The 60,948-nt window shown below is 46.5% G+C and overlaps 1 protein-coding gene across 1 annotated transcript; it reads left to right on the plus strand.

Moving 5' to 3' along the window:
- The first annotated feature begins 33,764 nt into the window (after positions 1-33,764).
- On the plus strand, positions 33,765-57,140 carry LOC137439384 (lariat debranching enzyme-like). Its single transcript, XM_078768692.1, is given in 13 exon segments — positions 33,765-33,896; positions 36,937-37,023; positions 37,706-37,845; positions 38,677-38,801; positions 39,212-39,292; positions 39,428-39,513; positions 40,031-40,183; positions 40,185-40,271; positions 40,434-40,514; positions 40,663-40,787; positions 50,352-50,570; positions 51,488-51,659; positions 56,478-57,140. Coding segments are annotated over 13 exon segments (1,401 nt in total). The 5' UTR covers positions 33,765-33,863; the 3' UTR covers positions 56,490-57,140.
- Positions 57,141-60,948: the final 3,808 nt, after the last annotated feature.

Consider the following 60,948-nt stretch of genomic DNA (forward strand, 5'->3'; position numbering starts at 1 on the left):
GTCTGTGCTTCCGAGAGTGTAAACTCGTGCAAGAGCATTGTAAATGGTGATATTTGAACTGTACACAAGCCAGAAAGAAATGGCATCAGCTTTGTCATGATCAACCTTCATGAAGTGGATATGCTCCTTGATTGGGTCATTCTGTAGGCGTTTCAGTTGTTTCTCGGAGCGATAATTTGAGTTTTCGTACCCATTCGATTTAAGTTCTTCGATATAGAGCAAGCGCAAGGAAGATAGCTGTAGGACCTCATTTTGTTGGACGACCTGAGTTTGAATGTGTTTCAGTACCGAGACGAATACATTTTCATGGGCGGCTGACATGCAAGCCTGCTTGATATATTTTGCTCCTTCGGCTCTGCAAGTCCCGCGCTCATAGTAACTGAATGCTGTGCGGAAAGGTTTAAAACATGACGGATGGTGTTTGGCCTCACAAGCAAAGAGGTCTTTGCTTTTCACCTGTCTATGAAGTCGAACTAGACCCATTTTCTCAGCCCGTGATTCAATTTGCTCCCATGCATTTTCTTTGTTCTTATAAGATGTGAAGTATACAGGTCTCTCCGTTTTGCGATGACCATCTTTGATCTCCACTTTGTCACAGAAAATGCACTCTGGCGGGAAGATGGGTCCTGCAGAACCCCCTGATTTACGAGGGGAGTGATGCCGCTGTGAGGTTGATGGTTCTGGTTCTGTACCATCTCCCAGAAGCTGAAGGTTGCCAGTAAAGCGCTGATAACAGTTGCGGTGATACCCAACACTTTCCAGGTCATCGGGGAGAGTTGTAGGGATCTGGTCACACACTGATTGCATACGATATGGGGACTCATGTGATTGGTGGAGACGTCAATTTCGGATCTTCTGAAGCTGTTGTAGTTTTTCTGTAGCAGTTCCTTTGATTTTAGTGAGGGGTGTAAAATGACCATGATCAGACATGGTTGGCACATGAAGGATGCATGCAGGTGGAGAGCATTTGTGGGCTGCACGATCGACACTCCGTTTTCTTTTGGGCATGCCGACTTAATGTCTACTTCTACCACCACTGTTAGAGAAATGAATGAGAAATCACCATTAATGTTAAAGGTGCCCTGTTATGAAATATGGACTTCTCAATCTGATAACAGATGTTCTGAATGCAACCATCATGTTCTACAATAGCCTAATGTTTGATGCTAACAAATGTTTTTGGGATACAAGCAGTGATAACAACAATTAAGCTGGAACCCTACGTAGATTTTAAGAGGCTAGCTTTAGCTAACATGGTGCTAGCTAGCTCAGCTCTGATGCTGCCTGTTTCTGGTTCCATGCAGAAACTGACGTCCACATGTGTGTGTAGCTAATGTTTGGCACTAACAAATGTTTTAGTGATACCAGCAATGATAACAACAATTAAGCAAGAAACCTCCATAGATTTTAAGAGGCTAGCTATATCTAACATGGTGCTAGCTAGCTCAGCTGTGATGCTGCTTGTTTCTGATTCCATGCAGAAACTGACATCCACATGTGTGTGTGTGTGTGTGTGTGTGTGTGTGTGTGTGTGTGTGTGTGTGTGTGTGTGTGTGTGTGTGTGTGTGTGTGTGTGTGTGTGTGTGTGTGTGTGTGTGTGTGTGTGTGTGTGTGTGTGTGTGTGTGTGTGTAGCTGAGTTAACTTCTTACTTTGTTGGTTTGGAGGTTGAATATCCAGCAACATCAGTTGGCATCGACGAAGATGCAGAACTATTAACGGAGGTATTGAATACATTTACGAAAATAGGAAATGGCAGTAATGGCAGGAGTAATTTGCATAATAGCATACCAGAGATAAATGTGGCCACTTCAGGAATAGTTTTATTATGATATTTGACCCTCAAAGCATGGGTCTAGACACCTTAATTATTCAGTTATCTGCAATACTGGAGTCTCTTAATTGGTAAAAATGTGATTATTTTGTAATGGCAGCACTAATTTGCATACTAGCATGACACAGACACATGTGATCACTTTAAGAATAGTTTTATGATCTTTGACCCTCAAAACATGGGTCTAGACACCTTATTTGTTCAGTTATCTGCAATATTGCCTGAGATATACTAAAACTAGATTTTTCGATAATGGCGACACTAATTTGCATAAAAATAATGTGGGACATTTTGACAACTTTTTAACACAGTTCATCATTTTCTACACTTTTTCCAATCTTGTAACTGATTAGAAGTATATTTCCGGGGGGTGCATGATACCCCCCTCTTCCTACTAGACTAGTTTTCTTCTGCCATCAACTTCGACTTACACTGCATGGCCAAAAGTATGCGAACACCCCTTATAATTAGTGGATTTGGCTATTTCAGCCACACCCATTGCTGACAGGTATACATAATCAAGCACACAGCCATGCAATCTCCATAGACAAACATTGGCAGGAGAATGAGATGTACTGAAAATATCGGTGACATTCAACGTGACACCGTCATAGGATGCCATTGGAACCAAGTTAGTTCGTCAAATTTATGTCCTGCTGGAGCTGCCCCGGTCAACTGTAAGTGCTGTTATTGTGAAGTGGAAACGTCTCGGAGCAAGAACAGCTCAGCCGCGAAGTGGTGGGCCACACAAGCTCACAGAACGGGACCGTCGAGTGCTGAAGTGCCTAGCACGTAAAAATAGTCTGTCCACAGTTGCAACACTCACGACCGAGTTCCAAACTGCCTCTGGAAGCAGCGTCAGCACAACTGTTCATCAGGAGTTTCATGAAATGGGTTTCCATGGCTGAGCAGCCGCACACAAGCCTAAGATCACCTTGTGCAATGCCAAGCGTCAGCTGGAGTGGTGTAAAGCTCGCCGCCATTGGACTCTGGAGCAGTGGAAACGCGTTCTCTGGAGTGATGAATTGTGCTTCACCATCTGCGTTTGGTGGATGCCAGGAGAATGCTACTTGCCCGAATGCATAGTGAAAAGAGGAATAATGGTCTGGGGCTCTTTTTCGTGGTTCAGACTCGGCCCCTTAGTTCCAGTGAAGCAAAATCTTAACGCGACAGCATACAATGACATTTTAGATGATTGTGTGCTCCAACTTTGTTTGGGGAAGGCCCTTTTCTGTTTCAGCGTGCCCCTGTGCACAAAGTGAAGTCCATACAGAAATGGTTTGTCGAGATCGGTGTGGAATAACTTGACTGGCCTGCACAGAGCCTTGACCTCCACCCCATCAAACACCTTTGGGATGAATTGGAACGCCGACTGCGAGCCAGGCCTGATCGCCCAACATCAGTGCCCAACCTCACTAATGCTCTTGTGACTGAATGGAAGCAAATCCCCGCAGCAGTGTTCCAACATCTATTGGAAAGCCTTCCCAGAAGAGTGAAGGCTGTTATAGCAGCCAAGGGGGGACTAACTTAATATTAATGCCCATGATTTTGGAAGGAGATGTTTGACGAGCACATACGGGTGTGATGTTCGGGTGTCCACATACTTTTGGCCATGTAGTGTATGTCTAGAAATTGTCAAGTTAATTAAACTTGCTATCCTGTAAATATTAAAATTATTTTAAAAGCTTTTGCAGGGATGGGATGGATCCCACCATTACATTGTATTGACTCTGGTTCTGAGGGATCTGGTTTAGCAATAATCAGCCCTCTCAACAGCAAATTTATTCCACTAGCTTTGTGCGTCGTGTAACAGTTGTTCATACAAAGCAGTGTACATTCAACCAACCTGGCAGGTGTGTGTACTTATGATTCCTGTAAATCGATCAAAATTGCTCCACACTTGCCAATAGCTTCAAATAAAAACGAGAACGCCACTCAGTAGAGCACATACTCCCGCCGTGGGTTAAGTTGGAATAGTACGGTTTCACAAAAGTTTGAGGGAGTAGTTCAGTGACAACATAAGACAAGACAAGACAACACAAGACAGACACTGCACGGATATATATATTTAGAATATTGTAAGCCAGGAAAACATTCGTTTCATTCCTTAGGGATACAATATGTAAAACTGGCCCAAACGTGAAAACAAAACTGGTTCATTTTAAGTCGTACAAGCTAATGCGACCACTCATTATTCTGGGAAGAATCCCGTGCATATGCTGGTCACACTTATAAGTCAACCAAAGTGTTTATAGCCGGCGAAGCCGGTGTTGTCAATAAACGAGTACGTATTATGTTGAAAACCTGATTATGCCTTGGCTCGAGAATTCCGAACGCAGTGGACGCAGCCATGTTGCGGATGCGATAGTATGCATAACAAATTTAAAACGTTCATTAGGAGTTTCTTTCACCCGTCATCGTTTGATTCACAATCTTATGCACCTCCAATGTATTAATAAAATAATTTAAGACCAACATCGGCCCGCACAGGCCTGGTAATCTTCAACAAAACGCGTCACCAAACACCGGACCCAATGAGAGTCGAGCATTTGCAAAAATATTTCTAAAATGAAATCACTCAATGGCGACCGCCATCGACCGGATGCGGAAGTTTGCATAAAACAATTGCGAAAAAGTTAAATAGGAGTTTGTTTCACCCGTCGTTCTTTGATTCACAATCTAATGAAACCTCTAATTAGTAATTAAAATACGTTAAGACCAACCTCATTATCTTCAACGAAAATCGTCATCAAACACCAGAACCAATGAGATTCGAGCATTTGAAAAAATATTATTACGCGTTTCGGAGGGTGAAAACGGCGTCAAATATTCTAACATTGACGAAGAATTATTTTTTAGAAATATCGCGGCCATATGGGATAGTTTTTCATGGCCAGAAATATGGTATAAGCGGTTTACATATTTAGTTTAGAAATACGGATAGTTTTTCAAGGCCGGAAATATCCGAAGTTGAGACGGAATTCACCGAATTAATCACTGCAAGCTAACGTCTTCTGGTGGAGGAAGCTGCCGTGCCCGGAGAGTCAGAGAACCAGCCCTGGCGCCTGACAGCGACTGAAGTTAGAAGACGACACACATACGGTACTGTGAAAACGTATGTTAAGCCCAGTTAAAATTTCTTAAAATAGGCCCGTAGCTAGCACATCGTATAGTTACTTCCTTAAGCTTCTTGTGACATTTATTGTATGCAGGTATTGCCATTGGGGAGGACTGTCTGCTCTTCTCTTTTACCAAGTCTTACCAGGTACGGTACCTACTACACCTACCTACTACCAACTACCTACTACCAACTACCTACCTACCTACTACCAACTACCTGACCTACTGATGCCATAGTGATGGGTAAAATAGTGGCAAGCGGCTTTGGCTTTGCCGGCTCATTGCGGCTTTGGCTTCGCCGGCTCATTGCGGCTTTGCAGTCGGTACTAGTAAGTTCATCAAATACTGACACAGCGATTGACATTCGCTGAGGTAAATGTTAATATCTCTTCTGAGGTAAAAAAAAAAACAAACAAAAAAAAAGCAGTTTTAAAGCATTATACGTATCAAACGATACATTTTATGAAACGGTGAAACCTAATACACACTTTGGTGGTTTTAAAATGACAGAATATGTTTTTATTAGAAAAAAAAGAACCTTGAAGGCGACGTTGCTAACAAAATACACCGCTCTAACGCATAACCACGAGTTTAAACGACATTTACAACAAATATGAAAACTATTTTCATATCACAATGTTAAATATAGAATATATAGAAGATAATGTAAAAAAAAAAAAAATGAGCCCTATCTTCCAATGGTAAAAAAAATTCCTGGATCCGGAATAATATCCTGAGCTTCACCAAAAACTAATCAATTCTTCCTTATCCCAAGTGCAATCATCCCACCAACTTTCATCCAAATCCGTTCAGAACTTTTCCAGATATCGTGTTCACAAACACACGAACACACGAACACACACACGCACACACGGACACGAGCGAATGCATTATTCCCTGGCGGGAGTAACTAGAACGGCATTCCTCGACGTCACGATGTTGACTGATATGTCTCTGCCTACATTGTCACATCATTATGCATTATTGTACCAAGTTTTATTTAAATCCTTTCAGCTGTTCTCAAGTATCACTTTTTTTTTTTTAACCTGGCATAATTTCTGACCATTGGCATCAAAATCAAATAAGTTAATCTTTTCATCATCATACAAACTTGTTAAACTTTAATCCCTTTAGTCGTTCTTAAGTTATCGTGGTAATGGAAACCTATCACGGACAAACAACCTGAAAAAACAATGCCTCTGACGGCTTTGGTGGAGGCATAAAAATCCGTGTCGGGATACACCGTATAAATTTAATGTAATTAATCTCACCATCCCTCCAATATTTACACCATTTTGCATCATCAGACAAAAATACGCAATTTGGTGTCTGTCTATGATTTTTTTTGATTGTTTTTTAACCGTTTTTTCGCTCATTACTAATTGCAACCAAACTTGATAGAAGACCTATGGTTCGCACGATGGAGGTTTAAGCAATTCATTGTAGCAAAAAACAACCACCCTGAGGGGGTTTTCCTCACCAAGGGGTTACAGACATACTGACAGAAAACCAAATGTTTTGCCCCTCTTTGCACTGGGTGCGTGGGGTAAAAGCAGGGATGCCGGAGAGGTAGAAGGGCAATGGGGGCTGAATTTATTTCAATGCAATAAATGAAAAATCACTTATGGAGCCACACTTGGCAAAACAGAACAATGTAGAATGGCACTCAGAGCATTATTTTGACCTAAAAATAATTTGTGGTAGAATTCAGTGACCTGATATGCAAATCGTCTTCAAAGTTTAAGTTAATCGGATGAAAATTGGCAATTTTAGAATTTTGGCCTATGTTGACCTTTTGGCCTATGTTGACCTCAATTATAATTGGTGGTTGAATTCAGTAAGCTGATATGACAATCTTATTCAAATTTCAAGTCAATCGGATGAAAATTGAGGATTTTAGAAATTCGAAAAAAGTGGTCGACCTTTGGCCTTTGACCTTTTGGCCGATGTTGCCCTCCATTATAATTGATGGTTGAATTCAGTAAGCTGATAAGACAATCTATTTTCAAATTTCAAGTCTATCAGATGAAAATTGAAGATTTTAGCAATTAGAAAAAAATTGATTGACCTTTGGGCTGTGTTGACCTTTTGGCCTACGCTAATCTCAAAATAGTTGGTTGAATTCAGTTAGCTGATGTGTAAATCCTCTTCAAATTTCAAGTCAATTGGATGAAAATTGAGGATTTTAGAAATTCAAAAAAAATAGGTTGACCTTTCATCTATGTTGACATTTTGGCCGATGCTGATCTCAAAAATAGTTGGTGGTTGAATTAAGTTTGCTGATATGTAAATCCTATTCGAATTTCAATTCAATCGTACATTTTTCAAAATCCAATCTCACCCCTCCCCACCAAATCTTTCCCATCACCCCTTCCCTCCAAAACCTCCCCATCACCCCTTCCCTCAAAAACTTCCCCATCACCCCTCCCCTTCAAAACTTCCCCATCACCCCTCCCCTCCAAATCCACCCCCTTGCCCCTCCCCTCCAAATCTTCCCCATCACCCCTTCCATCCAAAACTTCCCCATCACCCCTTCGCTCAAAAACTTCCCCATCACCCCTCCCCTTCAAAACTTCCCCATCACCCCTTCCCTCCAAAACCTCCCCATCACCCCTTCCCTCCAAAACTTCCCCATCACCCCTTCCCTCAACAACTTCCCCATCACCCCTCCCCTTCAAAACTTCCCCATCACCCCTCCCCTCCAAATCCACCCCCTTGCCCCTCCCCTCCAAATCTTCCCCATCACCCATCCCTTTCAAATCTTCCCCCTTGCCCCTCCCCTCCAAATCTCCCCCATCACCCCTTCCCTCCAAAACTTCCCCATCACCCCCCCCTCCAAAACTTCCTCATCACCCCTCCCCTCTAAATCTACCCCCTTGCCTCTACCCTCCAAATCATCCCCATCACCCATCTCTTTCAAATCTTCCACCTTGCCCCTCCCCTCCAAATCTTCCCCATCACCCATCCCTTTCAGATCTCCCCCCTTGCCCCTTCCCTCCTAAACTCCCCCCACACCCTTCCCCTCTGAGACTCTCCCGCACTCCTACCCTCCTAGACTCCCCTCTCACCCCACCTCCTCAAAGCGTCCTCCCCGCTTCTTCCCCCTTCCAACTTTCACCTTCATCTCCCTCAACCTTCTGCCTCACTCTTCCCCCTCCTCAAATAACACCTCACTGCGCCTCAACCAATCACCATCAAACCTTTTGTCCACCCCATTCTTCCCTTTCTCCAAGCTATTCTGAAATCTCTGACACACCTTCAACAGCTCTCCCTACCTCTTCCTCCTCTTTCACATCTTACCCTACCGCTCCCCCCCCCCCCCCCTGTTCTGTATCCGATGCTCCCCCTTCCTCTTCTTTAACAGTATGGACCTCAAACATCCGGGGCCTCCGCTCAAACTTGACTGATCTCTCCATACAGGTTGCTTCTGACAAACCAGATGTGATCTGCTTAACACAAACTTTCCTCCTTCTTGATGTCTCTGATTCCTTGGTATCTCTCCCAGGTTACTCCCTCCTCCGGTGTGATAGACCTGAGCCTCGTCCTGGAGGGGGGGGGGGGGTTGCTATCTTTATAAAAAAACTCTCTTCCTCACTCGCCCTGCACTGCCCTCTCTCCACCTCACCCCCAGGAATACCTTTGGCTACGGCTTCCCCTTCGCTCCCACCTTTTGTTCAAATGAGTGTTGTACCGTCCACCAAACAGTGATGACTCCATCTACATCTCGCTGTCTGATAATATGGACCAACTTCTATCTACCCATCCCAACTCTCTCTTCCTCATATGTAGTTGTTACAGATCGCGGTTTAGATGTTATGATGACCGAGCGGTGGTGTATGTAACCGCGACCTAACAGGATCCCTGATTCACCCGATTCACCCAGAACTTTGGCCGTATCGCACCACAGCTGCCCAATCTGGGAATGGACTGAAACGACGAAATGCAAGAGGAAAAGGAATAAAACGAATAGACGGACAGAAGAGTAATTTGATTTATTATTTACACAAGCTAAAAGGAGCAATCAAGGTTTATTTACAACACATAAGACGCAGGTGACACAGGGAAAATACTAGCTTACCTACAGACTTAATTAAATACCCAGGGACAGAACAAACAAAACAAACTCACGTATACAAGAAGGGTGGAAAGGCAGGAGGTGGATGGCTGGAGGGAGAGGAAAGGTCCAAGGGGGTCCTGCAGCTCAACCGGCGCGTTTAGCAGCCGCCGTTCCTTTTCGGCCCTGCTCCAAACCGCCGTTCAGGCCCCCTTTGGCTGTTGGGTGTTCTTGCTGCTGCGGCCTCCGTCCGCTGCGTTCCCAGGACTTGTCTGACTCGTTGGTCCAAACCCTCAACTCTTTCTTGGTCCCTCACTCTTTACCACCAACTCCTCACCGCAACCAACGCAACCACTTGACCACCACCTCTACTGACTGACTCTTCACGACTTTCTCTTTACGACCAACTCCCTCTGGCAACCGACTCAGACCAACTCACTAGTCACTTCCGTTTGCGCCTTTTATAGCGCCTCCAGCGATTACGCCGCCGGCGTTTTGGACACTCCCATCGGGGTGCTCACCTCGGCCCTGGTTGGTCGCGCAACCCTCGGGCTCCGCCCTGGATGACGACGGGCCGGCACGCCCCTCCTCCCCTCTGCCGAGGTGGAGACACGCCTTTCTTCTCCGACTCAAGCACATGGTCAATGGCGGTTATTGGAGGGGAGGTGATTGGGAATCGAGGGCTCAGCAATGACGAGAGGGGATGTAATATGGAAATGGAGGTTTTGGGGATGGGAAGGAAAGGGGATCTATTCTCTTTCACTGGTGCAATGGAGTACTTCAATTAATGGGAGACACAGCCTTACCCTAAAACACAGAATAAGAGATAACTACCAACAGGGGTATTCTATTACTTGGCTGATGTGTATGCTCGTGGACTAATTATGGGATGCCCTTTCACCTTTACACAGCTCCGGAGGTAGGGGGGCGCAGAATAACCAATAATAATAATAGTACAGCACACAATCAAAAAAATATACAGTCCTCATCTCCGCAACACTGCACCCTCCTCCTCTTAGGCACGTCCCGGGCCGACAACTTTTACTTTTAGTGTGACACGTAGGTGTAGTTCCCTCTACTTTTAACCTGACCCTGAGTGCGACAGTTTTAAAACATAAATAAATGTGTCCCGCTGCTCCATTGCACCCTGCCTAACAGACTTACGCCCACAGTTAACCGAATCGCGGAATGGTCTTCAAACTATACACTGACGGTGGGGAGCATTATTTACAATGACTCTGCTTTTATTTACAAAACTAACCCAGGACCTGTAATTGTTCTTTCTGGGGGGGAGACAGTCTGCTCTGCATCGACACACCATTAAAGCACCCAAAAACGCACCAATACACACCCAAGCACCAATCGGTGCAGTCACCATAGTTCATCAGTGTTCCATAAAAATAAAATCAACAACCCCTAACCCTGCAGGTGATCTCTTGCTCTTCGGCTCCCTCTGCTGGTTATTATTATTTTCCTGGTGTTGTCATCTTCCCTTGCTGGCGGCCTATTTGCAATAAAAGAATGCACCTAACGTATCCGTTTTTATTTTATTTATGGCCCACAGGTGCCGACTACGTGTGGTTCACCTGTGGGGCATCGGTGCCCTGTGGCCAAGGTCCGCCAGCAAGATTTCAGGCCCTCATGGCCGGTTCCAGCAGAGGGGCCATGCCCCAACCCATGGGGTCCATAAGTGGTGCTCGGCCACAGACATGTGGTCCATAATGTGGTGCATCGATGCAGACAGCTGGTTCTGGGAATTTCGGGCGCACAATGGCCGACCCACGCATGCTCCCCTCGGCACCCAGTGGCGCACAGGTCATGTGGGAGACAAAAGGGGAAAGACAATTGAGCGAGGGGTAAGGTCACAAGGGTACACATCAATAAGGCAATGCAAGGCGAAATGCGTACGGAGGGCGAAGTGAGAAAGCTCGTCCCTACCGTACGTCACCCCCCTGTCACCTACCCTACCCTTGCCCTTACCCCATATGTACAAAAATCTACACATTTACAAATTCGTCACTACTGTCACGTCTTCCCCATATTTCCCCTATACCAAATTCGTCTCCACAATCCCTCTACTTCAAAATTTGCCATCACCAAATTCATCATCAATCCTCATAAGGAGGCAGAGATGGAACATCAAAGCACAATGTCACACCCACGTCATGATGCGTCTCACAATCCAAACATTTGCACAGTAAAAAATAATTAAACATGGCATGGTGCGGAGTACCTGTCACCTCAGGTGAGTGGATGCAGATGGTGCGAGGAGACTTCATCCTAACTACTTTCTAAATGACATTAACACACTTTACACTACCCGGGGTCTCTCCCTGCCAATCCATTGGCCAACTTACACTATGGGTTCTAAAAACCAATTCCCATTGAACAAACTGTGGTGCTTCTCAATTTGGGGTCTCACTCCCCCGATTCATCTGCCGGTGCCTCGCACAATTTCTGGGCTGCGACGTGTAGCTCTCCCAGCAGGTCTACCCACCTGCACACCTCCACCACTGCAGTTGCCACCCGAGCTTACCTAGCTCCTCACCCTAACCTAACTAACTGGGGCAGGCCCTCTCCTGGCTCTGTCACCCCCTGGTGCCCTCTGGCACTGGGCTACCCGGGTCCGTCCTCCGGATCCTCAGGCCCCATCCACAACTACCGGCTCCCAGAGCCCACCTGCGGCCTCACCTGGCCGACATCCTCACAGTGGTGGAGTGCCCAAACCAACTACACACACTAACAGGCTACATGCCCAGCCATTTCCACAACACTAATGCACCCATCCAAATACCATTCTTTCACCTCGCACCACAGATGCCAATATCCAACCACAATTTACCTGTACCCTCTACCTAACACTTACACTACCCGCCCCGGGTATCCGTGATGGGGGTCCACTCTTCCCCCATTCACACCTTCGCACCATCCACTCCACTCCACAATTTCCACCATACTCACTCCACGACCATCCATTCCAATACTCCATACCATTTATTCCATACAGCCACATACACCTGTTGTTGCACACCTGTGCAATCACCTGGTGCCACCTGCACCCTCCTCCTCTTCCTGGACCAGTTGGTCAACACAACACACATCACCATCACTCACTCATACACTGCTCCACACACCTGTTCAGTTGCACACCTGTGCAATCACACCTGTTCAATCCTCAAACACACGGCATCATCTCATCTAACTACTCCCCTCTGAAACTTGCGCTTCCCAGTCGTCCCTTTAAACTATTGCGCTCCCTCGTCATTATCATCCATACTAAACTACCTGCGTCCCCACTACAGGTATCAGTCACTATCTAACCTTACCGTCACCTAATGTCATCTTCGCTAGATCCCTAACAATATAACCTAACCCACCCGGGCTAGTTTCCACTGCCATACACCCCATAATCTATTGCGCATTTTCCCCACTTGTGAGGGATGGTGGATTTGCCATCCCACCACATCGGGGGTCTCTCACTATAAATTTTGCTCGTCCAAATTCCAACCAATTCAAAAATTTTCCATTTACTGCCAATTCTACCCACTATTATAAATTTCGTATCAAATCACGATCACTATCACTATCACCATCATCATCACAGTCCACTATATCCTAGCCTCGGTGCGTCGTGACATCATTAAACTCGGTTCGTAAAGCCGAGCAATGAATTTGGGTGGTTTGGTTGCCTGCAGGTTGAATCCGTCCGGCTTTCGGTTCAAGGGAGGTGGTTTGGTTGGGCCAAGATTCCACGCACCGTCTCGGCGCGGCACCTTGCGGTCCCGGGCCCGATGGCTCAATCTCCCCTGGTCGGAACCCCGTCCCCACGAGGGGGCACCGTTCCGCTTCCTCCCACTCGCCCTTGAACCGGACCGGTCGCCTGGCCCGACAAGGCCCGGACTCGACCGTGCGGGGCGGGGCCAAGCCCGAATCGGCAACGACGCTTCGAAGAGAAGCAACGCAGCTTCGATCCGCGCCGGGCCCTGCATCCAACAAAGGGCTCCTCGCACTGAGTGCTCGCATCGGCTATCCGTCGCTCTAACCACTAACCCGGTTACCGTCGATGCTTTACTTGCGTGCTTACAATCATACGCTACCCCTTTCACCCTCACAAAACCTGGCGTTCCAACGCCGTCCGTACATTCCACCAACGCTCTCCCTGTTACACACCACACCTCTCGCGCACACTCTTGCGCACACTTTGGTCCACACCTCTCCTCCGTTACGTCCTCCGTAACACTCACCATGGGCGTGCACTCTTGCATCCACCCACTAACGCGCTCACATGGGCTCTCCCACACTCGCGCCATGACCAACTCAGGTGTGCTTCCTCGCACACATTCCACCACCACCTTACTCTCCGTGTCACACTCCGTACACCCCGACGTGCATTCTCGCTCGCACTCGGTTTCACACTCGCGCTCCGATGTGCCCTCTCGCACCTGCGCCATCACCAACTCACTATTCGTGTCACACTCCGTATACCCCGACGTGCATTCTCGCTTGCACTCGGTTTCACACTCGCGCTCCGATGTGCCCTCTCGCACCTGCGCCATCACCAACTCACTATTCGTGTCACACTCCGTACACCCCGACAAGCATTCTCGCTCGCACTCGGTTTCACTCCCACACTTTATAACACACCCACTCGCCGACGCACACTTTTTCGTTACTTCCTCCGTAACACTCACCACACCGCGCTTCCATGTACCCCCTCGCACACGCGCTATGACCGACTCACTCCTGACGGCACACTCGCTCCTCGGCGTGCACTTTTTCCTCACACACCCCATGGTCGGACATTCTCGCACACCTCTTTTTTCGCACACCTGACCTGTCGCACACTTCACCAACGGCCTCTCACGAACACCCGGATCCAAACCAATCCCCAAGCCGACAGAAGCTTTCCTCACATCATATACATTGCCACTCACCTCCGTACCTCGTCTCCGCACCTCCTTTGCCACCTGCAAACTCTTTATTTGGTTAGTGAGCATCACATCATGAGTTGAGCACCGACCTTGTACCAATTCCATTACCTCCTCCTGGATTTCTCTCTTAGTTTCTGTCCGTCTCTTCTTAATTTCACTCACCTCTTCTTCCACTTCCTCTAATTTTTGTTTAACCTCTTTTATTTCTCGGTGCATCTCCTCAAGTTCGTCCTCTAAGGCTACCGTGACCGTCTCTATGTGCATCCTCACCTCCCGGTCCTTTGTCTCCATTATCTCTGTCACCTCGTCCACCCTCATTGTCAGTTCCTCACGTACCATCTGACATTGCCTCTGTGTCGCTATCAAGTCATTTTTAATTTCTTTTTGTGTCGCCTTTAACCCTCCGAGTACTGCAGTGTTCCTTTGAACCTGCTCCACTAACTTCGTTTGTCCCTCTGTCAGCTGTTCCACCTCCTCCGTCAGATCTTCTATTCCCCCTTGTAACTTTGCCGTATTATTTCTCACCTCTTTCTCCATACGCTTCTCACCTCGCTTTACCTCCTCGCGTAGCCCCAAAACCTCCTCACTTACCCCTCGTCGTATTTCCTCCATCTCTTTTGTAGATGCCACCCTCATCTGTCCCAATTCATCCCTCTGAGCATCCAGTTTGGTTTCTACCCCGATTTTCACCTCCTCTATCTGCTCTCCCATTTGTTTGATTTCCCTGGCAGATTGTTCCCCTATTTCCCGCAATTTGTCCTCCATCCTATTTTCTAACCCCATTAACCCATTTTTCACCCCCTCTAACTGATTCTCCTGGGCAGCCATTCTGTTTTCCACCCCCGTTAACCCATTCTTTACCTCTTTTATCCCATTGTCTAACCCCTCAAAATTATTGTCTAACTTCCCAAATTTCTTGTCTAACTCCCCGATTTGATTTCCTAGTCGCTCCCCCATTCTGTTTTCCATTCCCTCCATTTCCCTGGCTCTTTTTTCGTTGTCGCACTTCGACTGTGCCATGTATTCGCTAAACCGTGCCATGAACTGCTGCATGTAAAAGCCCGCTGATACAGCAGGCTCGACTACCGCGCGCTCGTGCGAGGCGCCTCTTTGCGCGCCTGAAACCTCGTGCGCGAGACCGCCATTTTGTGCGTCTGATACACCCTCAACCACCTCATTGCTCTCCTCCTCCCTTTCCTCCACATACATTTCCCCGAGGTCCTGGGTCGATTCTACCCCGTCTGTCTCTCCCACCGGCATCCCGTCGCCTTGACCAGCCATGGCGCGATTTCTAAATTCGGGTTTTGTAAAACAAAACAAATTTCGGCCGCTCCAAATTTTGACCAAATGTTTTCCTAGATGTTTTAAAAATTTGGTTCGGGCCCCGAATCTCACTCCCAGACACCAATTGTTACAGATCGCGGTTTAGATGTTATGATGACCGAGCGGTGGTGTATTTAACCGCGACCTAACAGGATCCCTGACTCACCCGATTCACCCAGAACTTTGGCCGTATCGCACCACAGCTGCCCAATCTGGGAAAAGACTGAAACGACGAAATGCAAGAGGAAAAGGAATAAAACGAATAGACGGACAGAAGAGTAATTTGATTTATTATTTACACAAGCAAAAAGGAGCAATCAAGGTTTATTTACAACACATTAGACGCAGGTGACACAGGGAAAATACTAGCTTACCTACAGACTTAATTAAATACCCAGGGACAGAACAAACAAAACAAACTCACGTATACAAGAAGGGTGGAAAGGCAGGAGGTGGATGGCTGGAGGGAGAGGAAAGGTCCAAGGGGTCCTGCAGCTCAACCGGCGCGTTTAGCAGCCGCCGTTCCTTTTCGGCCCTGCTCCAAACCGCCGTTCAGGCCCCCTTTGGCTGTTGGGTGTTCTTGCTGCTGCGGCCTCCGTCCGCTGCGTTCCCAGGACTTGTCTGACTCGTTGGTCCAAACCCTCAACTCTTTCTTGGTCCCTCACTCTTTACCACCGACTCCTCACCGCAACCAACGCAACCACTTGACCACCACCTCCACTGACTGACTCTTCACGACTCTCTCTTGACGACCAACTCCCTCTGGCAACCGACTCAGACCAACTCACTAGTCACTTCCGTTTGCGCCTTTTATAGCGCCTCCAGCGATTACGCCGCCGGCGTTTTGGACACGCCCATCGGGGTGCTCACCTCAGCCCTGGTTGGTCGCGCGACCTTCGGGCTCCGCCCTGGATGACGACGGGCGGGCACGCCCCTCCTCCCCTCTGACGAGGTGGAGACACGCCTTTCTTCTCCGACTCAAGCACATGGTCAATGGTGGTTATTGGAGGGGAGGTGATTGAGAATCGAGGGCTCAGCAATGACGAGAGGGGATGTAATATGGAAATGGAGGTTTTGGGGATGGGAAGGAAAGGGGATCTATTCTCTTTCACTGGTGCAATGGAGTACTTCAATTAATGGGAGACACAGCCTTACCCTAAAACACAGAATAAGAGATAACTACCAACAGGGGTATTCTATTACTTGGCTGATGTGTATGCTCGTGGACTAATTATGGGATGCCCTTTCACCTTTACACAGCTCCGGAGGTAGGGGGGCGCAGAATAACCAATAATAATAATAGTACAGCACACAATCAAAAAAATATACAGTCCTCATCTCTGCAATATAGTGATTTTAATTGTCACCATGCCAGTTGGCTGGGTGTGGGTACCTCTCTCACCAGCCATGGCTCTTCAGCAAAGGACTTCTGCGACTCACTGGGACTGACACAATCTGTCAATTTCCCGACCCGGATCTCAGTCAACGGAGCACCTTCTCTTCTGGACTTGGTTATGACTAACTTCCCTGAAAATGTCTGCTGCTCTTCTTCTGCTCCAATCGGTTCATCTGATCATGTGCTTGTTAAAGTGGACATCTCTCTGACCATTCTCAGAGAGCCTCCTCAGCGTCGACGAGTCTGGCATTTCAATCAGGCCAACTGGCACGGTCTCCAAGCAGCCATCAATCATCTGGACTGGTCTCCCATCTCTACCGCCTCTGACGTCAACTCATCCTGGGAATTCTTCCAAAGTAAATTGCTCTCTCTCATGCACAGATTTATCCCATCTCGTCTTCAGTTGTCATACCCTTCCTCCCGTCCATGGTACATGGAATCTTGTGGTGAGGCTATTTCCCTGAAACAACTTGCTTTTGTCTCCTGGAAAGCAAATCCAACGGAAGGAAATCTCATTTCCTTTCACAAAGCCCGAAACAAGTGTGTGTCCACCCTCAGGAGGGCCAGGAAACAATATCTCTCGGTTCTCAGGACAGAACTCTCTTATCTGTCTCCCTCTTCCAAATCCTGGTGGCGTCTGGTCAAATATGTTTCTGGTGTTTGTTCCCCCTCCATCCCCTCCCTCACCTCAAACGGCCACACGGCTGACTCCGCACGTGAAAAAGCTGAATGCCTCAACTCTGTGTTTGCCTCTAAATCTTGTGTTCCAAACCCATCCCTCTCTGTACCCACCATACCCAGTCGTACCCAGCTGCTCCTGGACTCTGTGTCCTTTCCTCCTGACAAGGTGGAAACGTTTCTGTCAACCCTCGACTGTGATTCTACAACTGGACCTGACGGCATCAGCCCACGGGTCCTAAAATCCTGTTCTTCCGCTCTTTCACTCCCTCTCTCTGTTCTCTTCACCCTCTCTTTTGCTCAAGGTCATCTGCCATCTGCTTGGAAATCTGCCAACATCACCGCTTTGCACAAAAAAGGTGCAAAAACAGATCCCAGCAACTACAGTCCAATCAGCCTTCTCCCAATTATCAGCAAAGTCATGGAATCCATCATTGCTTCAGATAAGAAATCTTTCCTCTTCTCCAATGGCTTGATCTCTGATCATCAATTTGGTTTCAGACCTGGTCACTCTACTCTGGACATGCTGCTTCTGGTTTCTCAACAATGGATGGAGGTCCTCAATGCCAAACAGGAAATTAGAGCTGTCTCCCTTGACATATCACGTGCCTTCGATACGGTCTGGCACCCCGCTCTGCTCACCAAACTCTCCTCTTATGGTATCCATGGAAATCTCCACGCATGGCTGGCAGACCTCCTCTCTAATCATAGTCAACGTGTGGCCCTGAATGGGTTTCTCTCATCTCCTCTTCCTGTGCAGGCTGGAGTTTCCCAAGGCAGTGTTCTGGGCCCTGTGCTTTTTCTGGTCTTCATCAATGATCTCTCTGACTCTCTTGAAAATCCTTTGCTCTTTGCTGACGACTCTACTCTCTGTCGCTCCATTCTTCATCCCTCAGATCGGCAGTCTGCAGCCTCCTCACTCTCTGCAGACCTGGACAAAATCACAGACTGGGCAAACAAGTGGAACATGTCTTTCAATCCTGACAAATCTCACACTCTTACGATGTATCTCCGAAAAGACCGACTGGACAACCCTCCCATCCACTTTCTGAATAATCCTCTCCAAGAAGTTCTGTCACTCAAGCTTTTGGGTCTCACTATCTGCCATGATCTTTCCTGGGAAAACCACATTTCAAATCTGGCCTCCAAAGCCAGTCGCCGACTGGGCATCCTCCGTCGTTGGAAGTCCTTCCTTGGCACACCTGAGCTCCTCACCACATACAAGGCTTTCATCCGCAGCTCAATGGAATACTGCTCTCCTCTCTGGGCTGGTGCTCCTGCCTCACACCTAGCTCGCCTTCACGCTGCTGAAACCAAAGCATTCAGAATCATTGGAATCTCCCGCGATAAAGCTAACTCCAAGGGCCTCTCACTCACTCACCGCAGGCAGGTTGGTGGTCTTTCCGTCTTCTACCGACTCCTCTCTGGCCTTGCCCCCCCAGCTCTCTCTGGGCTCTGTCCCGCAAATATTCCTACAGGTCGCACAAGATCTGCCTGCAACTCTCTTATGGTTAAACTGCCAAAATCAAGACTCTCTGCTCACCTTCACTCCTTCATTCATCTTTTCTCCCGCCTCTGGAACAAACTCCCTCACTCTCTTCAATCCCACTCCACCCTCCAAGTCTTTAAAACAGCTGTTCACCACCATCTCTTATCTTCCCCCATCCAAAACCTTTATCTTTTCTACTCCCGCTAATTTCACCCCAATTCCACTTTTTTGAAATACCAACTTCTGTCCAGGAAGTCCTTGGTGTCCTTGTGTTTTATACTTCTCCCTCCCTCCCCCCCCCCCCCCCTTCCCATGCCTCCTCCCCCCATGTCCTCTCCCTTCCACACATCTCCCTGCTCTCGGATGTTGTGTTTGTGTGCTTCCCCTTCTCTCCCCATCTTGTCTTCCGCTCCCTCTTTTTGGGTATTTTATTTGTCTGGTTGATTTGTTTGTGAAGTAAATGTTAGCTCTTTCACGAGCCTCGATTCAGTATACAAAAAAAACAAAAAAAACTGTAAACTCCCTTGTGAAACACATTCCCTGCCCTTGGAGCAGGCCTGGCTTGTATAAGATAAGGGCCTGGGAATGTCACAATAGCTTACTCTCACATTTTAGCCTCAACCTCAGCACTTCCACAGGAAAGGATCTCGACGGGGGCTGTCAAAGCCCATCATTGCCCTTTTCTAAAGTGCACCTCTTTAGCGGAGACTTTCTATTTTTCTGGCTATATAAAGGATTGTGTTTCAGAGTATTTTCAGTGTGGCTCGGACTTGCACTGCTTTACGTGATAAGGCTCTGCATTTCGGTCACGCTCCACAATTGTGTTTGATTGATTCTTATTAAACTACTGTTGCTTCAACTAGCCTCTTCTTTCCTATAAAGTGAATACCGACAATTACACCAAAGAAGCCACCAAGGAATGGTTTTGGGAGAGATTAGCAAAGTCCATCAAATGCTAGCAGTAGATGTACTAAATGTGCACAGAAGCTTGAAAATCCGAAGTCATATTTATTCAACCGACTATGTTGTCATGGATTTTTCCAGCTGTGACTTGGATTTTATAGTCGTTATTGTCGTTGTCATGATTGTTGGATTATTTTATTTCACTTGTTCCTGTTCATGTCATCTAACACATCTAATGATCTAAAAATATATATTATTTGCAGAATAGCCATTTAATTATCCTGCTTTTGTAAAAAAAAAAAAAATAATAATTAAACAACTGCTTGAAAAAGTTGTATTTGCTATTCTTAAATTTTTTGAGAAAATGAAGTTTAAGATTTTGATCGATTGTAAGTCCCGATGGTTCAGCATTTTCTTTTTTATTAACGAACTGCTTTATAACTTGTACAAGCATAGAAATAGTGACCTGAAAGTAAAATAGATTTATGACATTTTGCAACATACACACATAATAGATGAGCATGCTTTTATAAGTAACTAGCAGAAGTACCCGGCATTGCCGGGCGGGTGAGGGAAGGGGGAGGGGGAGGGGGAAGGGGAGGGTAGGGGAACGGGGGGGGAGGGAAACGAGCCCCTTGGCAAAGCGAGCGATTTTTTTTTTCATAGCGTCATAGCGTTCATACCGTCACAGCGTCATAGCGTCATAGCGTTCATAGCGTTTCATAGCGTCATAGCGATTTTTTTTTTCATAGCGTCATAGCGGTCATAGCGTCATAGCGTTCAGAGCGTCATAGCGATTTTTTCTTTCATAGCGTTCATAGCGTCATATCGTTCATAGCGTTCATAGCGTCATAGCGTCATCACATGATCGCTCTGAGGGAATCAGCGCCCACCTGCTCTGATTCCGTTGATTCCGTGCGCTGAAATGCGCTGAGGTAAATATGAACAAAAAATATGGATCGTCAAATATTTTGAGTTCGGCCATGTTCGTCCCAGGCTCAATGGCCATGTCTATGCCAAATATCAAGCACGTAAGCCTCTCCGTTTAGGAGTCTATCGGTAACATTACACACACACATACACACACACACACACACACACACACACACACACAAACTGTGTTTTATATATATAGACTAGCAGAAGTACCCGGTGTGGTGAAAATGTACCAAAGTTGAACCCAGGTGAGATGCTCACTTAAACCGCTGAGCGGCGTCTATAAGACCTCGGACGTCCACGACTTGAGGCCACTCCTGCGACATTATACAATGACATGTAGAATTGAATGATACATACCCACTTATATTCTAGGCTTGCTTGCATCGACTGATATATTCAATCTTTCTCATATGATGCCTAGATCCTGACATATATATATATTGCATGATGTATTTTACAGGATGATGCAAAGATCTGATTGAGATTAAACCTACATATGGGACAAGTTGTGGACTTGGTTGATTTTCACAACACTTAATCTCAATCAATGATCTGCGGATATGGCAGGACATGAGTCTGGCGATGGCCGGATGAACGCAGATTCCAGACGAGCGTTTCCCGACATTCTCCACGCTCCTGCGAGGCCCACCTCGGAGAAGAATGACCAGCGGAGGACCCGTCGAGCTAGCTCCAGCCACGGAGCTCTGACCACTCCGCTGCCGGTCTGCCTCGAAGGGACTGGATGCGTTGGGACCTCGCAAGCATTTTGCGGAACCACATCGTCAAAGCGCGAACTGCTCTCCTGAGGCCCGAACGCCGGAGCAGGCGTGACGGACTCTGGCAAGACGCCTGGAGAACGATGCTACTGGGCAACGTCCTGTGGCCGAAACCCCGTCGGAACGACGGACCCGCTTGGAGCCGAAGGTACGAGTCTAGCCTCGGTTGCTCGAAACGCTAACGGCTCCGTCCGAGAGAATCATCCTAGATTTACGTGCCTCGGCCCGAGATGAGATTCCCACGCGAGTGTTCACGACTCCCATGTCTGCCATGCCTCACACGGCCGGCCTACCCGACCAATTGATTTGCGTGCCTCGGCCCGAGATGAGATTCCCACGCGAGTGTTCACGACTCCCATGTCTGCCATGCATCACACGGCCGGCCTACCCGACCAATCGCTGCTCGGTGGAATCACCTCCTACGCGAAGCCGCACGCTGCGCCCATCACAAGCACCACTCTGTGAGGCCGGCGATTCCGATCGCTGCTCGTCGGAATCACCTCCTACGCGGGAATCGCGCACTGCACCCATCACGGGTACAACCCAACCAATCGCTGCTCGGTGGAATCACCTCCTATGCACGAATCGCGCGCTGCCCCCATCGCGGGTACAACCCGACCAATCGCTGCTTGGTGGAATCACCTCCTACGCGCGAATCGCGCACTGCGCCCATCGCGGGCACTACTCTGTGGGGCCGGCGATTCTGATCACAGCTCGTCGGAATCACCTCCTACACGTGAATCGTATGCGATTCCCCTCGCAGGCCATACCCTGCGAGGCCGGCGGCCCCGATTGCTGCTGGTCGGAATCCCACCTACACGTGGCTACTCAACGAGGCCGGCGAACTCCGCTGCCCAGAATCGCCTCAATGCATGAAGCTCGCTTGGCAAGAGGCTCGCTTGATTGCTGCTGGTCGGAATCCCACCTACGCGTGGCTACTCAATGAGGCCGGCGAACTCCGCTGCCTGGAATCGCCTCAATGCATGAAGCTCGCTTGGCAAGAGGCTCGCTTGGCACCATTCGAGGACTCGCCGCAGCATGGATGAGTTTCTAAGGACATCGAGCGGGACCTTCATAGACTTTCACAGCACTCGGGCATTAATAGATGATCATATACTATATGTATTCTATATGACTAACGATGTCTAAAACTCCGGACAAAACACGGCCCGAAAGCTATCAAACGAGACGCTACTTCAGGACGTGATATGTGTTACACGGTCCGAAGGCTATCAAATGAGACACTACTTCAGGACGTGATATGTATAACACGGTCCGAAGGCTATCAAACGAGACGCTACTTCAGGACGTGATATGTATAACACGGTCCGAAGGATATCAAACGAGATGCTACTTCAGGACGTGATATGTAGAACACGGTCCGAAGGCTATCAAACGAGACGCTACTTCAGGACGTGATATGTATTCGATCCTTTGGCCCGAAAGCTATCAAACGAGACGCTACTTCAGGACGTGCAGTTTATCGCTGCCAAGCATGTTCGCCCACTCGACTCGGCGTGCTCGCCCACTCGACTCGGCGTGCTCGCCCACTCGACTTGGCGTGCTCACCCACTCGAGTCGGCGTGCCGCACTGGTTCAACGAGCCGAGCTCGACTTTCGGTTTTCCCTCGAACGCAGTGCGCCCTAGATAATACAATTCACTCGTCGGCCGGGTTCGTATTCCGTACACCAATCTCGAGCCCGCTCGAATGCTGGTGCCCAATGGACGCGAGACTATAGATTTCGGTGTGCTACTTTACTCCGTCTGGGGATACCGCTCAGCTGGAACTCGCCGTCAAACCCGCCCGCACGCGCCCGAACCAATTGATGACGTCATCGACTAATCACGCGTTTGCCCTACAGCGCCATTAACTGCTTCCCGCGCTTGCGTCATCAGAGTACGTCTACCTGAGTTCGTCTACCTGGGTACCTCTACAGATAGCAGAAATACTCAACCTGACCGCCCCTGCCCAAAAGTGCGTGTCATAACGTGGCGGCCTTCGAGGGCGACTAGCCAACATCGAGGACTTATGCCGTTAATCGATAAGGCATGGGGAATTTGGGAGTACACGGTGACCCCATGAGATGGTAACATTGAGCGTTGCGCCCGACTCCCTTGTCTCCTGAGCAAGCCACGCGGGCACCGTCCTGCCTGTTCGCCCTTGACTCTGGGCTTGTTGCTTCTAGGACAGGGCTCTTGGCTCGCCTCCATGACACATTTCGAGACTGCGAGACGCCTCGCCTGGCCGCTGCCTGTTTGCGTTTCCCTCAGACACAGACTGTGAAGGTCGCTCGACTTCGGTACGCGGCGTGCGGCTGCTATCTCAAAACTAGAAAAACGGGGGGGGGGGGGTGGATGAGTGGGGGGTGAGATGATGGACATTCCATCCGGGACGTTCTCTCGCTTTGAGTCCATGGATGGACAATCCATCCGGGACATTCTCTCGGTTTGTCAATGGGACGGGCCATGGATGGACAATCCATCCGGGACGTTCTCTCGGTAGCCGGTATAGCCGATCTTCTCCGATCCTCCGAGCGCTGTACTGCAGGACGGGATTGCCGTATGCATTGCGGAGGTTCTGCGCGCTTCGCTGGGGAGGCGCATTTTGGTCGTTTTGTGCGTCGTCAGTTTCGGTCGTTTTGTGCGTCGTCGTAATCTGCCATGCCGGTCGTTCGGGCAGCCTTCGGTGGGTGCTCGTGGCAAACGTATATTTGCCGGAGCTTGTAATTCATACACGCTGCCGTCAGAGGGCGCTCGGGTCTCGTGAGAAGGATCGCTGCCAACGGTAGTTTCACGTGCCGAAGCAAGAGTTTGTAATTCGTATGAGCTGCCGTCAGAGGGCGCTCGAGTCTCGTGATTTCAAAAAAGGCCGCTGCCGGAATCGACTAACTCTCGTTATGGCTCTCATCGATTCTCTCCCTCGGCAATTCCATGACATGGATCTAACATGGATCGACCATGTACCCTTGGGAGTCTAGGCAGGTACAGACTTACTGTAATGGACTTACTGTAATGGCCTCCTGTCATGTAATCTTACTTACTGTTACAGCTTACTGTAAAGAGGCTTACTGATTTACACATCTTCCACATCGACACATCTTCCTGTAATGTGTTGCATTGTGACGAATGGACATTCGCTCTTCGACAAGGTACAACTTATCCTATCTAGCTACTGTGCCGACGACCCCACTGTAAGACTAGACTACTGTGACCCAGGCTATGAGTGCGCCTAGGGAACATCTGCCGTCCCTCCCGTTGCCTGATACACCCCTGCCTGAAGCAGTGAAGGCACTGAGGTGCCCCATCCGACAGCTGCCTCCAGCGGCTACTCCGAAGCAGGGGACTCCGGGCTTGGGGATGTCGTACCCGGTAGTTTCTGAACCTGTGCTGGCAGGGTAATTCGCCACCTTGACCGCTACGGATGGACCGACTGACCTGTAATAATAATAATGGATTTATTTTATACTAGGGCATGCCTGTACGTGGGTGCCCGTTCCTTGCCAAAAAAAAAAAAAAACGCTACCCGTACGCTCTACCCCGCCCGTATGCCCGTACGCCCGTAAACAAAAAAAACAACGCTCTTCGCTTCCGCCCTTCGCTCTGACTGAATTGGGAGAAATAATGCGCATAAGAAATCGAGAAATTATTATTTTCTCCGGAAGAAATCGAATTACGAACCGTAATGGCGCACGCGCTCGGCTCGGCTCGCTCTCACATCGGCCACGCCTACGCAACAACGCGTTCTGTGATTGGCTGCCGGAAGTGCAGTCTTCACTGTCCGGAAGGTCGCATATCGCAGTTACGATGAATCGCAAATTAGTTTTAATTAGTTTTAAAACATAGTTGAACGCAAACATAGTTTGCCGAAGGGAAATAAATGAATACGCTCTCAAATGTGCCGTCCGAGGCAGAGTCTGTTCGCCACGTTTCGGCACATGTGATAGCTCGCTGCTCTCTGATTGGTTGAATCGTTTTTTGGACATAGCTCGGTAACTACTTCTCCGATTAATTTAAAACCTTGAAAAGGCACATCCTCGGGTCCCCAGCAATATACCTGGCAAGTTTCAAGTATATCGGACACGTGGTCGTCGAGAAACAGCGGTCACAGACAAACACACAGACATACACACATACACACACACACACACACACACACACACACACACACACACACACACACACAGATTACTGGAATTATCGATAGATAGCGCTTTCCAGGAAGCCCTAAAGACGCTTTGACAGAGTGCGAAACATGAAACAATTGCACAAAGACAAGAATCAATAGGGAAATATTTCTTTGACACCCCAATAAGGATATAATGACTTCCTCAATCCATTAATGCTGACGCGCGCTCGCTTCCTGCCTAGCGGCAGTATAGTTCTAACGGCGGGGAGAATGTGGTGAAAATGTACCAAAGTTGAACCCAGGTGAGATGCTCACTTAAACCACTGAGCGGCGTCTATAAGACCTCGGACGTCCGCGACTCGAGGCCACTCCTGCGACATTATACAATGACATGTAGAATTGAATGGTACATACCCACATATATTCTAGGCTTGCTTGCATTGACTGATATATTCAATCTTTCTCATATGATGCCTAGATCCTGACATATATATTGCATGATGTATTTTACAGGATGATGCAAAGACCTGATTGAGATTAAACATACATATGGGACAAGTTGTGGACTTGGTTGATTTTCACAACACCCGGCATTGCCGGGCGGGGGAGGGGAGGGGGAGCGGGAAGGGGAGGGGAGGGGAACGGGGGGGGGAGCGAGCCCCTTGGCAAAGCGAGCTATTTTTTTTTTCATAGCGTCAAAGCGTCATAGCGTTCATAGCGTCATAGCATTCATAGCGTCATAGCGATTTTTTTTTTCATAGCGTCATAGCGTCATAGCGTTCATAGCGTCATAGCGTTCATAGCGTCATATCGTTCATAGCGTTTCATAGCGTCATAGCGATTTTTTTTTTCATAGCGTCATATCGTTCATAGCGTTCATAGCGTCATAGTGTTCATAGCGTTTCATAGCGTCATAGCGATTTTTTTTTTCATAGCGTCATAGCGTCATAGCGTTCATAGCGTCATAGCGTTCATAGCGTCATATCGTTCATAGCGTTCATAGCGTCATCACGTGATCGCTCTGAGCGAATCAGCGCCCACCTGCTCTGATTCCGTTGATTCCGTGCGCTGAAATGCGCTGAGGTAAATATGAATAAAAAATATGGATCGTCAAATATTTGGAGTTCGGCCATGTTCGTCCCAGGCTCAATGGCGATGTCTATGCCAAATATCAAGCACGTAAGCCTCTCCGTTTAGGAGTCTATTGGTAACATTACACACACACACACACACACACACACACACACACACACACACACAAACTGTGTTTTATATATATAGATGAACGATTCCGAAAAGGGAAATAAAGGACATTCTTACTGAAAGTTCATATGGTGAGTGCTGTATAACAGATATGTCAAAATGAAAACTGAAATAAGTAGGGAGTTCGTAGAACACCTCACTGTGCACAGTTTTGAGGGAAAAGGACATGGGTGGGTCTGCTATCGGCAAATTTGATTGGTCGAGATTACGTGAAATGTTGTCATATTTTGTCCAAGTATTGCTAAACGGAAGAATGAATGAATAAATGATCGTTTTAAGGCCATTTCCCCCGCTTGAGCCGGGGTTAGCCTTGCGGGCCCCATGACAATCATGGTTCCCTGTTTTGAGGCAATGTTTTTATGGCCGGATGCTCCTTCCTGATGCCAACCCTCGGTCGCCTCTTAGGATGCGCAGGGATACGGTGTACCTATTCTAAACTGGGGTACACACCGTGATCATTCATCCCAGCAAGCTGGTACTCAATTTGCCGAACTCGGAAGGATGACAGGCTGAGTCAACCCCCCTGGTGTTAATTCAGCGATCGACTGGGATTACGAACCCAGGATCGTAGGACCCCAAGCCAGCACACTAACCGCTAAGCCAACACCAGGCTAAACGGAAAGTTATTGAAAATGCCAAAAATGCGATTTGTGTTCTACAATGTTCAATTATATGATTTAATTGAAATAAAATCGATATTTTAAAAGCCACCGACAAAACAATTGAGAAGTTTACCGCCGTTGAATACACCACCTTATTTAACACGTTACATTCGTTATTCTTGCCTGTTGTCCTTTAGGACGTCGCTAAAAACAGTAAGTTTCATCTTTGGAATGATTTTCAAGCTTGTGTGACAGGCAGAGTAAAAAATATTATCGCACTCATCTCTGCGCATGTGCGATCGGGACAGTTTCAGAGCCAAAGTATGGTAAAACTGCAGGTTTGCATTCCCATCCATGTTCCGATTCGTGCGCAAAATACAACATTCAAATGAAATAAAGTTGTTCCTCGTTTGTAGACAGGACAGATCGATAGACAATGTGAACCAATTGCTTAACCCTGATTTTAACTTCGCGCAAGTGGGGTAATAAAAATGAAATTGCATTCCTAGTAAGAGTGAGTGTTAAGACTGATCTTTTGAATTACAGAGCAGTCAATGTTCTCATCATCTTGTGTTGGTAATGGTATAATTAATCTATACTCGCAACGGTACCCGCCCTATGGGCGGGGCTTCAATTGGGGGCGGGGCTTCAATTGAGAGGCCCAAATGAAAAGGCAAAATATCAGAAATGTAAGGCTTTTTTTATTTTAAACGATTTATATAAACATCCGTCAAATCATACCACACGCAAATCATCAAAATCTAAACAGTATTTGTAGAATTTCAATAAAAGTCACATCACTGTTCATATCGGTAAATATTATTCCATGGTGTTTGGAAAAACTGGAAAAACGGAAAAATTGGAAATTGGAAAAAATTGGAAAATCAATAAAGCCTGTTTTACTCCAGGTGGTCCCAGGGTTACCCACCCAAAATTTCGTTGCGATCGGTTCAGCCGTTTTTGCGGTACCTGGGAATGGACAGACAGACAGACATTTTGTGAATGATCGTAAGATGCTGATTTAAGGTAAATTTGACGTTAGGGTTCAAATTAATTTTGGCCCACAAAACGTCTTTCCTTTCAGTATCTATGAAAAGAAAACTTTTCAATGTACATTTCACGAAAAAAATTAATAAACGCCAAGCTTGAGAATTGTACTGCGCACCACCATGGCTAGGTATCCAGCTCACCTACATATAAAGAACGGGAATGTCACCTCACCTGTACAATTTTTGCTCCAGGTGACCTAAAAATAGACGGCTCCATCAGTAAATGTTTTGATTAAAAAAATTATTTTCCCGTGTTATGGAATTTTGGCCCACTGTGGAAAATGTGACGCGATCACTGCTTTGCGTGAGTTTGACATTCAAAGCTAACGGCCATGGGAATCAAACGCACGTCAACAAAATCAAAACGTACAAAAAAACATTCTATATACTTAACTCTGTCACAGTTTAAAATGTAATAAAAATAATTGCATTGGTAATTAAAAATGTGACGTTTATGAGAATGAACCTATCGTTGAGGAGAACGTGAGGAAATGTTATCCAATCAGAATCCGCCGTATGTTTGACGTCAGAATCCGAACAACGTCCAATCAGCAGTCGTTTTATTGAAATTGGGGTTGTTGGTGTTTTTTGCGCTTGTGTTTGTGTATGTAGGATTCGGGCCTTTTCATTTATTTATTTCATTTAAATCTCGTCTCTTTTGCTTTTATCGTGAGTATGTTGGAAAGTTATGATTTGGTAACGTGTGTTTACTTGGATTTATTGTTGGAACAGTGCATGTTGAGCACTGTATAGTGTATATTACAATACTGTACATTGAGAGAATTTACTTCAGGATAAACCACTGAACTATAACACTACGTGGAACGGACAGTCTGCGAACACACACACAAAAGGCCCATAGGCAGTGAGTTTTACATGAAGCCACGGGATCGCAATGCATTATGGGATTTAGTCACGCAAAAAGCGTATTGCTTTTGTATCGCTGTGATTGAACGACGTACACATCTTGCAAGATTTATATAGAGATTTCTTTCATAATTGCACATTTGTTCTTAGTTGTTTCACTTCGGTGACATGATACTAGAGTAAAACAGAATGCCATCCTGTTCTGCAATCAACTGCACGAATCGAGATGTTCGTGAAAATCGCGAGAAAGGGTTGACATTTCACAGGTAAGGAAACGCCAATTTTTTTCCATTTTTTTCCCTTGTCACCCTTTTGTCACTTACATGTAATCACTTTTTTTTTCAGGTTTCCACGATGCAACCCAGATCGGTTGAGGCAATGGCTGATAAACATGCGGAGGGACAGATGGATGCCAACAGCCAGGTCTGTGCTATGCTCCAAGCACTTCACAGCACAAAGCTTCCACACGTTTGGACTGCGTGTAAAGCTCCGTGATTCTGCTGTGCCAACAATATTTGACCTCCCTCGTCATCTCCAAAAGGTATGTTGTATTCACATCTGTACATTTAAATCCAAGTTGCTCTGAGTGTACACTGTTCTATTATTAATAATTATATCAAACTTAGACTAAGAAATACAGGTAGAGTACATTGTGACATGTACAGTATATATGTCACATGTGATTCCATCTTTGATATTGTGTGTCTTGATCAGGTTTTGAGGTACTAAGACAATCCTTCACATCAGAAATAATTGATGCAATTGGTGAGGTGTAAAACAAAATTAAATTTCATAATGAATTTTAGTAACACTTTGGAATAAAGCCATTGTTTAAGGGATGACAATTTTCACCAAAAGAGGCACCTGTCATTAGACGGCTGCAATAAAATAGTTTTAAAGAATTTATCTTTATATCTGATGACATTGTCTATTTGATTGTCTTAGTCTCTTAGACAACTAATGTATTGAAAGAGATCACATTTTGGGAACATTTATGTTACCTGCTAATGCACACTGGCAGAAATTCTGATTTTGTTTGTGTGCACACAAATGGGCAACCAATGTAAGACCTTCTGGTACTTTGTGATTAAAATACTAATTTATGAAATTTACTAGTTCCTATAGTGATTACAGCAATTTTAATTATTAGCTTCTGCAATGTACATCACTGTTTGCATGGAATTACCCTTTGAAATTTTGTTTTTTGTTTTTTGTTTCAGAAAGTGAACAACCGGAAATGCCCAGCAGTCCGCATTTCTACACCACCTTTAAGGGAACCAGATCTTCATTCTTGCCCATTGCCACAGCAAAATGCCCCTGTTGACCCGCTGGCTGAGCACAATTATGCTACAATGGACTCTCCGAGGAAATTGAAGCACAAGTTAGATAAGTCCATAGAGAGACTGGAAATATGTCAAAAGAAAATGAAAGTAGTGCATCAACGAACACGCCGTTTTAAGCGGAAGGTAGAGACCCTGAGAGGTGTCATCAATGAGCTACGGAATGAAAACCTGATTTCCACCAATTGCGCGGACTTGCTTGATGGCACCATTGATGGCATACCTAAAGATTTGATGACAAGAATCGTTGAATGCAAAAAGGGAAAGGGATCATCTGCTTATCCTGAGGAGCTGAAGTCCTTTGCACTCACACTACAATTCTACTCGGCAAAGGCTTATGAATATGTCAGAAAAACTTTTGACTTGAGCATACCCCACCCACGCCAACTTCGGAGATGGTACAGTAGGATTGATGGTGATCCAGGTTTCACGAAACAGGCATTCTCCTCACTAGCAGGAAAAGTGACCAGAAACAGAGAAACTGGAAAGGAGACTATCATCGCCTTGATGTTGGACGAGATGTCTATTCACAAGCATGTGGAATTTGCTGAAGGCAAATATCATGGCTATGTAGATGTTGGAAATGGTGCAACAGATGATGCCACCCCATTAGCTAAAGATGCCCTTGTTCTCATGGCAGTCTCAGTGAATGAATCTTGGAAAATACCATTAGCATATTTCCTCATAGATGGAATGACGGGAGCAGAAAGGGCAAATTTGGTTCTGGAATGTCTGTTGCGACTGAATAACATTGGTGTATGTGCTGTGTCATTAACGTGCGATGGGCCATCCTGCCATATTGCAATGATGAAGGTACTAGGAGCAAACGTGAACATCAATGGAATGGATCCTTCATTTCCACACCCAGCTGACCCTTCCGTGCGCGTATATGTGATACTTGACGTCTGCCATATGCTGAAACTACTTCGCAATTCATTTGCAGATGGTGGGATTTTTAGAACGCAGGATGGTCAAAGTGTGAAATGGACATACATTGAAGAGCTTCACAAACTTCAAGGATCTGAAGGACTCCGACTTGGGAACAAGGTAAAAAATGCCCACATTCAGTGGAGAACGCAGAAAATGAAAGTGAACCTGGCAGCACAAATATTCAGTGCCAGTGTTGCTGATGCTCTGCAATATTGCGAAGAAAAACTTCAACTTCCACAATTCCAGGGCTGCAGTGCAACTATAGAGTTTCTTCGGCATGTTGATTCAGCCTTCGATGCTTTAAACAGCAGAAATCCGTTTGGAAGGGGGCTGAAAGCACCATTGAAAGGGGACAACCATGCATCCATTCAACAACGATTGCATGATGCTGAAGTCTTCCTTCTCGGTCTCAAAGATGGATCTGGTAGGAAAATGTGTGAAGGACCAAGAAAGACTGGTTTTGTTGGCTTCGTTGTTAGCATCAGAAGCATTTTAAACATGTATCAAGAACTTGTCGCACCAACCGATGCCCCACTCAAATACCTACTAACGTATAAATTCTCTCAGGATCACATTGAATTGTTCTTTTCCGCCCTCAGAGCACGTGGAGGATTCAACAACAACCCCACTGCAAGACAGTTCAAAGCTGCATACAAACGCCTGTTGATGAGACATCACATAAAAAATGGCACTGGGAACTGTATTCTTCGTGATGACACAGCCATTCTTCACACTGAGAGCGTCAATGATGTCACAACTATGAACATTACTCGAAAGTATGATCTCATTCCCAGACAACCCAGCAAGACAGATCATGACTACAGTGACATGCCACATATTGAGCCCTTATCAGAATATAAGGATGCGGCTGTCAACTACATCAGTGGATACATTGTGAAATCTCTTAGGCTGCATATGGACTGTATGGAATGTGCCAATGCAATGTCATCTTCTGATGGCAATGCTCATGACTTTGTCACCATGAAAGATCGCGGGAGGCTGCAGAGGCCATCAGCTAGCGTAGTATCTGTATGTAGAGAAACAGAGAAATGTTTCCAGCGACTTCTAAGAATAACTCAAGGAAAGCTTCCTCAAGGCCGTGGAGTGACATCTGCTATCTCTTCCTCAGTTCTGGAGAGCACAAGCCACATGAACTTATTTCCTCAGTTGCACCGTCACCAGTTTGATACTACAATTGACAACAACCACATTCACAGCCTGATCAAGAAAATTGCATCACGGTATGGACAGATCAAGCTCTACCACTTAGGAAGGGTAAAAACAGATGCTGCTACCGGGCCCAAAGTAAGGAAGCTCCTAGCCAAAACAATTTTGTTTCGTCATCAGTAGACATGGACTTTATATTATGTAGAAAATGATAATAAATTGGATTTTTTTTTTTATTAGCATACAACATCCAGATATTTCAAAGACATGTATGATCTTAATGATAGTGAAAATTATTGTCACTGGTAATTTTTTTAATAGTATGAAGCTTTGACACTTGACTGTGTACAGTAATTTGCCTTGTTATTTGTATAACTACAGTTGAAAGTTCTTGCCTCACTCTCATCAGCTCATTTCTGAAATGCAACATATTTGTTACTGTATACACTGTACAGAAAATGTTCATGTACCTATCATGGACAATGGACATTTATGCATGTTTACTCACTATTATATCTATGTATGTGTACATGTATGAAGTATATGATGCAATTTAAGCGCTTTGTTGTGCTACACTTCCTTTAATTTTTTTTGACATGTTTATTGTAATTTGCTTTGTGTGTGAATTATGGACAGTATGCCACAAAATTACCTAAACTCGACCTTGATAGCCATGTTTTGCCTTGTATTTTGTGCAAGTACAGTGTACATTACAGTATTAGTCATGTGTGTAACATTGATAATCATGGATTCAATATTTTTAGTACGTTCTTGCGATGAAAATAATGGCAAAATTTATCTTGGAAAACTTACACCTACCCACAAAGGCTATGGGGGCATTCATTTTTCTGGGTGCATACGATAGGGGGCGCCATACATGTCGGTGGCTTCAGCGGATCACGGGCACCGTCCGTTCCACGTAGTGTTATAGTTCAGTGGGATAAACGGACACCCCTCATTGGCTTGTGGGGACGGTGACTCTGACTGTGACACCTTGCCCTGACTAAAAACATCACCTGACAAAGGGTGAATGAGTTCCCTTCAGGAGCCAGCAGACATCCAGTAGTCAGTACGGAAATGGTGTCTCCGAAAACAAAACACCCAATGGTGGTAGGAAAGCTTATTTTGCCCGTTTTCGTGTGAAGAGGTTTCCTTCTTTCAGGATGAGGTGAAGGTTTTGCCGGTTTTCCTCTTCTTCTCTGTAGCCCTTCACCTTTTGTGGATGTCAGTCTTGTTTAGGGCGAATTTGACGAAAATAAATGAAAGGTTGTGTGTGTTCTATCAGAACATTAATCATTATGTCGTCGTGTCCAGGTTAGCAGAGAGTAATGTAGCTGCAGTGTCCGCCGAACAGACTAATCCGGAGCTGCTGCGCCACACGATGTGGATGTGATGTGCAAAAAGGAGCAGAGGGTTTTCCAAAACATTGGAGACGTCGTTTATCGTGAAGATGAACATGATTGGGTCCAAGATACTGGCTTTGGGAGAGGGGACGACGAGGTTCCATTGATGGCAACACGTTTACTATTTGGGTGAAGCGACATGTTTACTGTTTGGGTGGAGGGACCTTTACTATTTGGGTGAAGGGACATGTTTACTGTTTGGGTGGAGGGACCTTTACTATTTGGGTGGAGGGACATGTTTACTGTTTGGGTGGAGGACGTGTTGACTGTTTGGGTGGAGGGACGTGTTTCCTGTTTGGGCAGAGGGACATGTTTACTGTTTGGGTGAAGGGACCTTTACTATTTGGGCGGAGGGACATGTTTACTATTTGGGTAGAGGGATGTGTTTATTGTTTGGGTGGAGGGACGTGTTGACTGTTTGGGTGGAGGGACCTTTACTATTTGGGTGGAGGGACGTGTTGACTGTTTGGGCGGAGGGACATGTTTACTGTTTGGGTGGAGGGACCTTTACTATTTGGGTGGAGGGACATGTTTACTGTTTGGGTGAAGGGACATGTTTACTGTTTGGGTGGAGGGACATGTTTACTGTTTGGGTGGAGGGACATGTTTACTGTTTGGGTGGAGGGATATGTTTACTGTTTGGGTGGAGGGATATGTTTACTATTTGGGTGGAGGGTCATGTTTATTTCGGTGAAGGGACATGTTTACTGTTTGGGTGGAGGGACATGTTTACTGTTTGGGTGAAGGGACATGTTTACTATTTGGGTGGAGGGACATGTTTACTGTTTGGGTGGAGGGACATGTTTACTATTTGGGCGGAGGGACATGTTTACTGTTTGGGCGGAGGGACATGTTTACTATTTGGGTGGAGGGACGTGTTTATTGTTTGGGTGGAGGGACGAGTTGACTGTTTGGGCGGAGGGACGAGTTGACTGTTTGGGCGTAGGGACGAGTTGACTGTTTGGGCGGAGGGACGAGTTGACTGTTTGGGCGGAGGGACGAGTTGACTGTTTGGGCGGAGGGACGAGTTGACTGTTTGGGCGGAGGGACGAGTTGACTGTTTGGGCGGAGGGACGAGTTGACTGTTTGGGCGGAGGGACGAGTTGACTGTTTGGGCGGAGGGACGAGTTGACTGTTTGGGCGGAGGGACGAGTTGACTGTTTGGGCGGAGGGACGAGTTGACTGTTTGGGCGGAGGGACGTGTTGACTGTTTGGGCAGAGGGACGTGTTGACTGTTTGGGCGGAGGGACGAGTTGACTGTTTGGGCGGAGGGACGCGATTGCTGTTTGGGCGGAGGGACGAGTTGACTGTTTGGGCGGAGGGACGAGTTGACTGTTTGGGCGGAGGGACGAGTTGACTGTTTGGGCGGAGGGACGTGTTGACTGTTTGGGCGGAGGGACGTGTTGACTGTTTGGGCGGAGGGACGAGGTGACTGTTTGGGCGGAGGGACGCGATTGACTGTTTGGGCGGAGGGACGAGTTGACTGTTTGGGTGGAGGGACGAGTTGACTGTTTGGGCGGAGGGACCTTTATTATTTGGGTGGAGGGACGTGTTGACTGTTTGGGCGGAGGGACCTTTATTATTTGGGCGGAGGGACGTGTTGACTGTTTGGGCGGAGAACGTCAAAAATCCTGTAGTGTGTAAAAATTATACAAAGAGTTACTGATTACATTATGGGGTCAAGAGGTTAAAGGTCAGAGGTCTTATTAGGTAAAAACTGTTAATGCGCTAGCTTGTGAACCAGGAATGGTATTTTGACCAAGCTTGGTACAAGCATATATTATGATGCAAAGATGAACTGATTAGATTTTGCCATCAAGAGGTCAAAGGTCATGTGAGGTAAAAATGTGATGCTTCAGAAGTGCTTAAGGGATTTTTAACCAAACTTGGTAGAAGTATTATCAATCATGTATCAGGTAAAAAAAAAAACACATGGATACTGCTAGGACTTCCAGGAAAGAAGTCGGTATTTCAAAAAAGTGGATCTGGGGTGAATTAACGGGGGTAGAAAAGATCAAGGTTTTGGATGGGGGAAGATAAGAGATGGTGGTGAACAGCTGTTTTAAAGACCTGGAGGGAGGAGTGGGATTGAAGGGAGTGGGGGAGTTTGTTCCAGAGGCGGGAGAAAAGAGGAATGAAAGAGTGAAGGTGAGCAGAGAGCCGAGATTTCGGCAGTTTAACCATCAGAGGGTTGCTGGCAGATCTTGTGCGACCTGTAGGAATATTTGGGGGACAGAGCACAGAGAGAGCTGGGGGAGCAAGGCCGGAGAGGAGTCGGTAGAAGACAGAAAGACCACCAACCTGCCTGCGGTGAGTGAGTGAGAGGCCCTCGGAGTTAGCTTCATCGCGGGAGATTCCAATGATTCTGAACGCTTTGGCCTCAACAGCGTGAAGCCGAGCTAGGTGTGAGGCAGGAGCACCGGCCCAGAGGGGAGAACAGTATTCCATTGAGCTGCGGATGAAAGCCTTGCATGTGGTAAGGAGCTCAGGTGTGCCAAGGAAGGACTTCGCACGACGGAGGATGCCCAGTCGGCGACTGGCTTTGGAGGCCAGCTTGGAAATGTGGTTTTCCCAGGAAAGATCATGGTTCATATTATAAATGCCAAACTGACCCACGTCCTTCGGACACGGGTGTGATTTATTTTTTAATTATGGTGATCACCTTGAAATGTTTGTTTCTGAAGATAATTGCATGCTTGCTCTCTTCTAATAACAATCAATGCCCTCATCTCCTGTGTGGGTGCCAGGGGTGGAAGACACGTCCGGCTGAAAGCGGCATGCGAGTTGCTGTGGAGGGTTGCTGTCATGGAGAGCTGGACAAAATCTATGAAACGGTGAGTTTGGTTTGTTGTTACTTGGGCACAAAAACTTTGGGGTATGTTATGTTGTTAGGTCATCTCATCCTGACTCTCAGAGATGAACTTATAAAATGGGTCATGATGTCCGGATGTCTGTCCGTCCATGCGGTCATCCGTCAGTTAACGTTTTGCTATTTTTTCGACTCCTCCCTTGACTCTCTGCCTATTGTTTTGAAACTCGACACATTGATACAAGACAGTGGTCTCACAATCGCCTGGGCTTCGATGTTTATATTTCATATCATAGGGGCGGAGGGGGGGGGGGAGGTTGGTGGGGGTATCCACTGAAACTTCAGATCCCTACTCGTCCCTTATTTACCAACCAATTGCTCTGCAATCTGATACAGCCCTTATACGTGATGGTGCACAGGATAGCTCGGTCTTATATATCTCGATTTTGGATCAAGGGGCTTCCTGGTGGGTTCTTCTGAACTACAACCTCAAGAGATGCGACTTGATATGAGCCTCGACTTGGTATCAGCCCACTCGGGGCTATTTAATGATTGTTGCTCAAATTATTTATTTATTTGGACCCATGTTGGGAACACTTTGAGTAACGTTGCACCTTATGGTGGCAGAGATGCAGTAACTATTGAATGTTCACAGCTTTTATTATTCCTTCCCTTTTGTACACAAAGAAAATGTTTTTTAATTGCAGCTGGCAGAGGCGGTACAGCAAGGTGGGCAGCCCGTGGACCTCCTCCTTTGCTGTGGTGACTTTCAAGCTGTTCGTAATGAGAGCGACCTGCTTTGCATGGCTGTACCCCCGAAGTACCGACACATGCAAGACTTCCACAGGTAACCAAACACCTTTTAGCCAGCCATACCATGAGTGTCCAGTCTCTGTCGGGAGATGGAATTCCGTCTTGAGAGATTTCTGCCATTTATTTATTCCATTCATTCGGGCTGACAGGATGGCCTGCAGGTACCTACACTCGTCCCTAAGCTGTCTAGCCTGGATTTGAATCCTGACCCAGCTATAAACTGTCATCCTGGTCTTCCACGGGCAGGGCGAGTTGTCAATGAGTGTGCCATCCCTCGGATTGATGTTAAACTGGGGTCCCGTCTCTCAGCACTAGTTGGTGGACGTTAAAGATCCCACGATGTCATTCACAAAGAGTAGGTGCACTCAACGCCGACACCATGAACAAATTAGAAATTCTTGCCCTGACCTTAGTCGAGCATCAGGTGTGGCCAGCTGGTTCGTGAAAGACTCTTACACAAGCCTCGACTTGATATACATAAATAAATAATTAAATAAACTTCCCCTTCACCACCGGCATCTGCCTTCCAGCTCTAGTAAGGCATTGGATACAAGTGCTGCTGCCTTTCATGTCTTGCTCCAGCAGGCCTTGGCATGTCTTGGTGCCTTTTGGAGATTGAAGCCATTTCCTTGTCCCCACTTATTTCACTTCCTTGATCAGTTTGTCTGATCTTCCGTAATATTAATCCTATAGTTACTGTTAACTTGGTATAACATAACATCTACATACCTTTAACATCTTTTGGCAGTCTTCCCCTTCTGACCACTCACTAGTCCTTCATTATTGGACCCATATTGAGGGGTTTTGTAAGGGGCGGTGCAGGATGACGGACTTTGATTGTACGTGCCATTACTTGATGTCGCAGGTATTATTCTGGAGAGAAGCAGGCTCCTGTGCTGACGGTGTTTATCGGAGGAAACCACGAGGCATCAAACCATCTGCAGGAGTTACCTTTTGGTGGATGGGTGGCACCAAACGTCTACTACATGGGTGTGTTTTCCATGAGACACCTCACACACAACCTCATTCTATATGAGCTGTGTTCTAGCAGGAACCTGTCTTCTCTTTTGTTTGTTTGCGTGTTGTAAATAAATGGTTCTTGATCTGCGGTTCCTGAGATGATGCGTTTTGCTTGGTGCACTTTGTACCTTCGTCTCCATCCTCGGTCCTTGACTGCTGCCTGCAGGTCAACTACGACCGAGCCAGAGGGTCCTGGTAGGCAGTGGTCATGGGCCGAGGACTGCGGTGGCGATGCAGTCACACAGGACTGAAAACGTGTTCTCTCAAGGACTGCAGGTTTGTTTGTCTTGCTTCTTGTTGTTGCTGCTGCTGTTGTTGTTTTAAAATATTAATTTCTGCACATTACGAGGTTGATTTGCCTTTGTGTGACATGTGTGCAGGGTATGCTGGCGTGTTGTGTGTTGGTGGGATTCGGATAGCAGGCCTTTCTGGGATCTACAAAGGTCACGATTACCACAAAGGTTTGTTGAAATGCTTGTGCACCTGGATGTAGACAGTGATGGAAACTTTTTGTGTCTCCACACCGCTAGAGTTTTTCGCAAGTTTTAATTCGACCGATCTTGGCAACAGTGGACATTTTCATTTCTCTATTGCAGGCCATTTTGAATGCCCACCATACTCGCAGGATTGCCTGCGGAGCACCTACCACGTCCGCAGCCTGGATGTGTATCGCCTCATGCAGGTGGGCTTTACCTGTGACCAATGCTTGCATTACCATGGTACTCGAGCCTGCACTGCGATTATTATTTTTTTGATCACAGTTGCCTTCCATTTTCTTTCAACATGAATGAATGAATGAATGATCGTTTTAAGGCCATTTTCCCCGCTAGAGCGGGGGTTAGCCTTGCGGGCCCCATGTCAATCATGGTTCCCTGTTTGAGGCAATGTTTTTATGGCCGGATGCCCTTCCGGAAGCCAACCCTTGGTCACGCTGTTACGATGCGCAGGGATACGGCGTACCTATTCTAAATCGGGGTACACACCGTGATCATTCATCCCAGCAAGCTGGTACTCAATTTGCCGACATCGGAAGGACGACAGGCTGAGTCAACCCCCCTGGTGTTAATTCCGGGATTCGAACCCAGGATCCTAGGATCCCAAGCCGGCACCCTAACCACTAAGCCAACACCAGGGCTCAAGCTTTTGCTTTCAACATTCTTTGCATTTCCAAGTCCTCATTATTTTCCTCCTTGTTTCAGCTTTCCAATCCCCCAGATGTTTTCCTCAGTCATGACTGGCCCCTGGGAGTTACGGTGGGAAGCGGCGTTGCAGGGTTGCTCAGAAGGAAGCCGTTCTTTGCTCAAGAAGTGGAAGGGGGCAGGCTTGGTAGTCCTCCAGCTGGAGCATTGCTGAGGAAACTACAACCTGAGGAAACTGCAACCGTCTTATTGGTTCTCGGCGCATCTCCATGTTAAATACGCGACCATTGTCCAGCACCAGGTACATTAGAACCAGCTGGGTTACCAGGGGCACCTTGGAAGCAAACCTTCCATTGATTCAAAGGGCTGGGCTGATTAGATGACCACAAGGCCCATCAAATAATCACAGGGACCGCATCCTTTGCTCTTATCATGAATTTCTCAATGTGATTTGTTGCTGTAGCTGGAAGAGGGACAGAAATCTCCACAAGTGACTAAATTCCTCGCTCTGGATAAATGTCTTCCCTGGCGGGAGTTTCTCCAGGTGGGGTTCGTGCAAAATGCTTTCTTTGATCAGAGATTTTTTTTCCCCTGTATATTTCTTTTGTTGAGTATTTTTTGATATAAAAATATAATTAGGTGCTGTTCATGCTGGTGTTTTACCAAGATATCCTTAAACCCATCCGGATTAGGTTCTGGAACTGGGACTCTCGTGGAACTCCCCTCCCAAGCTGGAATATGATGAGTGGCTGGCGATCATGCAAGCCACGGACCATCTGACCTGTGCCTCTCCACGCAACCAGTTACCACCAGACAGGTTAGCATGACCCCCGCACTAATTTGCTAATTTTTTTCATTACTGTACACATTCATCAAGGAACCCCTTCCTCGGTGACATTCAGTTTTGCTCATCTTTCCCTGGGCAGTAATTGAATTTGTCGTGCTTTGGAGGATGGTGTTTTTTTTTGTTTTTTTAACGGTGTCCCTGAATTTCAACGAGAATATTATTGTTGTAGCTGTCGGGTCACCTGGTGCGAATCCCAGTGGACTGTCCACAGCGGCCGTAACTGCCAGCTGAGTCAAAGACCCCGAACCGGATCATGATACCTTACTGATGGGACCTCCAAGTCGGCCGATACGTTATGCTAATTTGTGCCACGCACTTCGCCTCTAAAGGCTGAGCTGGTGAGGAGCACGGCACCGTGTGGATGCATGGCGTTTGTTGCCATTCACAATTGATCAACAATGAATGAATGAATGATCGTTTTGAGGCCATTTTTCCCCGCTAGAGCGGGGCTTAGCCTTGCGGGCCCCATGACAATCATGGTTCCCTGTTTGAGGCAATGTTTTTATGGCCGGATGCCCTTCCTGACGCCAACCCTTGGTCACGCTCTTACGATGCGCAGGGATACGGTGTACCTATTCTAAACCGGGGTACACACCGGGATCATTCATCCCAGCAAGCTGGTACCCAATTTGCCGACCTCAGAAGGATGACAGACTGAGTCAACCCCCCTGGCGTTAATTCAGCGATCGGCCGGGATTCGAACCCAGGATCCTAGGATCCCGAGCCGGCACCCTAACCACTAAGCCAACACCATGGATCAACACCATTGATCAACAATGGACTTTCCTAATTGGAAGGGCGATCACCACGGCTCAAATTCACCCTTCGATCAGGTATATTTAATTGTAGTGATAATGGTGCGTGCCGCGTGGTGGAAGGAAATACAAAAGTAGCAATTCCACTGAATCACCAAGAAACCCCTTAACCCTTACTGATACGTGCCCACGAAGCAACGATGAACAGAAGATCCACAATAACTTAAGCCTTTTGGGGCCCAATCATTTATACAATAGAAAGGCAGAGGGATTCTGGAGACGACAAATACCGGGCGATGGCCGGTAGAACCAGGCAGAATGGTTGAAAGTTACAGATTCCGGCTGCTCTGCTGGGAACGAGTCACTCTGTCCCGGTTGTTCCGGCTCGAGAGGAGAGGGCATGCCTCTGGCTGTCTGGGCATGCTCTGGAATGGCAGCTCAAGCGAATTACGCAATTGAATCCAGGCTTCTGCTCTGCTGCCTCTCAGTGCACCCACATTTATAGCTCCGGCCTCCGTCACCCATGACTTGTTGCATCCCTCCCCTCCCCTTTCGTTCATCATTGGGCCATGGGGGCATGATGCCCCATCCTGACCTTTCACCCTGGTGGTCTGGTGCACAACAACGGCTACAGCTGTCGAGCTGACTTCTCCCATCCAAACCTGTGCCTAAAGGCCTGGTCTTTCGCTTAAAAGAACATAAAACAGGCTCAAAATGATTGCAGTTTTTTTTTTTTGGGACTCACACATTAGGGAGGGTGGACATCATCTATATATCACATAAAACACTGAATATCTAATATCACGATGAATTAGTTTTCAATTCAATTCAAAGAAACCTTCATTTCCATAGTTGCCAAAATAGAGTCAAACAAAAATATACAAAAGTAATACTTTTGTGACACTTGACTTCACTTCACACTTATTCTGTTACATTCACTGCAGAGATGACTAAACTATACTACGGAGATAACTACACACCCTGGCGCTGTCTATTGAGGTCTTTTGTCCGGCACTTCAAGTGTCCTTGGTGACTGACCACAAGGCCTGTCCCTGGCCCAAGCAGCCTCTCCATAACTTGAGGATTAGCAAGGGCCCATGTGATTTTTCTACTGGTGGTGTCTTTGGCCCATGTAGCCCAACACGAGCAAGCAAACGGCACTTGTGGCTCAACAAGAAATAAAAGGCATTTGGCCTTGAAACGAGTTTTGTCTTCTGGCTTTTAAGGCCCAGCAAAATGATGCAGCAGATAAGTGGCAGCAGGTGCCACAGCAGGTGAGCAGCACGACCTGGCAGATGGCATGGCTTACAGGAAGGTAGTGTTGTTGAAGTGGCAAGTCAAGTGAGTGGCCAGTAGATGTCGTGAACCGGCAGATGAATGACGTGATGGTAAGATCATGTGATTGCAGCAGATAGGATGGCTGGCTTATGCCCCAACCTACTCTACCCGAGCTGCCCAGCTTATCCCTCTTTCCTATCTCGAACTCCATCCTCTCTAAACCGCTCTTGGCTAATATATCCCTCCCGGGCCCGCTAATTCCGTCAAACTAATCTATCTTCCAAGAGAAGATCAAGGCACGTGTCGTGACTATAACATGATGAAGTGGCATGGCCTTACCTGGATCGCTAGCGGAGCGAGCCCTGCACTAACAATTTGGAATGCAATGGGTCATCACAAAAAAAAATTACCCACTCAGTTTGTCTCGGTGGCTTGGTAGTCCAAATGCTAGTCTAACATTTACAATGATACGAAGGGGAAGTATCTCCAACTGACGTAACTTTTGCAAAAACACTTTTTCATTTTACTTTAAACCCACTTTACTGTGGTTCTATGTAACCAATTGACCCGCCATCCCACGTGCTGGTGCCCTAACAAGTGCGTGCGTGCCTGGCTCTAAAATTTTATTTTCTTTGCCAAAGCACAATATCTCTCTTATGGCTCTCTCTGCAGGCTTCTGCCTGCTTCCCAAATGTGTCATCCCTGGGCTGCTGGGGCCATTTCCGAGCTACCTGCTCCACTCTGAGTTCTGGAGAGTTCTCTCTGGCTCTCGCAAGTTCCCTTTCTAGCCCGTGGCACCTCCAGCGCTCTCTTCGGTGTTTGGGCCCACTTCACAAATTTCTGGGTCGCCCCTCTGGACCCAGTGCACACTGAGCACCCAAGATGCCCCTCCCCAAATACCTACACTCAATGAGCCACACCCCCAGCCTGTCAACGAATTATTGCACCCAATAAACAAAACTTTACTTATTCCAGCACCAATAACGGAACAGCATCCACGTTTCAAACCAGCTGAATCCCCTCCACCCATTTTAAATGGGGATTCCCTCTCCACAGCGGTGTGCTTCTTCTTCATGATTCACACCCTATTTACACCATCAACAACAACAACATGCATTTTAAAGGCCATTTTCCCTGCTAGAGCGGGCGTTAGCCTTGCGGTCCCCATGACGATCTTCTCCATCTTGCCCTATTTTCTGCATCTCTCCTTGTTAACCCCCTTGCCCGCATTTCTTCATCAACCATGTTTAGCCAGTCTTTCTCAGTCTTCCCCGTCCTCTACTTCCTTCTACATTCATTTCCATCACTCTTCTCAACCAGTCACTTTCATCCTTCCTCAACACATGACCAAACCATCTCAACCTGATCCTCTTCACAGCATCCATCACAGGCTCTATTCCCATCATCTTTCGCAATTCATCATTTGTCTTCCTCTCTCTCAACGATACTCCGCACATCCGTCGAACCATTCGCATTTCCACCCTTTCCAGCCTTCGTTACCCATGTCTCGCTCCCATAAATCATAACACTTCTCACACATGCAGCATACACCTTTCCCTTCAGCTTCAACGACACTCCCCTCCTCGTCAGCACGCCACTCAGTTCCCGAAACTTCCACTCAGTATGATCCACCTTCTCCATTCAGCATGTCTCCTAGGTAGCAAAATGTTTTCACACTTTCCAGCTTCACGCCGTCTCCAAGATCCAACTCAATACACCATTCGTCCAATATTTATTCCTAAACATTTTAGGTCCACGTACCTCATTCACATTCACCTTATCAACTCCTCACCCATTCATAATCTTGTCAGGATGAGAAGAGGAAGGCATCTACTGTATCCTGTCAACCAATTAAAAATGAAAGTATAAATCATCGGAAAAATACAAAGCCCATCCGCATGCGCTTTGTATTTATGCTTCTTCTTCTTTCTTCGTATACTAAACAAAACGAAAACGGCTAAAAATAAAATAAACTGACGATTTTTATGCAGCCTTGACTTTTGACCTTTTCATCTAAAAAAGAACAATCTGCTTCTAGCTTTTGATTCGTGAACCAATCATGTGAAATTATTACAATTTCAGGTCAATTGGATGAATATTGGCAATTTTATGTGATGCTGACCTTTTGACTAAATTATTTATTTGTCTTCTCCATATTGTCCCCCGTCGCTCAGCGGAGCGAAAGGGGGACTATCGCTTTCCCCTCCGTCCGTGTGTCCGTCCGTCCATCCGTGCGGGCGGGCGTGTGTGCGTGCATGCGTACGCGATGGACCGCATTCGAATTTGGTGTGTGGGTGCAACCCACGTCAAAATCCAAGATGGCCGCCGCCATGTATGTCTGATGCCATGTATGTCTGAACCTTGTAACCTGCATATCTTGAAAAATAAGCGAAGTACCAACTTCTAATCTGGTGTGTGGATGTATCTATGCATAAGGAAGAACGCTATTGAAAATTGGGTTGCCACGTCAAAATCCAAGATGGCCGCCGCCATGTATGTCTGAACATTGTGAGATGAATATCTTGAAAAATAAGCAAAGTACCAATGTCTAATTTGGTGTGTGGGTGTATCTCGGCATAAGGAAGAACGCTATTGAAAATTGGGTCTCCACGTCAAAATCCAAGATGGCCGCCACCATATATATGTCTAAACCTTGTGAGTGAAATATTTTGAAAAATAAGCGAAGTACCAACTTCTAATTGGGGGGGAGGGGGGGGGGTATCTAGGCACAAGCAAGAACGCTGTTTAAAATTGGGTCGCCACGTCAAAATCCAAGATGGCCGCCGCCATGTATGTCTGAACCTTGTAACCTGCATATCTTGAAAAATAAGTGAAGTACCAACTTCTAATCTGGTGTGTGGGTGTATCTAGGCATAAGGAAGAACGCTATTGAAAATTGGGTCGCCACATCAAAATCCAAGATGGACGCCACCATGTATGTCTGAACCTTGTGAGATGAATATCTTGAAAAATAAGCGAAGTACCAACTTCTAATCTGGTGTTTGGGTGTATCTAGGCATAAGGAAGAACGCTATTGAAAATTGGGTCGCCACGTCAAAATCCAAGATGGCCCAGCCATGTATGTCTGAACCTTGTGAGATGAATATCTTGAAAAATAAGCGAAGTACCAACTTCTAATTTGGTGTGTGGGTGTATCTCGGCAAAAGGAAGAACGCTATTGAAAATTGGGTCGCCACGTCAAAATCCAAGATGGCCGCCACCATATATATGTCTGAACCTTGTGAGATGAATATCTTGAAAAATAAGCGAAGTACCAACTTCTAATCTGGGGTGTGGGTGTATCTCTGCATAAGGACGAACGCCCCCCCTTCCCACACCTCCTCCCCCCAAGCCCTCTCCCTCACACAGATCTCTCGATGTCCCTGCTCTCAAATGTAGTGTTTGTGTGCTTCCCCCTCTCTCCCCATCTTGTCTCCCGCTCCCTTTATTATATGTTTTATGTGTCTGTTTGATTTTTTTGTGTGATTAATGTTAGCTCTTTCACGAGCCTCGATCCTGTATACAAAGAAAAAAAACGCGATTGAAAATTGGGTCGCCACGTCAAAATCCAAGATGGCCGCCACCATATATATGTCTGAAACTTGTGAGCGAAATATCTCGAACAATAAGCGAAGTACCAACGTCTAATCTGGTGTGTGGGTGTATCTATTGGGTCGCCACGTCAAAATCCAAGATGGCCACCGCCATGTATGTCTGAACCTTGTGAGATTAATATCTTGAAAAATAAGCGAAGTACCAACTTCTAATTTGGTGTGTGGGTGTACCTCGGCATAAGCAAGAAGGCCATTGAAAATTGCGTCGCCACGTCAAAATCCAAGATGGCCGCCACCATATATATATCTGAACCTTGTGAGCGAAATATCTTGAAAAATAAGCGAAGTACCAACTTCTAATTTGGTGTGTGGGTGTATCACGGCATGAGGAAGAACGCTGTTGTAAATTGGGTCGCCACGTCAAAATCCAAGATGGCCGCCACCATATATATGTCTGAACCTTGTGAGCGTAATATCTTGAAAAATAAGCAAAGCACCAACTTCTAATCTGGTGTTTGGGTGTATCTAGGCGCAAGGAAGAACGCTATTGAAAATTGGGTCGCCACGGCAAAATCCAATATGGCCACCGCCATGTATGTCTGAACCTGAACAACGTGGCAACTCCCCTCACATCCGGAATCTTGGCGTCATCTTTGACCAAACCCTTTCCTTCGACAAATACACTAAACAGATCACAAAGTCAGCCTTCTTTCACCTGAAAAACATTGCCCGTCTCCGCTCATCCCTCTCCTCCACGGCTGCAGAAACCCTCATCCACGCCTTCATCACCTCCCGTCTGGACTACTGCAATAGCCTCCTCTATGGTTCACCCTCAAAAATCACCAATAAACTCCAATACATTCAGAACTCCGCTGCCCGTCTACTCACTCATTCCCGGACCCGTGACCACATCACCCCCGTCCTTTACAAGCTTCACTGGCTCCCCATCCCCCAGAGAATCCAGTACAAAATCCTCCTCTTGACATACAAAGCCCTCCATAACCTGGCCCCATCCTACCTGGCTGACCTCCTCTCCAGACACACTCCCACCCGCAACCTCCGCTCTGCTGGTACCAACCTCCTGACCCCCTCCATCCGGACCAAATTCAGATCCTGGGGGGACAGGGCCTTCTCCATCGCTGCTCCCACCCTCTGGAACTCACTACCTCACACCATCAGAGACTCCTCCTCACTCACCACATTCAAAACATCACTAAAGACCCACCTGTTCAACGCTGCATTCAACATTCAACCCACAGCATTTAACCCCTGACTATCTCTTCTCCTTCTCCCTCCTTTTGCTTTAAATATTTCCCTATTGATTCTTGTCTTTCTGCAATTGTTGTTTTCATGTATTGTTATGCATTATGTTTGCCACTCTGTCAAAGCGCCTTTGGGCTTCTGGAAAAGCGCTATACAAAATAAATGAATTATTATTATTATTATTATTAACCTTGTGAGCAGAATATCTTGAAAAATAAGCGAAGTACCAACTTCTAATCTGGTGTGTGGGTGCATCTAGGCATAAGGAAGAAGGCTATTGAAAATTGGGTGGCCACGTCAAAATCCAATATAGCCAGCTCCATGTAGGTCTGAACCTTGTGAGCGAAATATCATATCATAGCATGTTTTCTGCGTCTTAAACTTTGTCAACTCACATCACTTCACCGACGGGGGACCTAGGCGTAACGCTTTTTCTCATAATAACACTGGTGACAATTTGATAAAAGCTTCTTTTTTTTCTTTTTTTTACCAAAAAATGGTAAAAACGTTATGGCCTGGACAGACAGATGGACAGCCACACACATATGTTCACAGGCAGACACAGAAGTGATTGGAAACCCCAGTTTTCCGCTGCAAGGGCAATGGGCTAATTATTTGAAACCCCGTCGATTTGTGTCGTCATCTAAATCCTGAGAGAACTCGTCCTCGGCCTCCACGCCCAACGCCCTTGCTACGGGACCCCATGCCTTGCGGTCACCATGCCCACTTTCGCTATGCTCTCTGCATGGTCCTCCATGCACGTTGCACGGGCTGCCGTGCACTCACCTAGGGGTCCCTACGTGGCCCATCCCTGAGAGTTATGGTTCCTCCACCTTCTTGCCAATACTCATGGGGGGACCATGCAAATTTATCTTTTTGCTTCCCCCTCCATTTCTGCAGGGCTCGTGGGGGATCCGTCCCTTTCTCCGATTTACCTTTCAGCCCCATCCTTCTCTCCAAGGCTTACTGGGGCTAACATGGTGCCATTTCCTTTTTGTACTCTAAGCTTTCCATAAACCATGGAGTGAGCATGCAAGTTAAATTCCAACTACACTCCAGGGGCATGCATGCTCCCACATGCGGCCCTCGGCTCACCCTGAGCTGGAGCTGTGCTTGTTAATCCCTCGGGAAGCCACTCTAAAACTGCTGCTATACAGTCTGTCGACAGAGGTGGCTCTCCCATCTGCGTTCCTCCATTTTTTTCACCTTGCACAGGTGCCCCGCATTTGTCGCTCACCACTTACATGCACATGCACACTTTCCCTCTGCAACACCTGGCCCAGTATGCACAGGCCATGTGGTTTCAATCTCTCGGCAAGAAAGGTCGATGTGCACCGAAAAGCATAGTTTGTAAACCGGCCATTCAATGGACCACACAGGCCTTCGCTGCGGCTTCGGGTAGTTCATGTGCTGGGCTCCTTCACATCTACATGCACCTTGGGAAGCGTCCCTGTCCAAACTCATGTTATCTGGACCCCTGTTCCCCATTCACACCATTTATCCACATACCTGGTGTCCATTGCCGGACGCCGCCCGCAATCATGTTTCTCCGGCATGGATCCCTGCACGTGCAGATTCGCACATGCCGCAGACATCTCCACCTAAGTACGTCCACTGACCTCATCTGCCATGGCCTGTTCTAACTCTCCTCTTGACCTCCTGGCTCTGGCTACTAGATCCCCAACTGGCGCTCCCATTCTTTTCTTTCCCTCTAACTCCCGTTCCGATGCTATTCCTAATCTGTCAGTCCTTGCTATGAACTACGCACATCTGCCAGGCTTCCGCCATTCCTCATGGTTGGCCTTGATTTCTTCCGTCCTCTCGACTTGGGCTGCTTCCATGGCAGCCATCAGCTGTTAACATTGGCCATCACTTCCTGGCTATCGCCCTGCTGCTGCAGTAATGCCGGCCTGTTACCCCCCACTGCTGATTCAGTTGGAGGCACCGGGATAGCTATTGGAGTCTATGGGGCTACTGGGTAGTGGGGGCAACACCACAGCACTCGATAACGACCCCTCTGCTTGCATTTTGGCCGAGGCTATAGTGGCATCAGTCCAGTGGGCCCCCTGGTTCGAGCCACTTTGATCGCTCATCGCAATTAATTTGTAGTGCCAATCGCGCTCAGCAATTTCTCCTGAGGTGCGATTTCTCATACCTTCGGTCCATATCTCGCTGACACCAGTATTGTAGCCATCGGGTCGTCCCAGTTGTGGTGCTCTATGATCAGGGCCCATGCCTGCTACGGGGACGTACACCTGCTACGGGGACGTACATGGTTCTCGGTGCCTCTATCCGGGTGGCTGCCTTGCGCCACAAATACCAGTTTTTCACTGTGTCCAGGCCATGTGGAATCTTGCACTGCCATTATTTATTTAAGGAAAACATACCAACACCTCACAATGGGGAAAACCATATAAACACAAAGGTGGGTATATCGTTTTGTAGATATGAGCTGTCTGGGAGGGAAGGTGAAGGAAACTTAAGAAAAACAAATTTGACACTGCCTGGCATACACATGTTACGTACACTTATGCTGAACATGTACTATGGAAATAACTAGTTTAAACTAAAAACCAATTACACCTGAGACACATCAGTAGCAATATTTTGTTTTGGTTCACAAGATAATTTCTGTTATCTGAAATTGTTTTGGTGGTGATGATGGTGCTTTCTGTCGCCCATAGCGTTGTGAAGCTTTGTGCTGATGACCTGTCCCGTGTTCGTGACCTCCTGAGCGGTGATCTTGCTGTTCCAACCAGTTTCTCACCCACGGTTCCATTCTACTCCCCGAAGAATATTGTAGGGGGGAAGGTTAAGCCACCTGTTCCTGTACCCAGCCCACAGACGGCCACCTATTGTCGCCGCCTGGGACTTACAGATGTGTTCATCTTGGCAGCAGCTCGGTGAGCCCGGTGGTGACTTTTGGCTGGCACTGCTACCTTCAGTGATCATTGTGTTAAAGCAGACTGGTGCAGACAATATGAGGCCTTTTCATATTTATTCAATGCGTTTGCATCAATAGCTCTTCATTTGTCTTCGTTACTTGGAAGCGTGAAAGCTACGACAGTTTATTTTGACAAAAGCAGGCAGTTGTGTGAAGGTGCCCGGATGTTAGAATCTCTGTGTAACCTCGGGTTTATTTTAGCAATGAATTGCATTTTTTATTTCTTATTATTATTATTTATTTCTTTTGTATACAAGATCGAGGCTCGTGGAAGAGCATTAAAACTGTTAAAGCATTAAACTGAATTGCGTCGAAATTTTAATTTGCATTAAAACTGAATTCCATTTACAAAGCCAGACTCGTGGTGTAATTGTTAGACCAATCGTCTGGGAGGTTGGAGGTTCAAACCCCGGCCCAGTACTACCAAACACTTTCAAAATGGTACCTGCCGCTTCCTTGCTTAACCCTCAGCATTAAAAAAGAATACGAGCACGGACAATCCATGGGGAGGAGGGATTCCTCCTTGGGGAATTCCCTGCTCTTAGTGTGTTGAGAAATGTTGTGCCATTGTTGTGGCATCGCTCGTAACCACAATGCCCTGGGAATTCCCGGCTTTGTCGTGTGTGTGTGTGTGTGTGTGTGTGTGTGTGTGTGTGTGTGTGTGTGTGTGTGCGTGTGTGTGCGTGCGTGCATGTCTGCGTGCATATGCGTTTATTTCTAGCATTAGATCATGTAAAATTAAAGATTTTTTTTTTTTTTGTTTGTGCAATTTTTCTCGCCATTACCTTTTATTGGTAAACATGGTGTTGTATTCCATTTGCCGTAATTTATCATCCATTGTAGAAATGTTGGTTCCATGTGTGCATTTCCATGCAGAGCTGGCCATGGACTTGCTGAAGCATCCAATTCGTCCCTCATTGTAAACCTCAGCAGTGCTGACCTATCAGGGAATTCTTCTTTGAACCCCGATGAGATCCTGCTGGACGATGATGATGTTGACGGAGATGAAAGGGCCGCCGATGCTTCATTTGTCTCGCTGACACGAGTGGTAAGCTGATTCGGCGAGCACTTTGTGATGTCAATGCTTATCTCATCTCCTCGCCTCTCCTCGACTCATTTGAAACAAAAGCCAAACTTATCAAACTGAGAAATACACAGCATTTCCAAGCCGCTTATTACATAACTCCCCTCTTATCCAATTGGAATGTATCCCCACCAAACTTTGTTTCAAAGGTACCGCATTTTTGGAGTAAACATGCCATGAGTTGCTTCATTACCTCCGCCACCGAAAGAGGATGGAGGTTATATTTTCACCCCGGCTTGTTTGTTTGTCTGTCTGAACAAGATATCTCAACATTGTGACGGAATTTGGTGTGACATTGTGAATTTGGCGTTGACGGATTCGGACGGAATTTGGTAGAGAGGTTGGGTGTGTGACAAAGACGAAATTATTAGATTTTGATGAAGATCCAGATGTGGAACTGAGAAATTTAGTGATTCTTCACCATTGAGCGATCAAAATTACACACTCCCGCTGTGCAATTCAAAATGCCTCATCACACGTCGCCATAGAGACAGCCTTGTTTTAACTGAGGATAACGACTGAGTGAAGATTGATGAAATGCAGTTTGGATTTATGCCAGGAAGAGGAACGACAGACGTGCTTTTTATTGTGAGGCAGTTGCAGGAGAAGTATATGGAGAAGAGGAAGAAGTTGTTTCTTGGGTTTGTTGATCTGGAGAAGCATTCGATTGGGTTGCACGTGAAGTAGTGACATGGGCAATGAGGAAGTTAGGAGTGGAGGAATGGTTGATCAGAGTAGTGATGGCAATGTACAAAAGAGCGCGCACAGCTGTAAGGACGAAGCACGGGAACAGTGGTGAGTTTGAGGTGAATGTGGGAGTGCATCAGGGGTCGGTACTAAGTCCACTACTATTTGTAGCTGTGATGGAGGTGCTGGCTCAGACCGTAAATGAGGGTTTACCGTGGGAGTTGTTGTATGCAGATGATTTGGTGTTGATTGCAGAAAGTATGGATGGACTGAAGGAGAAGATGAACAAGTGGAAGGAATGTATGGAGACAAAAGGTCTGAAGGTGAATATCGGAAAGACGAAGGTGATGGCAAGTGGTAAAGCATGTGGTGAGGTGGAAAGAACTGGGAAGTGGCCGTGTGCTGTGTGCAGGAAGTGTGTCGGTGTGAATTTCATTCAATGTCCAATGTGCGCTGAGTGGGTTCATCAAAAATGTCGTGGTTTGAGAGGGTCATTAACCAGTGTGGCAGCTACATTCAAATGTAAGGTGTGCACAGAGGGAGCTGAAGAAATGTTGAGTTGGATTTTGGAGACGGCGTGAAGCTGGAAGGTGTAAAAACATTTTGCTACCTCGGAGACATGCTGAATGGAGAAGGTGGATCTGACTCGGCAACGGTTGCCAGAGTGAGATGTGCATGGAAGAAGTTTCGGGAACTGAGTGGCGTGCTGATGAGGAGGGGAGTGTCGTTGAAGCTGAAGGGAAAGGTGTATGCTGCATGTGTGAGAAGTGTTATGATTTATGGAACGAGACATGGGTAATGAACGTAGAGCAGCAACGAAGGCTGGAAAGGGTGGAAATGCGAATGGTTTGGTGGGTGTGCGGGGTATCGCTGAGAGAGAAGAAGACAAATGATGAATTGAGAAAGATGTTGGGAATAGAGCCTGTGATTGATGCTGTGAAGAGGAACAGGTTGAGATGGTTTGGTCATGTGTTGAGGAAGGATGAAAGTGACTGGTTGAGAAGAGTGATGGAAATGAATGTAGAAGGAAGTAGAGGATGGGGAAGACTGAGAAAGACTTGGCTAAAGAAGGTCGAAGAAGAAATGCGGGCAAGGGGGTTAACAAGGGGAGATGCAGAAAATAGGGCAAAATGGAGAAGATTGTCATGGGGACCGCAAGGCTATCCCCCGCTCTTGCAGGGAAAATGGCCTTAAAATGCCTGTTGTTGTTGTGTTGTATAACGACTGCACGTGAGTTGCTGTGCTATGATTTACACCAATAATACAAACATTTCTTTTGCAGAAATGTATTTGTAATATTCATGTTATTACATTTTTATAAGCAATTGAAGTTGCCATTACATCACCTTCAAAAAAATTTCATGAGTAACTGCTTAGCACTTGCACATGGGAGGGGTACATGCAGACTGGATGTTTGGGAAAATTTCGCAAGAGTTTGAGCGAATAGTTCAGTTATGTGACGGGACGTGACAGACACTGCATTGACGTACATTAAATATGACCATAAGTATGTTAAATACTTGACCTCACCAGCACGTAATTCAAAACACCTCACACAACCATGTACATGCCACATGATTCAAAACGCCTCACCAACATATAAACGCCAAATTATTAAAAACACCTCACAGCCCCGTTATTAAAATTACCTCACCTCCACGTAATTACCAACTTCCACTGTGCAATTCAAAACACCCAATCAGACGTCGCTATAGAGACGAGCTGCATGTGAGTAGCTGTGTTAGTTTGCTGACACCAATCGTAATACATTTGTTTTGTACATGTATTTGTAATATTCGTGATTTTACATTTTTATAAACAATTGAAGTTGAAGATTTAAGTTAAAAAAAAATTATGAACTTAAAAACACCCCCCTTGGGACATACACATGGGAGAGGTAGGTGCATACCGGAAGTTTGTTACGATTTCACAAAAGTTTGAGGGAGTAGTTCAGCGACAACACAGGACAGACAATGCATACGTGTATACAGTCACGTGAAAAAGTAAGTCCACCCCATGTAAAGTTTTTGACTTTTTCAACATATTTCAACATACAGCTATTTGATCTTCATTTCAACAATATTGACAGATAAAGGTGATATAATATAACAAACATCATGAAACATTTACATTTTGTAGTCCATTATATAATTTAAATAAACATAAATGCAAATTTCGCATGTGGAAAAAGTAAGTACACCCCTACATTTATCACTACTTCAAATACCTAAAATTAGAATCAGGTGCACCAACTCGGGTGCAAAAGATTAGAACATTGTTGGGGAGGATCTTGGAGGTACCTGTCTTATTTAAACCTCAGACATTTAGTTTGGTTTGCTCTTTGTTGTTGAAGTGTGCGGCGTCACCATGCCTCGATCAAAAGAGCTCTCTGAGGCCTTCAGAAAGAAGGTTATAGATGCCTACGAGTCTGGGAAGGGATTTAAAAAGATCTCCAAACAATTTGAAATCAATCATTCGACTGTCCGGAAAATCATCTACAAGTGGAGAAGATTCCAAACAACTGCAAACTTGTTCAGGCCAGGCCGCCCCAGCAAGAGCAGACCGAAAGATGCTGAAAGAAGTCTCGAAGAACCCCAGAATGTCATCACGGGCCTCCAGGTAGCTCTTGCCACTGTTGATGTCAAAGTGCACGAGTCTACCATTAGAAAGAGGCTGCACAAATTTGATCTGCATGAGAGGTGTGCCAGGAAGAAACCTTTGCTGTCCAGAAAGAACATCAAGGCAAGATTAAAGTTCTGAACACTTAGGCAAAGACCTGAATCTGATCTGAATCCCAACAATCTGAACACTTAGGCAAAGACCAGCACTTCTGGAACAATATGCTCTGGACAGATGAGTCAAAGGTAGAGCTATTTGGCCACATTACCAGAAGACATGTTTGGCGAAAACCAAAGACAGCATTTGACCACAAGAACCTGATACCAACTGTGAAGCATGGTGGTGGAAATATTATGGTTTGGGGCAGCTTTGCTGCATCAGGGCCTGGGCAGCTCACCATCATATAATCCACTATGAATTCTTCATTGTATCAGAAGGTGCTTGAGGATAATGTGAGGCCATCTGCCGGAGAGTTGAAGCTCAACTGAAGGTGGACCCTTGCAACATGACAATGACCCTAAACATACCAGTAAATCCACCAACGAATAGCTGAAAAGAAAGAAATGGAGGGTTCTGGAATGGCCAAGTCAAAGCCCGGATCTAAATCCCATCGAGATGTGGGGGGATTTGAAACGAGCTGTGTATGCAAGAAACCCCTCAAACATCGCACAGCTGAAAGAATTCTGCATGGAGGAGTGGGCAAAAATTTCTCCCAGTCGATGTCAGAGACTGGTAGACAGTTATAAGAAATGCCGACTTGAGGTTGTTTCTGCCAAAGGGGGCAATACCACCTATTAGAGCCAAGGGTGTACTTACTTTTTCCACATGCGAAATTTGCATTTATGTTTATTTAAATTATACAATGGACTACAAAATGTAAATGTTTCATGATGTTTGTTATATTATATCACCTTTATCTATCAATATTGTTGAAATGAAGATCAAATAGCTGTATGTTGAAATATGTTGAAAAAGTCAAAACTTTACATGGGGTGTACTTACTTTCTCACGTGACTGTATGTATATATGTATGTGTATATATGCACACTGACCTTATGACATGACACTGACGTCATGTGCATACATTATACCAACACATCACCTCAAAATTAGGAGGCATCCACGTGGTACTGAAGTCTTTGCAGACTGAGATTAAAGCTCCATGGTCACAGACACGAAAGCAGAGATGTCCATCTCTTCAATGCCACTTTTTCGATTGATTTTAATATTCCTGACTAATTTATCAGCAGGGCAGAGACTATGTGTTCGCGTGGCAGGCAACACGTTGCTAGCGGGTCATAGAGCAACTGCTGTGGTGGGACTTGATCTGTGCCTTGCTGCCTCATCAAGTTGGAGGGGGGGGGGGTTGATCTGTGTATGGTATATATACACATACATGTATACTGTATTTGTATTTGGGTGCATTCAGTATTGATTCGAATTTCATTTTCTTTCTTCTCTTGCATCTCATCTCAGATTCTGCTTTGAACATCCTGCCAAGCCCCGTGCCTTTGCACAATTCCACCCCATCTAAGGTTTTCAGCTCTTTCCTCAGCACAGCCCCGTCCTCTTTCCTCGACGATTCAGTCCAGTCCGTCAATGCCTTTAGCTCGTGCTGCAGTCCTGTCTCGCGCGATTTGGGCGAGACCGAGGACTCCATGGAGTCCGAGGAACCGGATCAGACCAAGAGTTCTGGGGGCTCTGGGGGTAAGCGTGTTGGTGTGAGCGATGAGCATTCAGGGGAGCACAAGATCAAGCGCCGAAATCGGGACGTTTATGCCTCGCAAGACTACGACTAGCTCTTAAATACAGAGAACATGAAAATGCTTGCTTTGTAAAATGTTTTTATTACTGTGTTCATTTTATTTTGGACAGTTGAGGCAAAAAAAGAAGAAAAAAAACCATTGTGGATGGAAAGGGTGACCGTGTACATAGCATGATGGTGTTGCTGAGCAAATGACTGCAACAACAACACAATATGCATTTAAGGCCATTTTCCCTGCTAGAGCAGGGGTTAGCCTTGCGGTCCCCATGACAATCTTCTCCATTTTGCCCTATTTTCTGCATCTCTCCTTGTTAACCCCCTTGCCCGCATTTCTTCTTCCACCATCTTTAGCCAAGTCTTTCTCAGTCTTCCCCGTCCTCTACTTCCTTCTGCATTAATTTCCATCACTCTTCTCAACCAGTCACTTTCATCCTTCCTCAACACATGACCAAACCATCTCAACCTGTTCCTCTTCACAGCATCAATCACAGGCAATATTCCCATCATCTTTCGCAATTCATCATTTGTCTTCCTCTCTCTCAACGATACTCCGCACATCAATCGAACCATTCACATTTCCACCCTTTCCAGCCTTCGTTGCTGCTCTACGTTCATTACCCATGTCTCGCTCCCATAAATCATAACACTTCTCACACATGCAGCATACACCTTTCCCTTCAGCTTCAGCGACACTCTCGTCCTCATCAGCACGCCACTCGGTTCCCGAAACTTCTTCCATGCATATCTCACTCGAGCAACCGTTGCCGAGTCTGATCCACGGTCTCCATTCAGCATGTCTCCGAGGTAGCAAAATGTTTTCACACCTTCCAGCTTCATGCCGTCTCCAAGATCCAACTCAACATTTCCTCCATCTGCAGCTCCCTCTGTGCACACCTTACATTTGAATGTAGCTGCCACACTGGTAAATGACCCTCTCAGACCACGACATTTTTGATGAACCCACTCAGCGCACATTGTACATTGAATGGAGTTCACTCCGACACCCTTCCTGCACACAGCACACGGCCACTTCCCAGTTCTTTCCACCTCACCACATGCTTTACCACTTGCCATCACCTTCGTCTTTCCGATATTCACCTTCAGACCTTTTGTCTCCATATATTCCTTCCACTTGTTCATCTTTTCCTTCAGTCCATCCATACTTTCCGCAATCAACACCAGATCATCTGCATACAACAACTCCCATGGTAAACCCTCCTTTATGTTCTGAGCCAGCACCTCCATCACAGCTACAAATAGTAGTGGACTTAGTACCGACCCCTGATGCACTCCCACCTTCACCTCAAACTCACCACTGTTCCCATCCTTCGTCCTTACAGCTGTGTGCGCTCTTTTGTACATTGCCATCACTACTCTGATAAACCATTCCTCCACTCCTAACTTCCTCAATGCCCATGTCAATACTTTGCGTGGAACCCTATCGAATGCTTTCTCCAGATCAACAAACCCAAAAAACAACTTCTTCCTCTTCTCCATGTACTTCTCCTGCAACTGCCTCACAATGAAAAGCGCATCTGTCGTTCCTCTTCCTGGCATATATCGAAACTGCATTTCGTCGTTCTTCACTTTCTTCCTTATCCTCCTCTCCAACACCCTTTCCAATACCTTCATTCCATGCTCCAATAACTTTATCGCTCGGTACGAGCCACTCTCCAGAGGGTCACCTTTCCCCTTGTATAGAGGGACGAGGGTACTCAGTTCCCAGTCCACTGGAATGCGGCCCTCTTTCACCACCAGATTACAGATCTCTGTCATTCTCTTCACACCCCAACTTCCTGTTGCCTTCAACATATCTCCCACAACTCCCGTCGGCCCTCCCGCTTTTTCACTCTTCATTGCTTTTATCGCTTCCTCAACTTCCTTCTCAGTTATCGTCTCTGCCGGTCCTAAAACTGGGTTACTCTCTATGTTACCATCCCATTCATTCTCTGTATTCAACAGCATTTCCATATATCTTTTCCATCTTCCTTTCATTCCATCTGGGTCGACAACGATTTGTCCCACTTCTTCCTTCAAGCAACTCACCCCCATCACATCACACCTCTTTCGCTATGTGCTTTGCAATCCTGAATACTGCTTTCTGACCCTCTTCCGAATCCAAGCGTTCTCCGAACATTTCCTACATGCCTCCTGCGCCTTTGCTACCTCTTTCTTTGCAGCCTTCCTGGCTGCCTTATAACTTTCATGCTCTGCTGTTTCTGCTCCCGTACCCTTCGCCTTCTGCCACTCCTTGAACTTCTTCCTCTTCTCGTCAATCCTCTTTCCAACTTCATCATCTCACCACCATGTTTCCGAGTGCCTCGATGGTCCTTTTGTCCATCCACATACCTCACCAATGGCTCCCAACAGACTAGCTTTCAAGCTCAACCACATTATCCTCTACCCTACTCAGCCTCTCTTTTAATGCCTCCCTTACTGTCACCTCTTTCAACCTCCACACCTTCATTCTTGGTTGGTACTTCACCCGCCGAGCTCTCCTCGCACGTTTCACCCTTATGTCGCAGACAACCAAGTGGTGCTGTGAAACAGCCTCCTCCCCCGGGATCACCTTTGTGTCCCAGAGGTGCGCCCTATCTCGCCTACGCACCATCAGGTAGTCAACGGTTGTCGTCGACCCACCTGACGTGTATGTAACAAGCTTATTATCCTCTTTCTGGAACTGAGCATTACAAATCAACAAATCAGCTCCATCAGCAAACTCCAAAATCCTTTCACCTTCTCCATTTCTCACACCATATCCGTAACCCCCATGAACTCCCTCAAAACCATCCATACTCCTTCCCACATGTCCATTCAGGTCTCCTCCCACCACAACAACTTCCTCATCTTTCACGTTTTCCATCAGCTTCTCTATCGCACACCAGAACTTGTCCTTCTCTTCATTGCTTCGACCAACCTGCGGAGCATATCCCGAGATGACGTTCACCAAGAGCTTTCCAATCGTCATTTTCACCATCATCAACCTATCACTCACTCTAGTCACACTCACCACACTGTCTACAAACTCCTCAGAAAACAGGACACCAACACCATTCACGCCCTCCGGGCACCCTTGCCACGCAAACTTGTATTTCTGTCCCTGCCTACCCTTCACCATTCTCACACCACTTCCCTTCCATCTCGTCTCTTGCACACAACATATGTCCACTCTTCTTCTGACCAATACTTCCACCACTTCTCCTGATCTCCCTGTCATTGTCCCTACATTCCATGTCCCAAACCTCAGAAACCGATCTCGACTTCGGGCTGCACCCTGCCCTGCCCATATGTAGTTGTAATTGTCATGGTTCTCTTTTTTGAGGCAATATTTTTTATGGCCGGATTCCCTTCCTGACGCCAACCCTCTTAGTCGTCTCTTACGACACGCAGGGATACGGTGTACCTATTCTGACCAGGGTACACACTGGGAAACGTTTAAAACATGGAAATTTGGGGGGGGGGGGTGGGGGGAGGGCGGAGGGGCGGCGTCAGCATCACGGCTGCGGTTTAAACATATTCCAACAATATCCAAACAGAACCATGAAAACCATGAAAAACAATCTGGGAAAAGTCTCCAAGCGAGAACGTGGATTTGAGAAAGAAGGAGCAGAGGTGGAAGAAAAACGAGATACAGGGGGCGGGGCACCAGTTGAGACGAGGAGGAGAGCGAACAAACATGTCCGGGAGGAGAGAAAGAATCAATATAGAATTATTTCTCTAGGGAGGTGAGGTGAGGGGGAGAAAATAAAATAAAAGAAACGAGCAATACAGTGAAGGAAAGAACCCAAATCGACAAAACACCGACGGGGGGAGGGAAGCCCCAAGTTACCAGGCCGCGCACGAGGTATGACCCAGAAAACGATTAACTACACACAAGTTTGTACGAATTACAAACCAATACCAACCAGAAACACACAATAACACGTACACAGCAAAATAACCAGTGGAAATTTGACAAAGACAAGAATGGGAAAACACTTAAACTTCAATGCCGTGGAGAGCTCGAAGTACGCTTCACTCGCCCGAGGAACCGGACTTCGGCTTCAGCCAGAGGAACCGGCTGAGCAAATGACTGCGTTGCCTCGTATTTTAGAGCATTGTTTATTTTTAGGTTTACTCTCCATGAAATGGAGAGGAAACCTATTTTTACTGCTAGAGTTTTTCTTATTAGGTTTACTCTCC

Source organism: Myxine glutinosa, unplaced genomic scaffold, assembly GCF_964187855.1.
Source record: "Myxine glutinosa unplaced genomic scaffold, kmMyxGlut1.1 SCAFFOLD_153, whole genome shotgun sequence".
NCBI classification, from domain to species: Eukaryota; Metazoa; Chordata; class Myxini; order Myxiniformes; family Myxinidae; genus Myxine; species Myxine glutinosa.